General features: G+C 36.1%; 5 protein-coding genes across 7 annotated transcripts in view; 3 read left to right on the forward strand and 2 right to left on the reverse strand.

The window, feature by feature from the left end:
• atp6v1g1 (ATPase H+ transporting V1 subunit G1) overlaps nucleotides 1–2,067 on the forward strand; it is a 2,877-nt gene extending 810 nt beyond the window's left edge. The window contains exons 2-3 of the mRNA XM_067406578.1: nucleotides 110–210; nucleotides 1,377–2,067. Coding sequence (XP_067262679.1) covers nucleotides 110–210; nucleotides 1,377–1,550 — 275 coding nt within the window. The 3' untranslated portion in view covers nucleotides 1,551–2,067. The remainder of the gene's footprint in view (nucleotides 1–109; nucleotides 211–1,376) is intronic.
• A 13,969-nt stretch (nucleotides 2,068–16,036) lies between these two features.
• slc31a1 (solute carrier family 31 member 1) lies at nucleotides 16,037–23,440 on the forward strand. The gene is made up of 5 exons (XM_067406449.1): nucleotides 16,037–16,243; nucleotides 18,229–18,371; nucleotides 18,459–18,531; nucleotides 20,064–20,232; nucleotides 22,496–23,440. Exons 2-5 carry the CDS (start codon nucleotides 18,252–18,254, stop codon nucleotides 22,695–22,697), a joined length of 564 nt encoding a protein of 187 aa, XP_067262550.1. The 5' UTR covers nucleotides 16,037–16,243; nucleotides 18,229–18,251; the 3' UTR covers nucleotides 22,698–23,440.
• A 629-nt stretch (nucleotides 23,441–24,069) lies between these two features.
• cdc26 (cell division cycle 26 homolog) lies at nucleotides 24,070–28,330 on the reverse strand. 2 transcript variants are annotated; one of them, XM_067406708.1, is made up of 3 exons: nucleotides 28,274–28,330; nucleotides 27,700–27,804; nucleotides 24,070–25,973 (listed from the first exon to the last, which is right to left on the reverse strand). In XM_067406708.1, exons 2-3 carry the CDS (start codon nucleotides 27,778–27,780, stop codon nucleotides 25,788–25,790), a joined length of 267 nt encoding a protein of 88 aa, XP_067262809.1. In that variant the 5' UTR covers nucleotides 27,781–27,804; nucleotides 28,274–28,330; the 3' UTR covers nucleotides 24,070–25,787. The 2 variants fall into 2 exon arrangements, with proteins under 2 accessions (XP_067262809.1, XP_067262810.1); XM_067406709.1 differs by having other exon boundaries at nucleotides 27,700–27,817; nucleotides 28,274–28,300.
• A 784-nt stretch (nucleotides 28,331–29,114) lies between these two features.
• prpf4 (pre-mRNA splicing tri-snRNP complex factor PRPF4) lies at nucleotides 29,115–36,770 on the forward strand. Of its 2 annotated transcripts, XM_067406762.1 has the most exons (14): nucleotides 29,115–29,243; nucleotides 29,662–29,862; nucleotides 30,926–31,112; nucleotides 31,899–31,986; nucleotides 32,075–32,154; nucleotides 32,284–32,377; nucleotides 32,485–32,579; nucleotides 34,525–34,583; nucleotides 34,698–34,821; nucleotides 34,912–35,001; nucleotides 35,130–35,252; nucleotides 35,574–35,681; nucleotides 35,781–35,899; nucleotides 36,191–36,769. In XM_067406762.1, exons 2-14 carry the CDS (start codon nucleotides 29,700–29,702, stop codon nucleotides 36,382–36,384), a joined length of 1,524 nt encoding a protein of 507 aa, XP_067262863.1. In that variant the 5' UTR covers nucleotides 29,115–29,243; nucleotides 29,662–29,699; the 3' UTR covers nucleotides 36,385–36,769. The 2 variants fall into 2 exon arrangements, with proteins under 2 accessions (XP_067262863.1, XP_067262864.1); XM_067406763.1 differs by lacking the exon at nucleotides 29,115–29,243 and having other exon boundaries at nucleotides 29,666–29,862; nucleotides 36,191–36,770.
• A 131-nt stretch (nucleotides 36,771–36,901) lies between these two features.
• On the reverse strand, nucleotides 36,902–40,849 carry rnf224 (ring finger protein 224). Its single transcript, XM_067406764.1, has 3 exons — nucleotides 40,589–40,849; nucleotides 39,610–39,820; nucleotides 36,902–37,196 (listed from the first exon to the last, which is right to left on the reverse strand). The coding sequence occupies exons 1-3, from the start codon at nucleotides 40,666–40,668 to the stop codon at nucleotides 36,915–36,917; spliced, it is 573 nt and encodes a 190-aa protein (XP_067262865.1). The 5' UTR covers nucleotides 40,669–40,849; the 3' UTR covers nucleotides 36,902–36,914.
• Between the last annotated feature and the right edge of the window lie 31,240 nt (nucleotides 40,850–72,089).

The raw sequence follows: 72,089 nt of genomic DNA on the forward strand, positions 1-72,089 counted from the left end.
TTTCCCTGTTAGGGCAATACTTTACTGCATTATCTTTTTTTTTATTTTTCTATACAGTTGGCACTGATATTAATGTACTATTATGAGCATTGTGTGTGTTTTTTAATAGGAAAGAATCGGCGTCTGAAGCAGGCCAAAGAGGAGGCGCAGGCCGAGATTGAGCAGTACCGTCTGCAAAGGGAGAAGGAGTTTAAGACAAAGGAGGCTGCGGTGAGAATTCCCATTCATTTTATTTAAGGGAATTTATTTTTTTAACGTTAACTTAAAAACTTTTAAAACAGACCTACTATGAGCTACGAGGTTGTTAAAGGGTTAGTTCACCCAAAAATGAAAATTCCGTCATTTATTACTCACCCTCGTACCGTTCCACACCCGTAAGAACTTCATCAAGTTCATCTTCACAAAATAAGATATTTTTGTTGAAATCCAATGGCTCAGTGAGGCCTACATAGCCAGCAATGACATTTGCTCTCTCAAGATCATGTAATAATGTACTAAAAACATATTTAAATCAGTTCATGTGAGTTCAGTGTTAATATTAATATTAGTATTATAAAGCGACAAGAATATTTTTGATGCGCCAAAAAACTAAAAAACGACTTATACAATGATGGCCGATTTCAAAACACTGCTTCAGGAAGCTTCAGAGCATAATGAATCAGCGTGTCGAATCATGATTCGGATCACGTGTCAAACCGCCAAACTGCTGAAATCACGTGACTTTGGCACTCCGAACTGCTGATATATATATATATATGTGTGTGTGTGTGTGTGTGTAATTTATTTATATATATATATATATATATAATATAGTATAATTATTAATAGGATTTTTGCTATAACCATAAAATAGTTTATTTTTATATACACAATCAACATTAAATTAATGATTATTTATATCATTTGCAATGCTTCATGGGATTGTAGTTCTTTTCCTTCACCTCGAAGCTTGTTGGTTTGTTCCAGTTCATGGTTTATAACTCTTCAACTCTTTCACAAATTTTTTTAAAAATCCCCTATGGGAAAAATGAAAAGGAAAAAAAGTGGGCAGTCACTGTTATATATAAGATCAGAGTAAAATAAAGCAGTGAGCTACTCTGTGCTTTACTTGTCCACCTTACAAAATCATTGTGATGCACACCTTAAAGTTATTGCTTTTACAACATGGTAAACATTGTTCAATAAATAGTTACATTTAACAGTTATGAAAATCTCACAAATCCTCTGCAGTTCCATCTCGGACCCCTAGGAGTCACACATTCTTAACAAATCCAAATAACGTCGTACTGTAATCAGAAGAAACGTGCTTGTGCATTAGTATTAGTTCTGAATACAACTATAACATAAAGTAAATGTCTCATTGCATGGTCCTGCAGGCACTAGGGTCCCATGGAAACTCTGCTGTAGAGGTGGATAAGGAGACCATTGATAAGATGAGATGCATCCAGAGCAGTTTTCAGAAGAACAAGGAGGCTGTGCTTGGAAACCTGCTGAAGATGGTGTGCGACATTAAGCCAGAGATCCACGCCAATTACCGCGTCTCTGGATAAACAGCTCTGTCCGACCACCACATCCGTTACAATCTCTAAAGGCCCACAAAGCACTGAGACAAAGACTGCTACTGGACATATCACATGTTACAATCATAATATTAAAAATCACAGCTTAATAAAAACACTTCTTTTCTGTTTTGCAACAACACATTTCCCACAATTTAAACAGATATTCATTGATGCATAAACCAATCAACGGTCTTTACATACACATTTCTGCAGTATTTTTCATTTGTTCGCATACATCTTTAATATGAACCAATGCAAGTCTTTGTCTCTGCTCTCTTGGTTAACTGTAGTATTGTCTGGTTTATCAGAGTGAGCTTCTCTCTTTGTGAATGATACCTTTAAATGTTTGTATTTTGATGCTATGTTCTTAATTTATAAGTAATCAGATGTTATTGTTTTATCTAATTGATGTATACACAGTTTAATTTTTTTCAACGGCTCTTTTGTGACAAAGCTCATTGTCTCGTACAATTATCTTAATGTAGTAATAGTAATTAAATTAGCTCCACAATTCCTCTCTGCGCTCTTGTTCTGTATATGTCGGTGGCATTCCTCTATCTGAACCTGCTGTGAAAATGTAATAAATGTCTCTGTGTACAAATGGATCCACACTATATTATCTCTGTGAATTGGTTCACTTCTTTCTCCTGAACAATGCAGATGGATCACAGTTAGTGAATATTGTTTAACCATGATCTACTCTTTAGATCCATTTGAATGTTATGAAGCTCTGTAAACGTTTTGGCACATGCTATGTGGAAAAAAGAAAAAAATTCATGGACATAATTCTAAAAGGTAATTGGTCCTGTAAGAAATAGTCACAATTGTACTGTTCACGGTCGAAAATGACAGCATTGTAAATGAATGGGAGATGAATTTCAATTTCAAACTTTTGGTACTGCGCCCCAAAAAAATCGTACTAAAAGCTAATTGTTTTGAGTTATAAACCTCAAATTTGGAACAAAACTTGTTTAGCAAAACATGTTTTGGAAAATATACATTTCATATAAAATTTAAAAATAGTATTTTTTTTGTGCACTTTTCATAATAAACTTTTTTTAGTTTCAGATTTTTAGTTTTCAACTTAAGTCGTTGCTCCAAAGCATTCAAGATTTACGAAATGGTTAACAGGTAATAAATAGATCACAACTATTCCATAAATATAATTTAGTATAAAAAACATTAAAAAAAAGAATATTAAATAAATAGAGAACTAAAATATATTAATTATATTAATTCCATACGAGAAAGATCATCCACACTTTTCCTGAAGAGCTTTAATAAAAAGCTGTAAAAAGCTAAATTCTATTTTCAAGTATATATTTTATAATCTACTCAAATGAATAAATCGCTACATTTCTTCTTTTCTTTTCTTTTTTTAAGTTAAAAAGCTAATTTTCCATTGGAGTTAAATCATTTGGACTCCATGCCACATTTAACTCATGAAATGTCTTATTAATTATTAAGTGAAGGCAGAAGCTATATGTACATAATTACCCGAACAAATAAAAATCATGAAACACTGCAAAACGTAAATAAAGACCCTCATAAATACATTTTGGCCAACATTATGCACAAACTTGCCATGTGGCAACGGAAGTACTGAAAGTTTCTATTGCATCACATCACTTGAAACGTCACACGTAGTGAACGTGCCACAAAACGAGCTTTTCAAAATACCTGTTTTTTAAAAAACATTATTATTAAACAGAATGGTCAATCCACGACTACTTGAGAATCAGACGTGGGAAAAACGGATGAAAAAGTTTTGTTAATTATTCTTTTCATTTTATTGTATTATTAAGTTTCTTTACCCGGAAGCAACTGAGAACAAGCTTGTAATGTGATTTTTTGTGCTAAAACAATACTAATAAAATTAATTGTTTTAAACTGATTAAAACACTAAGAAGAATAACAAAATCTTTTTTTTCTGTGTGTCTGAATTTTTTCTATTTTATTTTAACGACTAGTAAAGAACATGCTAATAAATCACTTAACTCGGAGACGACGGGACTTTTATTGTGGATAAGCTTCAGTTTTGTAGCCGACTTGACTTCACGGGACTTCACGGGCATCTCGCCGCCGCTCGTCGTAGAGACAGTGAGAAGATTAGTTCATTTACTTTTGTCCCAAAACCGATGATCTGCAGTGACTATCAAAGGCACTAAAGGAACCTGTGGACGTATTCGTCGCATGTTGTCAAGGTGAGGTTCACGTGACTCTTTGCAGTTCTGTGATGTAGTTTTTCTTGTAATCACTGTTTCTGTGAGTGACCTTTGAGAAGACAGTTCAGCTCTCACCCTCTCTGCCTCATCTTTGTAGACAACGACTATTTGTGATGATAATTTGTGTTCAGTAGCGAGTGATAATGTCTAAATGAGCTGGACCTAAAGTCACCACAAATGCTGATCTTTCTAGTATCTACATCAGATAATGAAGTATCAAGGCAGCGTGGTTATATTGTGAAAATAGTTGTTTATGCTGGTCATACAGGTCATTCACGATTATCATGCTGAATCAAGTTTTCACTTTTCATAAACTTGAATCATAAACTGATATGAAGTTGCTATCCTGAAGCATAATTAACTGTGATCGCCTCGCGCTTCACGTTTAGAGTGTCCTTGAACACCAGTTAAAACTAAAAGTTAAAGGAATTCCTCACTAAAATAAAATTTGTCATAATTTACTGTCCATCATGTTGTTACAAATCTATATGGCTTTCTTTCTTCTGCTGAACACAAAGGAAGTAATCCTGAAGCATGTCCTTGACCTGTTCAATACAATGACTCTTTTTAGATGTTCCAGGGCAGTGTTTTATATATATATATATATTATATACCGTTCAAAAGATTGGGATCGGTAAGATTTTTAATGTCTTTAAAAGAAGTTTTGTCTGCTCACCAAGGCTGCATTTATTTAATTAAAAATACAGTAAAATCAGTAATATTGTGAAATATTATTACAATTTAAAATAACTGTTTTCTATTTGAAAATATTTTAAAATGTAATTTATTCTTGTGATCAAAGCTGAATTTTCAGCATCATTACTCCAGTCTTCAGTGTCACATGATCCTTCAGAAATCATTCTAATATGACGATCTGCTGCTCAAGAAACATTTAATGTGTACAGATTTTTTCAGGATTCTTTGATGAATAGAAAGTTCAAAAGAACAGCATTTATTTGAAATATAATCTTTTGTTACATTTTAAATGTCTTTACTGTCACTTTTGATCGATTTAATGTATCCTTGCTGAAAAAAAAAAAAAATTTAAATTGTTCTCAAAAAAATAAAAATAAAAATTCTTACTGACCCCAAACTTTTGAACGGTAGTGTATGTTACATAAGCTTTGTATTTCAGATAAATGCTGTTCTTTTGAACTTTCTATTCATCAAGGAATCCTGAAAAAAAAAAAAAAAAAAAAACTGTTTTTAACATTGATAATAATAATAAATGTTTCTTGAGCAGCAAATCAGCATATTAGAATGATTTCTGAAGGGTCATGTGACACTGAAGACTGGAGTAATGATGCTGAAAATTCAGCTTTTCCAACACCGGAATAAATTACATTTTATATTATATTCAAATAGAAAACAGTTATTTTAAATTGTAATAATATTTCACAATATTACTGTTTTTACTGTATTTTTAATTAAATAAATGCAATCTTGGTGAGCAGACAAAACTATTAATAAATATAAAAAATATTAAAAATCTTACCGATCCCAAACTTTTGAATGGTTGTGTGTGTGTGTGTGTGTGTGTGTGTATATATATATATATATACACATATATATATATATAAAAATCAGATTTATTCATATTTTCAATTTTTATTTAATTTATTTTTAGTTTTGATTTTAATTTTAGTTTTTCTATTTTTAGTACTTAAACTTATTTAATTTAATTTATTTTTATTTCTACTACTAATCATTTATATTTTACTTTATTTAAGCCTTAATTTGGTTAATGAAAAGTAACTGTTTTAAATAGTTTTAGTTAATAATAATAATAACACAGTTTTTTTTTTTTGCAGACAGCAGTAAATCCAAATGCGGCTTATGGTCATGTAAATGCATAAACGACATTCTTATTTTTAATTATTTTTTTTTAAGAGTGTGCATATTTGTGTAGAAACAACCACATAACTAAATTAACAAAATGGTGGGGAAAAAAGCTGGTGACTGACTGAGGCGAATGTGTAGAGGGGTTAAGAACTCACTGCTAATACAATGCATGTAAACATTAATGTTGCTTTTGCTTTAAGCAGCTTTCGTGCAATAACTGCTTTCTGGTGTTTATGTAAACCAGTGGTTCTCAACCTTTTTAACTCCAAGGCCCCCCGTTGTCCACAACAATATTCAAAAGCCCCATGACTTTTCCAGTTGTTTGTGATTTACTGGATGAGGATTAAAGACAAGAATTTGTAAAACTATTTTTAATCACAATTAGAGCTGCACAATTCTGGATAAATTGAGAGTCACAATTTTTTGTTTAAAATATAAATCTCCCATGATTCTGATAAAAAACAAATAAACAAAATAATGTAAATTTACTAGAGGTTCTGACAAAATGTTAATTGCTGCAGTCTATTAAAAAATGATTTAATTACTATGGATATATATATTTTTTTTAAATAATCAATTCAAATTCACTTGTTTCATAACTTAATGAATCAGCATTGTTGAACAAATCTTTGGAATGAATGATTCAATGACAAATACACTTGTCGCCACCTACTGGTGTAACATCTTTATTTGAAGTGTCAGGTTACTTTAAAATGGTCATTTACGCTATTTTGATTGCTACCGTAGACATCATTGTTTATATCTGAACTATAAACGTTCATCCCAGTACTTTTGTGATAATTTGAGTTATTGTAAAAGAAATAAGGATAATGTGTGTTTGAAAAGACTGTTTGTGAAGCTGTTTCATATCTATACTTGAGAAGAGCTCTCTGGGTCAGCGGCAGCGCCAACACAGATCTGAATCTCTGTGATTGTACTCATCAAAGTTTTAATAGACACAGACAAATCGTTGTCATTCAGGAATATGTTTGTAAGTGTGTTTGAATCAAGATTGTGATCTTTTAACCATTAATTATGCAGTTCTATTCACAATTTCTCCCTGATAAAATATTTCAGTGGCATTACTAGAAAACATATGAAATGCTATGGAAACTTGTTTCCGCCAATGAATATAAAAATATTAAAAATGTAAAAAAAAAAAAAAAAAAATGTAATTGTGACTTTTTATCTCACAATTCAGACTTTTTTTTTCTTCCCAGAATTGCGATATAAACTCGCAATTGCAAATTATAAATTCAGTTATAAACTCAGTATTTGCGAGAAAGTTGCTGTAAACTCGCGATTGCGAGAAATAAAGTAGGAATGACGAGATATACATTCACGATCCTGACTTTTCTTCACTCAATTGCGAGTTTAAATCTTGCAATTCTGACCTTTTTTCTCAGAATTATGTGATATAAGCTTGCAGTTGCGAGTTAGTATTGCATATGATGTAGCCTAAAGTCAGAATTGCAAGAAAAAGTTTATATCTTGCAATTCTGACATTATAACTCAAAACTGCTAAGTTATATCGCGCAATTCTGAGATAAAAGTCAGAACTGCGAGATGTAAATTGTGAAAAAAAAAAATTCTGAATAGATAAAAAGTTGCAATTACATTTTTTTTTTTTTTTTTTTTATTATTAAGTGGCAGAAACAAGCTTCCATAAAATGCCCATGGGGTTATAAGATTATATTAATTTCATATATTTCATATATCCAGGTTTTTTCTGTCCCTCTATTAACAGCCTATGCAACTACCACTTTCAAGCCCCAGGAAGGTACTTTAAGGCATCATTAAAATAGGGCTGCAACGATTAATCGCGATTAATTGTTTGCAAAATAAAAGTCTGTGTTTACGTAATATATATGTGTGTGTGTGTTCTGTGTATAATAATTATGTATATATAAATACACACACATTCATGTATATATTTAAGAAAAATGTTATATTTATATATAAAATATTTGTTTATATGTAATATAAAATATATATAAATGTATATATATATTTATAATACATGCATATATTTTTAAACTTTATACCTGTGTGTGTATTTATATATACATAATTATTATAAACAGAACACACACACATATATTACGTAAACACAGACTTTTATTTTGCAAACGATTAATCGCGAAGTAATCCATGTGACCCAAGTGGTTTAACTGCATTTTTTTTTTTAAGTGAAGCTATACTTAGTTTGCAATAGGCATGTGACGGTATCAAATTTTCATGTTGCGATTAATTGATGAAGCTTTTATCACGGTATACAGTATTATCACGATATTAAAATAAGTTGCAAAACCATTTTTGTCATCGTATAACAGGTTTAAGAACTTTTTTTGTAATAAAACAAAAACAACTCTGACTGAAATTTTCAAACAGATTAAAATACAAAAGAATTAGGCTATAAAGAACAACAGATAACACTTTACTCTATTTAAAGCATTAACTAAGATTGAGCAATAGCTACATTTGTTACAGAAAGTGTTATTTTTTGTTAATGTTAGTTTAGATCACAACTGATCTTTGTTAGTTTTATCTCAGGTCCATTAAATAAGTTATTTTGATTTTAGTAATGTTATTAAATAGTAACTAAGAAATTCACATTAATTAATAATAATTAATACTTTATAAGTATTTTTATTGTCAGTTTAGTGATAATGAATTAACATGTTAACTAATGAAGCTGTATGTTTTCAAAGTTTTACTGAACAATAACAAATAATCAGAACATTTCTAATTAAGGCATGTTGTAGTCCAGATTAAAATATAAAAATGTTTAGGTTTGAAATAAATAGCCTTTTAAGTCTTTTTTAAGTATTCAGTGTTTGGTGTTGTGATGAACAACACTGAGATTAAAAAAAAATGAATGGCTGTTTGAAGCATTTTAAAAACTTCACTAGCACAGTTACTTTGTTTGCACGGTTTCCGTGGTAACCGCTGCACGATGCTGTTCCATCAGCGCCCTCTGCTGTCAGAGAGTGAACGCGCACTTTCATTCAGCTCGTCTCCTTCACTGGTTCCGCCATGTGCTTCTCGTGCACGTTGGGATTGTTTACATCTGAGCGTGTGTCCTTTTGATGCAGAATACAGCGGTGTTGTGCATTTTATACGATTGATGAGTAAAGTATTCTTAATTGCCTATTAAATTAATAATAGGTATATCGCATTACCGAATATTAGCACAAGTCTAATTTGCCAAAACAAAACATAATGTACCAATTTAACTATTTAATTATTTAATATTAATTTCCAACACGTGTTCCAGAGCAGCACAACATATGCGTGTTGTGTTGACACAAGGGCAGTTGTTGTTGTGTGAACAGGTGTTGGAGATGAATATTTTGATTTTATTTTTTTTTATTTTGATTACTTTAATTATGTCTTTACTACCTTTCTGGGGTTTGAAATTGGTAGTTGCATAGCTGTCAATGCAGCGACAGAAAGCTCTCAGATTTCATTAAAAATATCTTAATTTGTGTTCTGAGGATGAGCAAAAGTCTTATGGTTTTGGAACGTAATTAATGACAGAATTTTCATTTGTGGGTGAACTAACCTTTCAATTGCTTGAGTAATGGTGAAAAACTTCTTATAGAGAGCTGCAGAACTATATTGTTAGACTACAATGGGGAAAAAATCCAATTACTTTCGCATGACTTGCTTTTGTTCCTGGAAGCAACTTTTTTTTTTCTTTTAAGAGGATGTTAGTATCAAAAGTGGGGGAAGGAAGGCCACTGGATTCAATGTGTGTTTATTTATAGGTTGATTGTTTTGCTGAACCTGGCAACCTGGTTGGATGAGGTCCCATCATGTTGCCATTTTCTCCATTTTTCTGCATTTTCTAGGATGTAGACAAAATAGTATGTCTTTTTAAGCTTTAGTAATGCCACATTACTAAACTATTGGGCAAGATTTAAGAATTACTCTTGTGTAAACAGGTGTAAAGTACTTTGATTTGGATCTGTATGAAAGTGCACTAGCAGGTCAGAGTAACACGACCTCGTTTTCTCTCGGTTACATGAGCGTGACTTCATCAGACACTTTCAGATAAAAGCATTTAAAATGTCTTTCATTAGACTGTGTAAAGTGACTGATAAAGACAGACTGTTTTGTGACTTTATAATCAGCTTGAAAAAGTTATTAATTGGATACAGTATTTAAGCTACTGGGCTTCAAAAACAACCAGAGCTTGACATTTAAAAAAATATATATATAAATGAATAAACTGATTATGATACTTATCAGACCTATTAAATATTCAAGCTCAAATTATGGTTTGGTGGTTTACAAATGACCTAGCCATATTGCAATATGGTTTGTGTATTTCGTCATACTGTTATCCATGTTGGTTTCTTAAGTAGAGACTAGGGCTTTGTGCAAGACTGCAATTGTTAGAAAACTTAAATGTGTTAGTTTCACTTACAACTTGGTTATGCTCAAATGAATGCCATCAAAGTTTTGTTTCATTTTGAGTTTCATTTTTCGGTCTGGCATTAAAGCTCAAACCATTTGAGCTTTACCATTTGAGGATTTGCATTTAAATGATATTGTCTGAAATTTTGCCACCAAAATTAATAAAAATTATTGATATCGATGCATTTTTAAATTAAAATAATAAATCCAATTTGCTACAAAAAAATGCTAATATTATATATAAATATTTTAAAATGTTTTTTTTTTTTTTTATAAGTTTAGCATTATAATGCTTGTAATGAAAATGTCACAATGCAAAAAAATCATAATAGTCCTAAAATAGGTTCTATTTCCTCAGCATCAAGTCGGCATGAAACGAAACTTTACTTATCTGTTTTCTAAATGCATGTTATTGATCTTATTGGGAACAATTTATCAGTGCATGTTTATTTTTTCTTTTTGACCTTGTACTTTTCAAACAAAAGTCATAATTTGATATTCCAGTGAAATTCCAGACGTATCTCTGGTGACATATGCAAGACTTCTCAAATAATTTAATGCGCATTACAGGGTTCTGTGCAACAAGTGCTCCTAATTAAAAAAAATTGTCCAGACTGAGTGGCAAAACAACCTGCAACATGACTGGATTTAATAGGGAAACTGTGAAAATGAGAGTAATAAGAGTTATCTTCTTGAATTTAAAGGCAGTTGTTTCTTAGAACTTAAAACATTGAGTCTAAAACATAAGTAATATTAATATTAAATTCTTGTAATTCAACTGTTGTACAAGATTGATATCACTTTGCAATCCTGCTGATATTCAGGAAAACATCTTGATCATCTGATATTGCTTAACTATATCATATGTAAAAAAAAATATTAAAATCAAGAACTCAGTCAGGACATTTTTTTTTGCCCCCATATCTCGAATTTGCCCCTGCTAATTTCTGACCCTGAAGTGTAGTCCGCCACACACAACTTTTTCGCGCTTGCTCTGCTGACTGATGCATTTTGTGAAATATTTTTTCACAGTCGAATGCAGTGATTTTCAGTCACAAAGTAGAGCCATGGCATAAACTCTGCCCCTTCTTAAGGTCCTTGCACACTTAAGTCCGAAATTCTCATCTAAAATTTTTGCACGTTAAAAAATAAGTACGACCTCACCTTGTCAATCATGTTTACACACTGACTCCGAAACTTTAGTCCGTCATAAAAAATTGGATCAGATTCAATTTTCTGCGTTTTTCGCATCAGTACCAAACATTTTGAGAGGTGTTTTGACTATTCAGAGCCACCGTACAAGTGAGGGCCACTATCCAGAATGCCGTCTGACAAGGTGATCAAAGCACTGTATGACAAAGAGATGGAATATAAAGACACAATGCCGAATGCACGAGCGCTCTTCTTCATGATCATTTGAGAATGAGGTCAAAAAATAGCCTAGAGCGCCATCTGCTGTTAAAAACTAAGCTCAGAATCGATTTGCGATGCATTTGGAAAATATCAGATACGATTCACGAATCACGATGCATTGATAGTATGGTCCCAGCCCTACTCACTGCTTGAAGTACAAGGTTTCTGTGCATGACAAATTTTTAGGATGACGAATACAAAAAAACGCATATGAAAATTTCACTGTGCAAGGACCATTACAATCGACTTCAGATCTGCCTCAATCCAGTCAACAACTGGTGGATAGTCCCCACTCTACAGTTTTTCTTTTTGATCTACTTCAAAATACATTTTAACCCTTAAATGCTGTTTCGCCAATCATTCTTACATATTCGGGTCTTTATCGACCCGGATCTATATCTAACACGGAAGGATCTCTACCTGTCGTGATAATATAAAACTCTTCTGATATTAAAGTAACTTACAGAAGCATAAAATAAATCGTATTTTGTTACCTTTTGGAGCTTGAAAGGGCTCCGTTTGAGCAGATGTTTTATGCCATCATCACTGTCCTCGTCAGAGCTCATTTTCCAGTAAATTCAGCAAATAATGGGCTAGTTTTATGTTTGAGGTCACGAATATGAGCCCATTCGCAATCTCAAACGTGTTCTCAAAACTATATAATTTTCAATATCTTCAAAATCAATATTTCGATCGCTCAGAGCTTCACCAGATCAATCCAGTGACAGTTACAGTCATATTTGATTGCGTTCAGTACTCGCTCTGCAGTAAATCACTGAGCCGTTTCATGTTTTTCTTATTATTTCGTTTTCTGTCTAAATGAGTCGTCACTTCAGCATTGTGTTTCAGACATTCCACCTTGTGGAATAAAGATGAATTGCACTTATTCTGTCATCTAAGATTCAATTATTGTCGTGCAGAAAAAATATATGTACACTCATACACACCTCGGGTCGTTTGCGACCCTATACAATTTTTACAAAAAATGAATACAAAAATAGGCATTCTTTTATAATTTTATGATTTTTTTTCTTGTTATATTCTTTATAATGAATTGATTGAGGAATACCAAGAAGGTTGATGTCTAACTTTAAAAAATTAAGGAGGAGGAGGGCAATGAATGATGTCCCGGGTCACTAAAGACCCGAGGTATGCATTTAAGGGTTAAAGATCTGTCACTTCTTCCGTTTCATTGTGACTCAGTGCTTCCCACACATAGACTTTACTTGGGCGGGCCGCCCACGTATAGTAACGTGGGCGGCCAAAAGTATATTTTTATATTTGTAAAAGTATCTCCAAAAGTATATTTGGAGACACATTTTTGCTTTTATTATTTTTTTTATCCTCTTATACTTTTATATCCGCGCAAGATAATGAAACCATCTGCGATCGATAAACTAGTCGTTTCATACCTGCTCGTTACGTGTGCGTCAGAACAGTTTACTCCCGCTGACATTCCCACAGGCGCTGCATTTTGCAAAGTCACAAGGGGGCGCTGTTGCGCGTTCTACTTCAACGTTCTGCTTCAAAGTGATTCTCAATCAATGAAAAGTGCAGATTTATGCCAAGCGATTGCTAATGAACTCAAGTTGATGAATTATTACAATGTCTACTTTATGGCCTTTATATAAAATGTTTTAGACGACTGTAAGAATCTGAATGATCAGCCTGCAATAGTGCAGGCATTTCAAAATAAGAGTCCCGGTGTATTTCGGGCTTGTTTATAATTAAGTCACACGCTAAGTTTTTTTCTTTTTCTTTTGGGCATTATTGGTATTTTGGTTACACAATAAATTTTATTTAATTTGATTTCCATTTAATTCATAGTAAATTATTGTAGTCTCCCCCACAGGATGAAAAGACTTAAGAACATTATTTGACACACATATTATTCATTTTATAAATTTTACTAGTTAAATCTGTGTCCCATTCACTGAGAGAGACACTATATGACAGCAAGAAGAACATAGGAAAAGGTGAACCATTTAAATGCTGTAATTTTGCATAATTTACAATGCATAATAATGCATAATATAAGTATGTAATTAAATGTAATATGCTATGTAATTAAAATTAATTTCAATAAATAAAAATACTGTTAAAAATCACACATTATTTGTTTGTCACATGTAGTAGACAATTTTTGTGCCGTGGGTAATGAGGATTTTTCGCCCGGCTACCACAGCAAGTATATTTCAAACCTGTGGGAAGCTTATAATAAATTTTTTTATTTCAGTTTATTTATACACATTTTTGGCTTTTTTTTAAAGATATTGTGGTATCAACAGATGATGTTTTTAGTATAATTAGTTAATATTGATGGTTGACGTTTGCTGAGAGTATTTTTTTTTCTTTTGACCGTGCAGCAGAATTGTTCTCCACCAGTTCCCACATTATCAGGTCTTTCTTACATGATTTATATTTTTAATATTTTAAATAATTGTTTATCATTAAAGGGTTTTCTCTTTTGCAGTTGATGTGATTTGTTTGATCAACTGTATAATTCACAACTTCTGGTAAACCAAACAAAACCAACATTCAACATTAGACTTGTTTGCTGTTGTGAAATTTTGAAATGCACAATATGAGTCAACTGCTGTTGAGTTGCTCTTTGTACCTCATCTTTACCTCTGCACTGAAGTTGGTAGATTACACTACTAATGCTGTTGAACAGTTAGTTCATGTTGCCCCCTTTACATTCATTGGCGTACTTTCCTGTTTTATGACCTGCCAATGAGAGGGTTATGGGGTCTGAACATCATAATGATCAGTAATGATTGACCAAATCCTTGTCCTTTATTTGTGCACCCAGTGTTGAAAAGGTCATTGATATAATCACTTTCTACCTAATGATTTAGACATAAACAACTTAATATAATTACCATTGAAATAGCTGTGCAAATATGTAACACTCAGGCAGTTTCTCATTTTCGTGATCTCTTTCTCACACTTCTCCCTTTTTTCCCCTCTAATTTGTCTGTTGTTTATCTTTATGGGAACAAGCATACAGCACTTAATTGAAGACCTTGTACACTTGAACATTGTTAAAAGCTGATCTTTGAACATCAATAAAGTTTAAAATACTCACGTACTGTCCAGAACTCAAGCACAGGTTTGCATTGAGTTATCATTATGACTGTTGAGGACATATCCTGGCCATATTTTGCAAAAAGAAATCAAAACCTATAAGGACCATTAACATGTTTTTTGTTGTGAAGATGTGACATGACTTTCATATTTTTGAACTGTTCTGTAAGAGAAAATGTGCACAAAAACGTTTACGAAATTGCATGTCTTCAACTTGATTCCGTTCAGTTGGCCTTTTACCAGTAAAATGACATAATTATGTCATCCTTAAAAAGACGAATTTTCAAATATAATAATATATAATAATATAATATAATATAATATTTATTTCTCGTTAGGTTAATTGTGTATTATGGAAGATTGTTTCCGCCACTTTGCGACTCTTTATCTCACAATTCTGACTTTTCTTTCTCAGAATTGTGAGAATTAAACTTGCATTTGCGAGTTATAAAGTCCGAATTGCGAGATATAAACTCGCAATTGCGAGAAAAAGGTCAGAATTGCAAGATATAAACTTGCAAAAAGTCGCAATGACCTTTTTTATTTTTTATTTCATGGTGGAAACAAGCTTCCATAGTGTATAAATTCCAAATAAATGTAATACCAACAGATGGCAGTAACAAATGTATGCCGACGCATGTGTAATTCTGTCATGTGACACCACATTTATTTGTTTAAGCCCTATTTCTCCGCAAAAAGTTTTTCCAAAGTATAATTTACTCACTTAAAATACCGACCTATTACTGATGTTCAACATAAAAATATTGTCTACATGTGCAAAGCTGTTTCAGTAATTAGGATTTCCATCAGCTATATCAGTAAAAATGTAACTTTTTTTTTGCAAAAACCCAATATATGATTTGACATTTAAGGTCACTACATAATTCCCATACTTCATTCTAAAAAGTAATTCAGAGGACCTGTTAGTACAACTTAAATAAATGCATCATTGCAAGTTAAAAAGATCTAATTTATTGATTTGATTAAATCGCTTGAGTTCTGTTGAGTGTTGGTCATTACATTAACATCAACTAATAATAGCGCTGTGTTACCTGTTATCCATATAAAAGATAAGATGATTGGTTCCAGGGCTGCAACTCAAGTAACTGAAGTTACTTTTTCTTTTCTTTTTTTTGAGTGATTAGTTAAAAAAAAATAGTTTTATGCTACAAAATAAGTTCCTCTAACTTACTGTAGTTTGTTGGTTGAACTTTTCTTTTCCAGAGTTGTCAAAATGACTGATACAAGCTGTTAATTTATTAATTAATTAATTTGTTTATTTTTGAGTCTACATTATTTTTTAGAGTGTCCTGAATGAGCAGGTTGTGCAAACTGTTTACTGGCACTATATAGTGAGCAAGAGTAGATGAAGACAAAAGTGTTTTTTTCAAGCAACAGGCTTTGTGGGTGTGGATAAAACCTTGTGATTGGATTAATGGCAGAAGAGGGAAATGAAAGGCAGATGAGAGGTCACATGACCATGTGATGACCATGCGCGCACTATATTCCTACTGCTGTTCCTGAACAGTCCCATTATCTCGCTGCACTTTACACGATCACTGCACCTGTATGTCAAAAGATATTAAGAAGAAAGGACCGACAGGACTTACTTGCACATTTTTGTGGTTGCCAAACAAAAAGATCATAAGGAACAAAGGAAGCCAACTATTAGAGGTGACAGATTTTGCTTGGGTGAGTTATTTCACCATTGGACTTCATTATAACTTTTTTTTTTTTTTTTTTTTGGTCCCATCAGTCAAATTATTTGTACAAATTTTTGTTTTAATTGCAGAAACAAATGAATGCAATATTTAGCAAATGTTATCTCATTTGGTAATGCCATAGTACTTTGTTAATTACCATGGTACTAAGTAATTACTGTATAATATACCATGGTATTTATTCACATAGTACTACCAAGATGTTCAACTATCGTAGTCAAACTATGGTAGTACTATCAAAAAATCTTTTTGGCACTGTAAATGAAATCTGAATATCTGAAAATCATACATGCTTTGTACTTAACTACATTTTTTAAAATAACATACACAGGCATTGTGCCGGCTATAAGAGAAGTCACATGACGTGTTTAACTTCTTGACAACAGTGCACATTGTCTGAACTCTCAGCTATGTGATTATGAAGACATTTATTTTCTGAGTTTTTCCCCTCTTTCATTGCTCCTCGGTTGACCTCATTTGGTCTTTGAATCTGAGCTGAATCTGAGGGAAAATTACTTTCCAGACTTGTAAAAGAGTAGCCAAGTGTTTGTTTAGGCAAACAAGAACACGCTGACTAATGGTTAGTGCAGATAGTGTAGATAATTATATTCATTAGTCTGATGTGGGTCTTGTACAGCCATTTCTGCTGTGTGTTTTATCCCTGAGGCTGTCCCAAACCTTTAGGAAAGCATGTATGCTGCTCAAATGGGAAAAGTAATTGTTTTATAGAAGTATTTATTAGATTATCTGGGCGATGTCGTCTAAGTAAATAGCCTGGGGTTGTTGGGACATTCGATTAGTGAAGGTCTCTTGTATCCCTCTTTCTCAGGATTTGATCACTTTTCAACAATTGAAAATAACCAGACAGGGCTTGACTTCATACACAGTGACCCGGAAAAATATCTGAGCACTTTAGCTACTCTAAAACTGTATGAATTAAATTGCATTAGATATGCATGTATATAGACATATTTATAAATAAAAATCAAGTGACATTTACTGTACACATAAAATATATATAGTTATTAAAGATGGTTTACAGTACAAAAACAATTCATATGTGGTTATACTTTCCAGAAAACAACATATTGTGGCACTTTCTGGGTGTCGGATCATGTTCATATTCATTTATGTGATGAACTACAAAACCACTTGATTCATATGGATTACTTTAACGATATCTTTATAAACTTTTTGAAGCGTAAATATTTTAGTGGAATGGACTTTCATTGGAGGGACAGAAATCTTGCAGGTTTCATTAAAGTATCTTTATTTGTGTTACTTTCAAAGATGAACGAAAGTCTTACGGGTTTGAATGACATGAGGACATGGTGAATGAAATGGGTGAACTATCGCTGCCCTTTTAATATATCTGCTAAAAACCACTGACACTAGTTGTGCAGCTTGGTTTGATATTTTGTATTTAATGCAGTGGCATTATATACAAAGTGTCTAAATACTTCTCATTACTTTTTCTGCTAATGTAGACTATTTTTGGCTGCTTACTTTAACCTGTTGATCAGGATCCTATCCTTGTATGGCACCAGCATGGTTCATGGTATGAAACTCTCATATCGTACCAGCTGAAAAGCTTCTTTTATGATCCAGGGACAGTTATTATATTTAAGTTTAAATAGACAGTACACCCAAAAATGAAAATTCTGTCATCATTTACTCAAGTTGTTTTAACCCTGTATGAATTTCTTTCTTTCTTTCTTCTGAATGTCTGTAACCAAACAGTTGACTTCCATAGTGTTTTTTCCATACTATGAAAGTCAGTGGGGTCCATCATTTGTTTGGTTCCTGACATTCTTTAAAATACCTTCTTTTGCGTTCTGCTCTTTCCTTTTTTATTTAGCAGAATAGTAATTTCATATACTGAAGAACTGTTTTTATTATACTTGAGAGCTGTCAAACACATCTGTAAGAATTGTTTGTACTCTGATCTCTCCCCAGCACCTCTGTACAGTAAGATAAATATGTCACATCCACATATGCATCATCATGCGGACCCAACCATGGAACCTGGTATCACAGACTCTCATGGGGACCATATGACACCCCCCGACTCAGGTCATGGGGAACACCACATGATGATGGTGAGACAACCTGGAATTCACATATTGTTAGAATTACTTCATTCATTATTGGCTTGAAAACTGTTGTTGATTCATTTATACTTTCAGCAAATGACCTTCTACTTTGGCTACAAAAATGTGGAGCTGCTCTTCGCTGGGCTGGTCATCAACACACCAGGAGGTAAGACTTTTGAAAGGGACATTATTAAACTAACGTGTGAATTGCTATCTACTTATAAATATAAATTTTAATAACCGGCTTTACTGACGAAATGCGCGTGACAATCGCATATATCGTGCAGACCTAATTTTAATTATCAAATGTCTAATCAGCTGTAAAACTTTAACAGTTGAATAATTTATTAACAATAATATAATGCTCTATGAAATGTTTCATTTTTTTCTGGATTCTGTGATTCATTATCAAGTCAATGCTCATTTTCGTAATTTATTATCAAATTCGGTAGTAATCAAATGAATGCATAAAACTTTAACAATTTAAAAAAAATCTTTTAAAATGAAATTTGAAAAATTAATTTTATTTTTTGGGAAACAAAGTTCTGAACAACAGAGGTTTACTGTTTAAGTTAAAACAAGGATGAAAAATTGTGATATTCCTTAAATAATGTTTTAACAAACTGTATTGATTTTATTACATTGAGAAGTACATTGTACTGTGCAAAAGTTCCTATTCCTGTCATTTCTTCAAGTTAAACCAAATTTTTATTTTGGTGGGTTGTAGTGAAGACCTTTGAGTTTCTGTGTGTATGATAGCAGTCTTATTGCGCATTAATATTCACAGACACAATCTGAGCAAGTGTACATCCCTACTTTTTTATTTATCTAAATTTTGCCAGATTCAATGACACATCGCGTTATACAGTAAAAGGGGGGCTGGATTTGTGATCCCGTCCACATTTTCTGCATTGCAGAAATCATAGGGCCTTACTAACAGGAGCAGCTTTTAAAAGAATAGTTCACCAAAAATGAAAATTCTGTCATCATTTACTCACCCTCATGTGACTTTCTTCTGTGGAACATAAAAGAGATTCAGAGAAATGTTAGTATTTATTTTTGTCCATACAGTGGAAGTCAGTGGGCTCCAATGTTGTTTGTTTCATTCTTCAAAATACCTATTTTTATTTCTCAAAAGCCATACAGGATCGGAATGACATAAGGGTGAGTAAAAAATGAAAGATTTGTATTTTTGTGTGGACTATCCTTTCCACGGCTGCTCACACTGGCAGCAATTAGCAGTGACAAAACGGTGTTATCCGGTTAAATTCACAATTTCATGGCAACATTTTATGCAAATGAGCTTTGACTTGATGTGCCAATTGCCAGTGAGAATTAAATCAGCAGTACAGTGACTTGCTGACCTCAAGTGAATCACTTTCTGTGTGAACACCACTGTACAGAAGACCTGAAATTAGATATTTAAACAAAAACAAAACCTGTCACTGGTTGTTCCTTGTGAATACATAAAACAGTCACATTCTTGTAAATAATGTCATAAGATCCCCTCTTGCTGTCAAGTGTACTGGTTGTACAGGTTTTACTACATTTGTACTAGTTTTATCAAGCTGATGCATCTGATATATGAGAACCAAACAGAATATTTTGTAACCAGGAAGTCCAGATTACACTGGGATATTAAGATGAAGTAGGTAACATTTATAAGGTTTCTTATGTTTCAACCTCTCTTCATCCTAGAGATGGTAGGTGCTTGCATTGGTGTGTTCTTGCTGGCTGTGTTCTACGAGGGTCTGAAGATCGGCCGTGAGGTCCTGTTGAGAAGGAATCAGGTGAACGTGCGTTACAACTCCATGCCTGTCCCAGGAGCTGATGGGACCGTTCTCATGGAGACACACAAAACAGTCGGGTCAGTGAAAGGAGTACTCATGTTTTCAGGAGGTCAAAGTCAATGTGACAAAATGACACAGTGTACCATCTTATTGAACCTTCCTTGTCTCCTGAATGATTCGTCAGTACACAGTAATGTGTCTTCATAATCTTCCATAAAATTGGAAGAACTTTCCCTTTCAGTAGGGATGCTTCGATCAGGATTTTTGCAGCCGATTCCCACTAATGTTTTTTTTTTTTTTTTTTTGTCATTACGATCAGCCAGTACCGATCCTGATAATTCAAGCTTCATAGAAGTAATATGTAAGCTCTCTGTTGTCTGTCACTGGTAACCCCTGACAGGCATTTTAATGATTTAACTTTATTTCAAGTGGCTTACTTAAAAATAATGGCTTATAACTCTAAAAAAAACAAGGTATCAAGTACATGGCTTTATTTGATAGAAACCAAAAAATTTGAAGAAAAAAATTGATTTTGATCATGTTTGGAGGTTCTCATGTTACAACACTTCTGAGTAAACCCCAGAAAAAGTGATGCAGTTTATTGATTGTTATTATTCATGCTTGACATGACTATTAGAAAGTATATATGACAGGTTATAACATAATTTGGGCTTGTTCACAATCATGTCAACTGCATCTGGGACAGATTTTGAATTGATATCTTAAAGCATTCAAAAGTTATGGCATTTGGAACTATGGTAGCCTTCATCAAAAATCCAAAAACCTCTCTAAAAAAATGATCTGAGTGTTCTACTGAATATAAAGACTTAGTTGCGTAAACGCCACAAAATGCTAAGTCATGTATCCAGTATCTGTAGGATTTTCTCAAGATCTACGCATCTTGTTATGTTGTGTGTGGGCTGGTTCGAATCAAGACAACATGCTCTAAATAAAGATGTGCGAGTTACTATGGTTTACTAATGTTTTGCGAAGTTACAAAGCAGAACATGGTGCAAAAGCCTCACCTGTATAATGTTTACATCAATGTTGGGGGTAATGCATTACAAGTAACTTCAGTTACATAATCAGATTACTTTTTTTAAGTAACTAGTAATGGATTACTTTTAAATTTACAACAAAATATCTGTTACTTTTTCAAAGTTAGTAACACAAGTTACTTTGTTTTCCCATTTATTGACTGACAGCTCTCCTGCGGCTGTGTTGAGAGAAATCATGAGTAAGTGCAGAGGCATTGTGTGCGCTGTGTGTGAACATGATGGTTATTGTAGTTCTAGACTAAATGTGAACATGCATTTACTCATCTCACTTGCACAAAACAGATTCAGTAGTCTTGAATAAAAACAGACAAATGCAATCTCAGAATAGTTCACAAACCTGCAATAAATAAATTTATTAAATTAAACAAATATACTTAATGTATTTAATCTCACTTTATTAGCCAATGTCTTTGCTGCTGATCCAATTCAGCCATAATAATAAGCAAAACTGACTTTAGATAAACATCACATTTTTTTTATCAGCCTGAAGCTTATTCATTTCGCTTTTGGTGTAAAAGGGCCTTTACATTTGCCAGAAATATTACTGTTTTGTTGGTATAAAAAACAAAACAAGTAAGCCCAGCCCAGTTGAGAAAAAGTAACGCAAAAGTAATGTAACACAATTACTTTTTTAGGTAGTAACGCAATATTGTAATGCATTACTTTTAAAAGTAACTTTCCCCAATACTGGTTTACATGCGATTCGGCGGCAGCTTTTTACAGTTTTACGTAATCAAATTGGCCAAATTTAGTGACTTCAGATTGAGTCATAGAATGTGACTATCTGCCGATACCAATCTGTGGCTGATCGATTGGAGCATCCCTACCTTTCAGCAGTTATCAGATATCAATGAGTGCTTTTCAGATCTCCATTATTATGATACGGCCACTCTAAACAATTCCTGATTCAACACCCTACATGTTTCACTTGAACTACATATGACAAAATGAATGTTAAATGAGTTGTGAATGCAATTTCATGTTTATTAGCCATTTCAAATGTATTACTAGTGCAATTGAGTTTTCTGAGGACAGGCAAGCACCTCCAGCTCTGAGTGAAAACACTGTTGTTTTTAAGTATTTAAAATGATGAGGTCAGTGAATAACAGGCAAACATGAACAAGCCTGTTTACACTGATTAAATCATTCCGTGTATGTAGTCATTGCCACACGAGTGACCTCTAATAGGTAAACATGCATTTCCTTGGTTTTCTTCACACTGATGGCCTGACATTTGTAACACCGTAATAAGGTAAACACCTGCTTCTGTTCTCTCCTCCAGCCAGCGAATGCTGAGTCTCGCACACTTCCTCCAGACGTTTCTTCACATCGTCCAAGTGGTGGTCAGTTACTTCCTCATGCTGGTGTTCATGACGTACAACGGTTACCTTTGCATTGCAGTGGCGTTGGGCGCCGGCCTCGGCTACTTCTTGTTCAGCTGGAAGAAGGCAGTAGTGGTGGATATTACAGAACACTGTCATTAACCTCTCTCGTTTAAACCCTCAAAAACACCCCTGTACAATCCAAACATGCATCACAGCAACTCTATGTGTCTAGAGCACTGTATGATTGAATAGTTCTTGGTAAATATCATTCTCATTTTAAAGCTCCATTTTGATTTGATTTTGATTTATTTTATACAATTTAGCCCCATATTTCATATCCCAACCGCTCTTCACCATCAATCCCGCTCATTTCCTCTGTAACGCTGAGATATGTGTGCACTACCTAAAGGTTACAGTCACATTCATAATCATAAAGAGCAAAAAGGTCCATTGTGTATTGTCAATAGTGTAGCGATGTATAAAGCACAGCTCACACAAGTCACTTTCAAACCAAGCGACATCTTTTGCCCTTATGCAAATTTTTCCAGTCATGTGGATTCCTATTGAAATGACTTGATTTTGAATGCAAAACTTCACTGAACAATGGTAAAGTTGTAATAACATTTACCATTGTTAAGCGAATTTTCGCTTTTAAATTAAAGTCATTTTAATAGGAATCCAGTCTATTAGGTATTTTGCGTGAGGGCGAAAGACTAACCTACAGATTTCGCAATGAGTTCCAAGATTTTCACCCGAATTCACCTCGTTGACCAACAGAAAGCCAATTGGTTTGAAAGACTTCTGTGCGAGTGGAGCTTAAAGGGATAGTTCACCCAAAAATGAAAATTTGATGTTTATCTGCTTACCCCCAGCGCATCCAAGATGTAGGTGACATTTTTTCTTCAGTAGAACACAAACGATGATTTTTAACTCCAACCGCTGCCGTCTGTCAGTAAAATAATGGGAGTGAATGGGAACTCTATCAATAAGAGTCGAAAAAAACTTGCATCGACAAATCCAAATTAAACCCTGCAGCTCGTGATGGCACATTGATGTCCTAAGACACGAAACGATCGGTTTGTGCGAGAAAAAGAACAGTATTTATATCATTTTTTTACCTCTAATACACCACTATGTCCAACTGCGTTCAGCACTCGCTTAGTGAGGTCTGATCGTGCTCTGGCAATGGCAGTAATATCTCGCGCATATACTTCAATGAATGCCAGACATCACTGTCGTTGTCAGAGCGCGATCAGACCTCACTAAGCGAGTGCTGAACGCAGTTGGACATAGTGGTGTATTAGAGGTAAAAAATTATATAAATACTGTTCGGATTCTCGCACAAACCGATCGTTTTCGTGTCTTCGGACATCAATATGTCGTCACAAGCCGCAGGGTTTAATTTGGATTTGTCTAAGCAAGTTTTCTCGACTCTTATTGATAGAGTTCCCATTCACTCCCATTATTTGACTGACAGACGGCGACGGTTGGAGTTAAAAATCATCATTTGTGTTCTACTGAAGAAACAAAGTCACCTACATCTTGGATGCGCTGGGGGTAAGCAGATAAACATCAAATTTTCATTTTTGGGTGAACTATCCCTTTAATGCATCACTACACTATTGACAGTGTTTATGTTTTTGCCGGTGAAATTTAGCTGAAATTTTACTAAAGCGATGCGCCTTAAATGTGACCACACCCCTTAACAGTCTACCTCCACATAGTACTGACAGTCACGGGTGACCTTGTTCGTTATAATCACATCTGTTATCCACGTCTCACAACTTATTTTGTTTATGAAGGTGCTTCTGGGTGCGATAGAGCCTTACTAAACCCACTGCCTTAAACAAGGGAACACACGCACACCCAAAAGGGTGACCATAGACTCTAAAATCCAAAAAGGATCTGGACCCGATATACAAGCACTAGTGGTGGGAGGGTGTTTTTGTTTTTTTGTTTTCTTGGAGGTTGTTATGGCCAAGTGTTTCACATCAATGAAACTACCGTTAATGATCAGTGACCATTGTTTAGACATAAACACTGGACTGAATGATGTTTGCACAAGAAAGAGAGGTTTTGGGACTGAGTTTGCAGAGTTTGAAGTCGAACTTTGCTCCCTTTGGAGTGCTTTTAAGTAAATATGGGGAGATTGGTGAAAAATAAATTATATCTTATGCCAGTTTCACCGATTTCGTTTTATAATTTATATTTGTAACACTCAATTATGACAGCGTACTTGATATCAATGTTTTCTAGCAATCTTTATGTAGAACCTTTTACGCTGACATCTTTTAAATGGAAAAATTGTGGCGCATTTGTGATGTTGAGCAAATCATGAGCTGTTAAACATTAAGGTCATCGCTCTGATTGTTACTGGGTCCCAGAATGTGAATTTTACGTTGAATAAATTGATGATAGTTATGCTCCTTAACTGAAAGGGGTATGCCTTTACATACGGGACCCAAATAAAGTGCCCAAGAAGTGTCTGAATTGCTTGTGAAAACAAAAGGCTGGAAAAGGCTTTCTTACTGACAAAATCACAAAAATACATATTTTAAACCAGTAAGCATGTGGGTTTTAGAAGAAAGCCTGTTTAATTTTTTTTGTTCCTTTGTAGATTTCTTTTCTATAATGTTATGATTTTTTTTTTTTTTTAGTTAAAAGAAGGAAAAAAGTAATTTCAAAAGAAAATATATACATTGTTTTTTGCAGCAGGTGCCACACTGTCATTTTACATTAGACGATCTTGGCTTAGTCATATTGCAAATTTATTTTAATGATAAAATAAGTTTGCATTGTCTTATATGGAGAAAAACTACAAGCCGTTGGGTAGAAGGACTGAACCTTATTTCCAGTGCTGTGGCAGTGTTAACTTTTTTTAGGCTGTTTACAGTTCAGTCATGTCTGTAGAGTTTGAAATGTAAACAGTACTGTAATCATAGGAAAAGATGAATAAATATATGATTTCAAAGACAATTGTTGTGACCACTTCATTTATAAAACAACCTGGTTTTTTTTGGCTCACTTATGAAATGTTTGTCCTTGTCTTTTTGGAAACGAAAAGATTTCTCCATTCAATTAGCAGTCTTTATTTACTCAGTAGAAAAATAGTCTTTTGAAGTCAGTTATCATAAACGGATAACCAAACCCATAATACATGTGCTTTCAGTCCTTTTCAGGCCAGGCAAGATCAAAACAATGTGTGCATGTGTGTTGTAGATTCTCAAGACCTTAATAGTCCGGGTTTTGTCAAAACTGAAGGTTTCCAAAAAGTGATGGTAATGTGTTAGGCTTTGGGTGAGGTTTGTATCCGATTCGCTCGTGGATCATCTGCTCCCTGGTCTTCCCGTCCGTGCCGCCACCTGATGCTCCGCTCATCTCACTAGATGTGGCTACACCAACTACATCCACCTCATCCCTCTGTTTTTTTCGGCTCTGGACAGACGTGGGAAAATAATGTTGAGATCATAAAAAAAAGATTAATCTTTACTTACACTTAACTATGCTGGTATAACCTGTTTGTTCCTGCAAGGATGGTTGGGATACGATTAAGGAACTGATGGGTTGATACAAATGTTTAAGTTTGAAAAATATAGAATCTCAATGAACAAGATTTTTTTTTTAATAGATTTTGAGATTCTGGCCAATGACATGGTCTTCGACTTTTTGGATACTGGATGCCATCTTAGAAACTGGCAGGCATTTATGTTACCCATTATTAATTTACTCTGCAGTTTTTATATATATTTATAAATGGTTCGTTCCTGTCCTGATTCGGACTGGTCAATAGCTGTGTTTTATTTACGATAAAACACCGCTATGACCTCTTCACCCAACGATTCTGTGTATCACTACACAACACCCTTAGCAACCACTCTTAGCAACGTAAACTGTATGTTCTCAGTTGATATTGTTCATTGAAGCTTACTGTATTATGTAGAAGAGTATTGTGAGAAAGAGATATATTGAGCGAGTTTATTACCTCCATTCAGATTTAGCATTTTCCTTCAGGTCAGTCCTATGTTCGTAATAAAAAAATCTGTTTAAATGTCCGCTGCAGTATCTTGTCATTTTAACATTTAAAGGGTTTTCCCATGACTGACAGTGCTAGTCAAAGCAGTTGTCAGTTGCGTCTTGATCCGTGTTCACAAATATTCAGTCTTTTAAATGTAAAAGTCTTCGCTACTGACTGACACACTCATAAAGACAGTCTTTGCCGCCATCTAATGGCGTAATAATGTAACTTCTGTTCCTGTTCACAGTCAGGGACTATATTTTCCGGCGGAAGAAAGGCTTTTATTGAAAGTTTACTTCATGAAAGTTGCATTGATACATATTTCTGGCTTTAATATTTGTATTGTGTGGTAACCATTTTATAAAAGCAATAAGGTACTTGTGGCTAGTTCTGTATACAGTACAGCCTCTCATACCTTATTACTTATATATACATATATATATATATATATATAAAAAGGGTCGGTAAGCGTGATCACTAGATAATGAACACGTCCTATGTAGAATTGACCAGCTTTTTCTAATATGTGATTTTAAATATTTGTCAAAAGTAGTATTCAGTTCTTTACTTAATTCATTTAGGCCAGAGGGACTGAGCCTGGTTTCTCCTAAGGTTTTTTTGCCACTGTCTCCTTTGGCTTGCTCACTTGTGGTTCAGCAATACTTCCGTTTATCTGCACTGACATCGGATGACAAGTAAATTTGTATGACTACTGAATTGAGCCGGATAAGGACACTAACTTTGCAACATCTACACAGTTATTGAAGTGAATCAATATGGAACTGACTTCTGCTGAATAATAACAACATTGTCTTCTGTAAAACTGCTTTACAGCTGAAATTAAATTTGTTTCATAATTTGCAACTTTGACAGTTATTGAACTGAACTGAAACAACACTGAACTAAACTGAGCTGAACAATAACACTACTGTGTTCTGTAGAGCTGCTTTAAAACTTAAATTGAATTTGTTTCAATTCATGAATTACATTAATACTGTTATTTTCCTGTTTGTTACTGTAAAGCTGCTCTGAAACACTCTTGTGTTGTATAAAGCGTTATATAATAAATGTGACTTGACTTTGATGTAAAACTCATCTGTATAGAAAGCATTAACTTAAGTTACTGGATGAACAGCTAGATTTTACCTCCAGCTCTTTCTTCACACTTTCAAACTCCTCAGTGTCGTCCAGCTTGAGCTCAAGGCGTGTTGGTTTCCTGCGCAGCATCTTCACATCACCGTTGGTCGTTGCCTGGAAACATATGCTGATATTGAGTTATTGTGGATAAAACACTGTAAAATACACTCATATATATATATATATATATATATATATATATATATATATATATATATATATATATATATAAATTAGTGTTTAGCTACGCTCAACTCTTGTTGGCATGTTTAGAGGAAATCATTAAGCCGATGATTGCAAGATTGACATTTGTATACAAAACACATCTTTTAAATAAATATCATTATTTAACGTTTACATCGTTAAATATTTCACTGAATCGATTCCTGCTGCATCAACATAACGTTCTTGTTTAGCAGCTACATGCTAATTAGACCAATAGCTCTGAACTCTGAGACTAAAACAGTCACAAAAAGCAGGATAATGAACCATGAGGAATGTTGTTAACTTTATTGAACATGACAGATTCATGATAAAAAAAAAAATAAACTGAAAGATATGACTTTTTCACCACACCACTTACCGCAATCACACTCGCTTGATCTCATCGGATGTTCAGAAGAGGATCATGGGAAATGTAGTCAAAGCGCATAGAAAGAAAGGACAGAATCAGTGGAACGATGATGGGGAAAAACTGTGGACTTGTTTTTATTTATTTAGTGTTTTATAATTCTTTTACTGTTTACATTTAGTTGAAAAACCCATAATAAGGTATCTGATGTCAGGTTCTGTGACAAATTACACCATATAGTAATACCATAGTAATCTGCATGTGTTCAGAACTACATATTTTCTCACGGTGGTAAAGCCTTGAAATGTACCCTTTTTAAGGACCTTTGTATTTATTTTGTAATTGGAGATATAGATTTGAGTTCAGTACCCATATGTTTATAATTCTACATTATTTGTGTATTTTTTGTTGCTTGATTCATTTATGTATCTGTATTATTATTACTTGTATTTTATTATCATGTTCCTCTTTTTGTTTTTTTTTTTTTGTTTTTTTACTGATTTCCTTGCTGTTATTATTATCATTGCTATTTTGTATTTAACTGTTGTGTGATTTGTCACTAGATAAAACTTTTTTTAAATACGCAATAAAATGGAAATGTCTAAAAGCTTTTGGTCGTCAAGACTTAAAAAAATGTTTATTACAAAAATTGACTTTCAATTATACACTTTTTTTATCATTTCAATTTTCAATTTTTTTAAGTCTTGATGAATAAAAAAATCACTGGAGTAAAAACGAATGAAAACTAGCCCTTACAAAAACGTAACATCAAACTTCACTTGTTTCATTGTGGCCTGACATGTCCGCTAGATGTCACTATTTGTTCATGGTAAAGAGTAAATCAGGCGGATATGACGAAGTACTGTGCGACGGATAGCCCGCGTCGTGTGGTCGTGTTTGTAGATAGATAGTACACATTAGATTTCATAGAAACAAACTGCTTTTAAAGGACACTATTTGGGCGTTTGTGAAAGCATAAAAGGTGAGTGAAGAGCTGGTTATGCATGATGTGTTTGTTTTTCCTTAACTTCTTATGTTTTAGGTCAAATTAGTTTAAGTTCTCTGAACACCCTCCAAAAAGTTATGTGGTAAAGTGATGGATCAGATGCTGCATGTACTTTAATGATTGCTGTTTTCATATACAATGATATTTACACGGTACTTCAGGGTAATTTAAAGAATACCAAGTACCACAGTGCTTTTTTGAGTTTCAGCTGTATGTCCTATCTTTTGTTGAGTTTGTATATTCCAGCAATTGCTTATTTAATTCTAATATTTGGTAATATTGAGTATATTTGGCAGCCAAAGTAATGGTTAGGTTGGCTGGTATGATGTAATACTGTCCATACCTGATTTGTAATGCATGATATGGTGTTTCAATAATTATGCCTCTATTTCAGATCAGATATTCTTTGATTGCCATCAAATAGTTGAAACAATGTCGGATGAAGACGAAGCTCCAGTTGTGAAAAGGGCCAGAATCTTCTATGGAAGCCTTGAAGAAAAGGAGAGGGAGCGTCTTAGTCGTGAAGGAACATCTCTCTCTGCCAAAGATGCTGTTAAAGCTGGCATTGCGGCTGGACATATTAATATCTCCAGTGGTAAGATTGATATTTCAAAGCAGCTATATTCTTGATAGCAAATGTTAGTGTTAGGACATATGACCCAATGCTCAAACCATCAAATTCTTGAAGTATAATTTTGTCCAAGTGTTTTAACCGTACTGTGTCATATTTGATACATTAATTTCTAAGGCCTCTAATCAATCAACATGATCAAAACTTTGCTGAAAAACCTGTTGTACACCTTCTACTACATGTCTTATGCCTTCTGATTGGTAGTTCTTTTTTTTTTTTTTTTTTTTTAGCATGTGAAATCCTTTTAGTATAATTCTAAAAATGTCCACCTTCAGATTTTGGTACATGTGTCTTTTTGCTGTGTCTTTGTATAAAGTAAACATAAGAATAACTTTTATATTATAATTTCAAAATGAACATTTACTGGACGAAAGCAACTTAAGCTTACTTGATTATTCATATATTGTGTTTTAGAAAATTCATTTTCAATTTGCAAGCATCAAATAGACTTGAGTTATGTTTATTTGTACATCTCTTAATCAACAGTGTATTGATTTGTATTGTATGTTTTGTCCCTCACAATTAAAACAGAGCTTTGATCATAAAACTAAACACTTAAATTTCATCTTACTAAGGCATATTATTGGGAGATATAGTATGAAAACTGATATTTATATGCAGGTTATACAAATATTCTGTTATAATAAAAAATAAAGAGAAATTTTACTTCCAATACAAGCTATTAGCACCAAATTTAATATTTTTCCTCAGTTTGGACCTAAAAAAATGTTTTTTTGTTTTTTCCTCAATTGTGAGCTCTATATTCTCATTATATCAAAATATATGAGCCAGAAATGTATCAAACATGATACAGAACATAAAACAAGTATGCAAACATTTTTTTTAGGTTTTCTTTTATGTTTTGTCTTAAGGTTCAATAAACTGTCCATTTCAAAAATCGATTTTTCTGACTCTTATATTTCAAGCTTTACAGGGTTATTCTATGACTGTTTGTGACAGGAAATGATTTTTGTTTTCTTTTTAGTAGTGTGATTTTATTTAATGTATTTTCTCTGTCTCTCCTCAGGGGAGTCCATGGAGATGGAGGAGCGTGTGAGTGAGCGACAGGCTGAAGTGCTGGCAGAGTTTGAGCGCAGAAAAAGAGCCAGACAAATCACAGTCTCCACTGATGATGTGGAGGTCAAGGCCTGCCTCCGAGCTCTTGGTGAACCAATCACACTGTTCGGGGAGGGGCCTGCGGAGAGACGAGAGAGGTGGGTGACTTTTATATAAAGCTTTTCTGCTTATTCTGGCCAAGAACTTCCCACTTAGACATGAAGAACAGACATTAGGTCATATGACAGACAAAAAAAAAAGAAATGGTGATTAGCCATTTTGCATGTCGTTTCATAGCAGCTAATTTTGAAGTTGATGATACTACAACTGTATAATGGGGAATGTCCACTCTTTGGAGAAATGAGGGATTACTATAGATACACTAGTCTCTTGTGTTAACAAATACTGTATTTATTTGATCTAAATACAGTAAAAAGAGTAATATTGTAAAATATGATTACAATTTAATATGAATGTTGTTTTAGTATATTTTGATATGTTGTTTATTCCTGTAAGGAAGTTTCAGCATTAGTCTTCAGTGTCACATGATCCTTCGGAAATCGTTCTAATATGCTGATTTCGTGTTCAAAAGACCTTTTTTTTTCTTCTTTTTTTTTTTTTATTATAATTATGACACAGTTGTGCTGCCTAATATTTTTGTGGAAACATAAGTGTTTGTAACTTTACTGTCACTTTTGATCAATTTAATTCATCCTTGCTGAATAAAAATATATCTTTAAAAACAAAATCATACTGACCTCCAAATTGTTTTTGACATTACATATACACCATGTCTCAAATGATAGAAAAACTGCTTGAAATCACTTTTTAAATATTCGTACTGACGGGCATGTCTGAAAATCCAGTTTTAGTTGTTTTTATATATTTTTTTATATATAATGTAATATAAAAATATTTGTTTTCTGGCTGTTTATTTTCCACAGATTGAGGAACATTCTTTCAGTACTTGGTCCTGATGCCTTGAAGAAATCGAAGAAAGAGGATGAAAAAGCAAAACGCTCTCAAGAAGAGGTAGGAACATTTCGATTGTCAGGTTATTATAGAATATAATAGGTTTGAATATCAAATGAATATGATTATCTGTGCATGTTTTGTGCAGTATCAGCAGACATGGTACCATGAAGGACCTTCATCTCTGAAGGAGGCACGTCTTTGGTTAGCCAAGTATTCACTGCCCAGGTAAACACTAGATGGATAATATTTTACAGTAACATCTAACAATGTAAATAATATGCATATAAAATGCAACCATATGTCAATAACTGTGTATTTTAAAAGTTTTACAATTGATTTTGTTTGGTTCTCCAGAGCAGTGCAAAGGTTAGATGCTGCAAGGGCCCAAAAAGAGATTCCAGAGTCCACAAGAACAGTTAAACAGCAAGAGCTTCACAAGAACCTCCGGGTATGACAGCATGTCAAGAAAGTGGAAAAGACAGACTTAATGATGTTGTAATATTCAGTCTCTTTTAATGCTGTATGTAATTATTACAATTGTTTTGTTTTATTTAGAATGTGAACAACTTCTGCAGTCAAATTGGTGATGACCGTCCAATATCTCACTGCCAGTTTAGCCCCAACTCTAAGCTGCTTGTGACTGCGTCGTGGTATGCGTTTTATTTTTATTTAAATTGTATGTATTCTTCACAAAGACATTTTCTAAGAAGGTTATTTAGATGTTTTATATATTTTACTTTGTGTGCCAGTAGGAATCATCCATTTTTAGACTTCTATATTTAGACAATAGGAAGGTATGGCCCATACACATCTCCCTATCATAGTCGGGCTTAAAGGGTCATGAAAGCCCCCTGTTTTACCCTGGTCGTTCACACCTCTGAGCTGCAAAAACTCTGTTAAACTGGGCGTGTAAAGCTCTGGAAAAGTGAGTGTAGAGGGGGGAAGAGGGGAGAGAAAAACCAATGAAACACAGACATAGAACACACTCATTATAAAGAGTAATGAACATTAATATATGAGCACGGAGAAAATGACAACAAACTCTCAAGCACAAGGGAGAAATGCGAAAGAATATTTAATAGGGCTAATAATAGGCTACTTTGATTACATTTACGAGCACTGCAGTCTCAAAATCAGTCCTTTGTCTATTCGAATAATCGTGTCGTCGCGTTCAGATGCTACACCACTGTATCAGTGTCCAGTTTGCACATATAATTCATTTGAAGAAGACTTGATGAAATATGTGTGATAAACTACACCGTGCTGGTTCATGTTTAGTGCAGGAGAATGTGTGAAATAAAAACTTAAAACATAGATACTTTATTCTGTATGAGCTATGTGCCACGTGACTAGTGTTGTTAAACACAAGGCGAAGCTTCGCGCTGAAACCGAGCATATGCGCGCTCAGTGTGTATATCATAATAACAAACGTATTTTTCATGTGTTCGTATTCAAACTCCAGTTCTGACCGCATCGCGAGCAAAATACAAACACATGTGCTGCTGTGCTGAGGGAAACAGCCTACGGCTTGCGTGTTCGAACGCAGCTGGAGCAGGCAGAGGAGAATGAGCTGCACTTTTGTGACATTTGAATTCTCTGTTGTAATGCGATCTCACGCGAACATATTTTCCATCTGTGCTGGTAGATTACAGCAAAACAATCCCCATGCACACAAACCTCTGCTCTGGTCGCGTCTCAGGAAAACACATTGTGTTCTGGCACTGAGGAAACGAACACCAATGATATGTCTCTGAATGACAAGAGACTAAGGCTAGAGAAGTGATACTTCCTCATGCATAATACTGCAGTTATAATCGTATGTATACTACAGTGCAGTGATTGGATTAAATGAGCTTTATGTCATGAATATATGTCGAGAATCGCTTGAAACCGTCTACGTCAGCATGTTCGACCATGCCCATACTTGGGCCAAAAGTACACGATTACGTCAGATTTTGTGACGTTGCTTTTCAAACCGGAAGACAGAAATCGCTCTGAAAAATGCAAAAATAACTATTTTTCACTTATGAATAACATTTGAGTACCTTTAGTGTTTTCAATGATGTGCGGTCTATACATATGTTTACATCTCAAAAAAAGTGTATTAGGGTTTCATGACCCTTTAAAATACATGAAGAGACTGAATTAAGTAAGAAATCCATAGAAAAACTGGCATCTTCTCCAAGATGCTTAGAACAACCTACCTTTACTTCACGTAATCTTAGTTTAGGCACTTCCTGTATTTTTTTTTTGTTGTTTTCTGAAATCCATGAATAGTTTTTGCTCATCAGCTAAACTTATATTAACTATATCAAATAAAATATATAATGATTTTTTCCTCTAAACAAGAAACAAATTCTATTTGGCAAACTTGCACACAGTTTTTAATTTATTATGCAGGCAGGTTGTGGGCTATACCATCTGTTATAGGATTAGTTAAAAAAAAAAAACTCTGGATTGATAAATGATTTACAAAAGGAATGTTTGGAAATGTAAAATTAATTTATAAGTAACATTTATTTATTTATTTATTTTTTGAGCATATAATATTTAAAAGACACAATTTTGTACAAAGTATGTCTTTGTCTGTTGTAGGAGTGGCTTGTGCAAATTGTGGAAAGTCCCAGATTGTACACTAATACGCACATTAAGAGGTAAATATAACAAATATGCTCTGTAGTGTTTATTCTTGAAGTCGTGTCAAACTTTTTCATTACCCTCTTAGAGTGTAACATTGGATTTATTGATGGTGAACTCTTGTTTCTCAGGTCATAATACTAATGTGGGAGCGATTAGCTTTCACCCTCAAGCCACACTCACACTTGAGGAGTCGGATGTCAATATGGCCTCCTGTGCTGCAGATGGATCTGTCAAGCTGTGGAGTTTAGACAGGTGTGTAATATTATCATTATTATTACTTAAATTTTCTGTCCCAGTTTTGAAGTAAAACATTGTAACATTCACCTGTACATATATCTGTAGTGATGAGCCAGTAGCAGACATTGAGGGGCACACTATGAGGGTGGCTCGGGTGGCCTGGCATCCCTCTGGACGTTTTTTGGGTACAACTTGGTATGTTTTTTTTTTTATATAACTTTTTTTTTTTAATAGGTAAAAGCAAACTAGAGGTGTAAATATTGGTGTTTTGGAATTTTGTGTCATATATTTAATAGAATTGGCATATTTTGTTTTTCTTAAAGCTATGATAACTCATGGAGACTTTGGGATCTTGAGGTCCAAGAAGAAATTCTGCATCAGGAGGGTCATAGTAAAGGTGTCCATGACCTGCACTTCCACCCTGACGGCTCTCTGGCAGGAACTGGGTAAGGGCCTCACACTGAACCCTGAGGCACTCCCACTGTTTTTGTGAAAGAACAGACACAACCCCCATCTTTACAGCTACTTTGATTCCTGTGATTGAGTCCAAGCATGCATGGTTTAAGGCCAAATAAAATAATCTTTAATCCATTGTGAGTGGTTCCTCACCCCTGCAATATTTGCTTTACCAGAGCCCAAACCAAAATAGGCTTCCACTTCTTGTTGTGATTGTATATTAAACCTGCTTTTGATTGAATTGTTTGAATAGGATGTGTTATATTTGTCCATGGAGCTCATTGTTGAGTTCATTTTATTTATTGCTACAGTGGTTTGGATTCATTTGCCCGTGTCTGGGACCTGCGGACTGGTCGTTGCATCATGTTCCTGGAGGGCCATCTCAAAGAGATTTACAGCCTTAATTTCTCACCAAATGGGTGAGGAAAAAGAGAGGGCATATTTTGAAGATTTTCTAAAGCTGTTTACAGTTTTTAGATCTTAATTTGATAATTAACCCTGAAATCTTCCTTGTGTAGCTTTCATGTGGCAACAGGAAGTGGCGATAACACTTGCAAAGTGTGGGACCTTCGTCAGAGGAGGTGTATATACACAATCCCTGCCCATCAGAACCTCGTGTCCTCAGTCAAGTTCCAACGTAAGTATTCAAGTCAAAATTTTAAGTCATTTAGGGAATATTCACTCAAAAATAAAGTGTCTTTATTAACTCACTCCTATTGTCAGCAACCTCAGTCCCCAAAATGAAAAAAAAACACTGAACATTGAGCAAAATATCTTTTTCACAAGGTTTACAGGTTGTGGGGCGAACAAATATTTTATCCTTTTTCTATAGGTCTACCTTCTGTGTAGCGAATGAGTCTTAATTCACCTCGATTGGATTTGTGACATTTTTGGAGTGTCAGTATTAACAGGGTCTCTTCCTTTCTAGCCAACGATGGACATTATTTGCTGACCGGTGCATATGACAACACAGCAAAAGTGTGGACCCATCCTGGCTGGTCACCTCTGAAGACTCTGGCGGGGCATGAGGGGAAGGTCATGGGGCTTGACCTTTCACCTGACGGACAGCTCATTGCAACCTGTTCGTATGACCGAACCTTCAAACTCTGGATGTCAGAATGAGATTCTGTTCCTCTTTTATGTATTTTCATTTTTATTTTTTGTTATTATTTTTTTTTTAATTTAGTTTTTAAAGAGCTGGAAAACAACACAGGAGAGCTTTAAACTGGAAGCTGAATGACAGTTTGGTTCAATCAAATCATGAATACAATCAAAGGTTTCCCATAGTTTGAAATGTGTTGTAACTATCATCTGTTATTCTGTTGGATTGTCTTAAGATCTGAAATCCAGTCTGTCCATTCTTCCATCTTTATCATATTAAAAGTATCTCATGTCCATACATCCTGTTCCATTTTGAACCAAGTCCACACTGAGTTTTGCAGAATTTGTTATATTATTGATCCATTTGGTTCCCAAAATAAATTGCATTTTATTGTCCCAGGCAATTTTGTAAATGAATCTGAGTTCTGGACAGTGGGCTATCCATTGTTTAAAAAAAAAAACGACAAAGACATATTGTAATCTTATGATCATGGAGTTCAGTCTATGCACCATCCAAGCAGAAAGAGATTCACAGAAGTGTGAACATGAATCTAGCACCACCAGCAGCAGAGCAGGCAGTGCTTGCAGCATGGGCTTCTGTGGAAACGATGCTCTGCCAGAGCCACATTGGCCCAGGCTGAAGGGGGTTGATCTATGATAGGCTGCTTTATAAAAGAGGTTTTGGTCTCCAGCGGAGCTTTCTGGCTGTAGGTTCGCTGGTTTTCCACTTCAGCTTTAACACCCAGAAATGCTGCCAGGTCTAGGTCTAGTCCTGTGGCACCTCCGCGAGGTAGAGGAGTGTTCTGCCTGCACTGAGGACAGGGGATCCACATCTGTGGAAGAGACGCCAATAACAAACAAAGCACACAGGTTAGGTGTAATACAGTATATCAACACTTTAGGAAAGGTCAGAATTACTTCATGAATGTATTGAACTGTATTCACACAAGTAGTTTTGTCATGTTAATTAAATTTGCTGCAAATGAAAATCTTAAAGGTGCTAAAGAGGATGTTTTGTTTTATACATTTTTGCAATATTACTTGAAACTGTCTTTACTAACTGATAAAAGACTATTAGGTGCACTGAAAGTAATATTAATATACATCATCTGTGCACGAGGTAGGGCCTTAAAAACATCAGCCAATCGTTTACGCGATCATCGTGTAAATGATTGGCCGCTTGTCAATCACTGCCATGACGTTCCTTGTGAGAGACGTGCGCGTTCCAGTAACTTTCCACACTCCACTGGCGCTGCATGCAATGTTTTTGTCAGGAGACAGGAGTAACAACTGCAGATTATGAGTTACCTGCGGTGAGTCCGACATAATGAATCCACTAACATGACACAGTGAATGCCGGTGGTAAACACCAATACTCGTGCACGAGTTTTGGGAGGCGTTCCTCGAAATGAGCTTTGAAGGAGGGGGGGTTGTTCTTACGCATGCGCTCATTTCAAAAACTCACTAACAGTCTTTGGTTTCTCAGTCCACGAAAAGATCCTCTTTAGCACCTTTAATATAGAATGCCAATGCTATAATAACAAACAACTTAAGAATATAGAGGAATAAAAATGAAAAACTGGTGTATTTGCAACTGAAATTGACATTTTGTTGTCTCAGTGCATGAGGAAAACCTCACTTTGAAAAAAATATCTCTAAAAATATATAGTAATCCATAGACATAAATTGATAAAGTGTAATAAACACTTAGATGTGAATTAAAATATACTCCATTCCTGAAAAATGGTGGGTTTTTACAGTCACAAAACTGTAATTATAATTTAAAAGATGTTACACCTCTTAACTCATTTTAATTTTGGAGGGCACAAGTCCAAGAGGCTTCCCACTGCAGAGCCAATGGGTGGAGCTAGAAGGTCCAACCACACCTTAACCTTGCCTATAACCATATACTTCCGTCCATCCCAGGCAGCAACATAGTGTGGCCCAGATCTGGCCCACATCTGGTACATGTGGATTACACATGGATCAGATGTGGGCCGGATCTGTGCCGACACTATGTTGCTGTCAGGGATTAGATCCACAGAGTTAGAGCTGGACAGGACTGGAGAGGTGGAACTTGACATAATTTGGCTCAGCAGAGATCACTACTTCGGCATTTTCGGCTCAAGTGGTCACACAAAACGTTTTCAGAGTCTGTTAAGCGCAAACACTGACCCGCATCCGATTCTAAAGATTTCATTGGTCATGTCAATCACAGTGCTGACTGTCTACACAAAGGTGTGTTCATGCCATGTTGTAATTACAGTAAATAGTTCCTCGTAGAGCTCATAATTACAGCTTGTAAGATGAGAATTTTTCTGAGAGCTCCGACTTGTACCACCTGACCGCTGCAGATTCATTTGGGTGTTAATAGTGTTGGCATAGAAATGCATAATTCCCTGTCTGAAAAAATTCTTACTTCAGCAATAATAAAAAACAAATGTGGTTTATCTAAAATAAGTTTTGCTCATTAGTATGGATGAATTGGATCATTGAAGGTCAGCAGCAGGAAAAACATTGTTAATAAAGTGATATTAAATACATAAAGTATATTTATGTTATGTAACATATTTAATTATTGCAGGTTTGCGTAATATTCTGAGTTTGCATCAGTTTGGGGAATACTGAATCTGTTTTTGTGCAAGTGAGATGAGTAAATGCATGTTCACATTTAGTCTAGAACTACAATAACCATCATGTTCACACACAGCGCACACTTTCTGCACTTACACCCGATTTCTCTCAAAATGGGGACAGGAGAGCTGCCAGTCAATAAATCGGAAAACAAAGTAACTTGGATATTTTGTTGTAAATTTGAAAAGTAGTGCATTTTAGTTACTTGAAAAAGTAATCCGATTACATAACTCGCGTTACTTGTAATGCGTTAAACCCAACACTGCTTATAGGTGTATAATACATTACATTAAAATGGAATAGGAGTTTTTTTTTATATTGCATTTACACACCTTACCTTTAACTTAAACATTTTCATTAAATGTCCAGGTTCTTTATAAGCATATACTTGGATGAATATATTGCTGAAAATGTGTGAAAGAAAAAAACAAAACAAAAAAAACACACACATTTGACATTTTTACCTGTCTCCACATGAATTACCCAGATAAAACTTTACATCACTCATGTTATCAGTATCATCTGACTACAAGAATCGGCATATTTGCACTTTGAAACAGGTCAAGCAAATATTCATGAAATTTGTGATTAAGCATTCAGATTGAGTCCTACCTGCTCATTGATGAGGGTGTCCAGCCGCCTCAGACAGGCCTGGCAGAACGTGTGACCGCAGTAGAGTTTCCGGGGGAGTCTCTCTCCCAGGTTATACGCACTGTAGCAGATGATGCAATCCAGTTTACGGCTGTCCCTGGAGTTCTGTGCTCCAGTCTCCACATCACCCTCGCCAGGAGCCTCGGACACAGGCTCGTCCTTATCTGAGATCCTACAGAATGAGCTCAATATGATACAAACATCTCTTTGTGTTTGTCTGAGATGTTTAGTGCTGACTTTTGTAATGGTTAATTATTTGTGGCCAGCACAAATTTTAGGTACAGAGCCCCTAAAAACATATTTAGACAATTATACTAAAATAATGCTTTCCAAAGCAACTTCATACATACTAAAAGAAATACACATTTTCTCCACAATATTTGCTTCTTTCGGATACACAAGGTCAGCTGGTGAAGAATGTGTAAGCTGAGCTGCATGTATCTGTTTACTATTAGTGGCCGGCAGCAATGAAATTTGTATACACAAGAAGTTATGGTAAAATATATGTATATTGTAGGTTTTTATCCTCTTACAAATGTTCTTTTTATTCCCAACCAGCTGTTCAAACAAATACAAAACATAGCCATGATCATACAACATGCTCAATCACCTTATGAGAAATAGTTGATGGAAAAAGTTTTATTTGCATGACTTGTCAACGTGATTTCATAGTTTAGACTGAGAGAATAAGGAATGTTTATTTAATGGAAATCCTCATTTTCTGTATAATATATAATTCAATTATATAAAATTTTTAATTAAGAAACACATGCATAATCTGAAGAAGAAATAAGGACAAATATAAAATAAACAAAATGACATTTTTGTCCCCCTCATTCCTCATTTTATTTTAATTAAGCAGAAATTCAAATATGTCTCATTTTAATTCATAAGCAATTTCCTGTGGAAAAAAAAAAAAAAATCCATGCAGAAGGTCTACCTGTCCTCTTCTTTCTCAGGTCTGTTCTGTACGCTGTTGGTCTCTTGAGGTTCTGCTGTTCCGCTCACAATTCCATCCATGTTTAATGTACAAAAAGTCCAACTTCTGTTAACATTTTACAGCCGACTCTGTCTTGGTTTCTTCACGCTTCACATCCTTTGTCAGATAGTTTAACACTTGAGTGCACCTTCTGTTGCTTTCCCTGAAGTTGTCCTCGCAGTTCCCAGCAGCCGTTTGCTCTCTCTCTCAACCAACCAACCAACCAACCAACCACAACTGCCTCTCTGAAATGGAGGACAAACAATGGTGTGCTTCCCTAGAGCCTTTAATATTTAAGTACCACCTGACGCTGTGAACCTGTGCCTTTACACACACACACACACACACACACAATTGCACGTTTGCCCTTCTGAAAAAAAGAAAAACCATCGGTGATTGTGGGAGGAGGGTTGCTTGTTGTTGAGCAGGTATTTTATGAATTAGTCCAGAGTTGCACTTGTATCTCCTCTTGGTATTATATTATTTTCTCTTACTAATTTTCCCATTAAGCACTTAATGTTTTTATTGTCGTGAATATAAAGTTAATTTGTGATCTAAGAACAAAGGTATATGCCGTAGATACAGTGGCCTATGAAAAGATTTGGGTATAGTTCTGTGGAAAAACATGAAATGAAATTCATCAGACACATTTAGGGTGCAAGAAAGTAAAATGGGAGGAGGGAGTATTGCTTTACAGTCACAAAACAGGCCTGAAATTCAAGCCTAGTCACCCACAGACAGTCTGTCATCAACATGTCGCTGCCAAATTAGTTCTAAGACCTTCATCACCCCCACACCGCAGTTCCTATTGGCCGATAACTATTATTATTGACCAGGAGAAAGTGAAGTAGAAGGGGATACAGATAAAATAGAGTCAAGCGACACATTAGTTTTAATGAAAGTGAGATCTGATGACCTGAGTTCCCAGATGTTAGGGGTCTTTAGGGGGTCTTGAGCAGAACATGAGTGATGAATCAATCTGGAACCTCGGGAAAATAGTGAAATAACTAATTGGCTGATGGCACCATAAGAACACACACAGTCCTAGTGACATCAAAGGCAGCAGACTGTGAAAAATATTACAGTAAATAAATTTAAAGGTGCCATCGAACGTTTTTTTTTTTTTTTTAAAGATGTAATATAAGTCTAAGGTGTCCCCTGAATGTGTCTGTGAAGTTTCAGCTCAAAATACCCCATAGATTTTTTTTAATTAATTTTTTTAACTGCCTATTTTGGGGCATCATTAACCCTTTAACACGTACGATCACACCGGTGTGATCAGTCTTGTCTGGCCCCAGGAGCGTACGATCACAACGGTGTGATTAGAACGTTCAGCACATTATGTGATCAATTGCCAAATTCAAATGTGCGTGCGCGCTTTAACTGGCGCTAAACCAGAGACGGTTTACATATATGCAGTGTTTTCAACCAAATAATGTTCATTTCAGGCTTCAGACATTTAAATACACATGAGTACTAACAAAACAATATATTTAGAGTTTGTAAAATACACAATGATGTCTATAGAAGCGGAAATAACAACCCTTTCCATTATAACTTGACAACACGTTTAATTCATATCAGATACACATTGTGAAAGTAACTTAAAAGCTTACTCTATTCTTCCCCAGTTCACCGGCACACTTACTTTCATGTATTTCAGGAGAAGTGGATAAATTCACGGGTTGTAAATCCAACAGATCCGATTCTCTGCGCGGTGCAAACTAACATGGCGGCGCCCATCGCTCATGTGGCTCAACTAACGCGATCGTTATAAAGGTGTTTAAACAGCAAAACACATTCACTTGCACATATTTGGCAATCGGAATATTAGATATTTCATGCTATAGTTAACAAATTTGTGAATATTTTGAATAAAAAAGGAAAAATTAAATGAAAGCAGATCATCAGTCATACAGCGCTGCAGTGTGTCACGTAACAAGCAATGACGCGTCACCATGGAAACCATAAAGTGATACGTTCTAAATAACGGTCGCCTTAAAAAACTCACGCTGGGGGGTCAGCCAGAATATTTGAAACTTACGTGCGAAAGGGTTAACTATGCACCAATTCAGGGGCTGCTGGCCCTTTAAATCTCATGCTCCCTGCCCATCGAGCTCGCGACTCTATAATACAGTGCATTTACAAAGTTCACACAGCTAATATAACCCTCAAATGGATCTTTACAAGATGTTCATCATGCATGCTGCATGCATGCTTCGGGTCATGTGAGTATAGTATTTATTTGGGTGTTTATATTTGATTCTGAACGAGTTTTATAGTACTCCGTGGCTAAAGCTAACATTACACACTGTTGGAGAGATTTATAAAGAATGAAGTTGTGTTTATGAATTATACAGACTGCAAGTGTTTAATAATGAAAATAGCGACGGCTCTTATCTCCGTGAATACAGTAAGAAACGATGGTAACTTTAACCAACAGTAGCCTACATCAGCAACATGCTAACGAAACATTTAGAAAGACAATTTACAAATATCACTAAAAATATCATGATATCATGGATCATGTTAGTTATTATTGCTCCATCTGCCATTTTTCGCTGTTGTTATTACTTGCTTACCTAGTCTGATGATTCAGCTGTACACATTTATTATCATCATTTATTATAGCTTGTCAAATTTGGGTGTGAGCAAAAACACGCCGTTTTTGTGTGTCCCTTTAAATGCAAATGAGTTGCTTTCCAGAAGAGGGCGGAGCTTTAACAGTTTACACTTCGTTTGTTTTAACAACAACAAAGCTGGAGAATCTTATGCAGACAAAATGAGGATTGTCAGTAACGGTGTTCAGCCTTACATTGTTCAAACTAGAGTCGAACACTGATGGAGAGACTCAGGAAGAAGTTAAAACTTTTAGAATGAAACTGGACGTTTCTGAATGATTAGTGTGATACATTTATGTAGCTGCTATGGAGTTGATTCAACTCATCGACTAACATGCCGTCATGTTAATCTTTTGTGAAGCAGTCCAGCGTAAAATGACGGAATGGTAACAACACTCTACTCATGGGCGTAGGTTTAGGGGGGGACGCTAGGTACTAGTCCCTATCAATATTTTGATATGACAAATTTGTCCCCACCAATATTTAGCAAGCTCCTTTGCACTGCTATTTGAATCGATTCTAACGGCCAGGACGACGACAGTACAAGAAACGCCAACAGTATGTTCCTGCACAACTGGAGGCTGCAGTTTCAGGACCGCAGTTCTAGGACCCTAGTTTTTCGTGACAGCGCCACCTACCGTACTGGGTGATATAGCGATGGCTGCAGTTTCAGAGAGGTTAATTACTAAGTGTACTTTGAGTCACAATTTTAAATTTAAACATGAATTTACACAAAATATAAATGAAAATTGTATATCAATTTTAAAACAATTGTAAAAAAAATGGAGAACTTTAAGTCTTAGTCTCTTGAATTATACAGTATATTGATTAACCTCCTTAAAGTGAATTAGCTCATTATCAAGTAAGTTAAAGTTGGAATCAGCGTATGCAGTCACTAAATTACAGCCGATATTTTAAAGGTTGTTGAGAGGCAAGACAAGACACAAGAATGATTCAAGAATGTTTGTTTGTTTGTTTATTTATATGTATGTCATTTTTGTGACAACAGCACCAAAGCGAACCCCTTTTCCATCAGTTGCTGCATGGATAGAATGGCTGTAGGCTTCAACTCTAGAGAAAGATAGAGCGAGAGACAGAGAGAGAGAGAGAGACAGAGAGAGATAAATAAGAAACATTTGTTTAACATATTCAACTGGAATATATATTATATATATTTTATACTTAAATATGGTAAAACAATGAATATTAAGCCACTGTTCACACTTATACATTAAGCTGCAGGTAAATCTTACAAACCTTACATCAACCATGCTCTTGTCATCTGATAAGTTTAATTAATGTGCTGGCTAGATTCACTTATAATACTTCGTCATTAAAACTCAACAAGGATTTATGAAATCATGGCCATGAATTAACATCGTAGTAATTAATAAAACTAGCTCACAAATTCTTAATTTGGTGGGAATTAATTATTAATTAATAGTTAGCAGTTCTCAATGTGTAAACTTCGCACCGTTTAAACGTTATCAAATAAAACTTAATTAAATATCGGTACTTACCGTTTGATTGCTGTCCACATTGTTCATCTTTAATTAGTGTTGATCCAGTACGGTAGGTGGCGCTGTCACGAAAAACTAGGGTCCTAGAACCGCGGTCCTAGAAATGTGGTCCTGAAACTGCAGCCTCCGGTTGTGCAGGAATACCCTTCTCAGAAACGCCGTAATTTGATTGGCGGCGGGGTATCTTACAGGCTACACGTGCGGGCCGGGACTACTTTTGTGCTTGCGCTAGCAGCGAGCGGTTGGTGTGTGTGCGTGCGCGCGCGCATGTTGACGACGCCGACGGTAAGCAGTGTTGCCAGATTGGGCGGGTTCCCGCCCAATTGGGCTCCTTTTGGTCACGTCCGACCGGAAAAAAATGCATTGGGCGGGTCTTTAAAATTTGGGCTGGTTTTTGATGCAACAGGCGGGTTTTTATTTTTGACTATAAACAGTATTCTTTATAATTTTTTTTTAATGAAAACTAACTATAAAATAAATTATATAATTTAGGATGACATTTAAATTAGGTATGGTTCAGGTTAGCCAATAAGGTTCAGGGGAATCCTGTCCAATCAGACTTCAAGCTTGATTGGCGGGTTGTTGTAGGCTAATTCGTTATATCGTCAAAACTGCATTATCATCATCAGTGATCATCATTCATCATCATCATCATGCCAAAGTGGGTTAAATATAAAAAGTCCTACAGAAAGGAATGGGAGAGCGGATAAGTCAACAATGCTGACTCATCTCTCATCTCCGCAGTAGTGGACGCGCCTATATACAAGTTTCATATGGATTACATAATCTGAGAATATTTATTTTCCATTTGAATTGGCTCGTTTAAAAGTAGACATTCCAAGCTATAGATATATTTCTTGTGTCTGTGAGGAAAGCAGCCTATACGATGAGTTTCGGTTCATGCTTGTTACGAGCTCAAGTTCACCGAGACCGAGATCAGAAAACGCATCCTGATTGCTTTCATTGTTTTACAAAAGCACAACGTTTTGCTGTTATTGTGAGTTTACAGAAATAAAAGTAGACCCTTTACATTTTGCATTACTCTTATCTATGACCAAAAATGTCGGAGTATTTTAAGTTAAGTGCAGTGATCACACCGGCGCCTCCATGTCATGCAGTAAACACGCTCTCCACACAAACACTTGGATATGCCAAATGCACATTTATCTATAGGCAAACATTAAAGAGAATGGACTAAAGTGGCGACTTACATGTTTCAAGTGATAAGCCATATTTGAGGTCGATAAATGATAGGTGAATGTTTGGATTTCCTGCAGTTAATGATCTGTGCCTCTAGGACTGCGTGACCTCGCCACTTCCTGTGGAGATTTTTTTTTTTTTCTGCGACTAACCGATTAATAAAATCTTGGTCGACCAAGCCTCTTCAAGCTGACTAACGGTCGACTATTAGGGGGCAGCCCTACTAGTGACGATTCAGTGTATCATTCAGTCATTATTTTATTTAAAATTAAAAGAAGGAAAAAAAAACGAGAATTCATGTTGAATCGCCCAGTGGTCTATAAGTTAAATAATAATAATAATTTTAATAATGATAATATAAAAAAATTAATTAGTTGGTAATTAAGCACAAATTTGTAAGTAGCCTACTAATACAAAAAGAAAAGTATAATGAAATGATTTGAGAATTGGCCTATTAGAAAAGAACTGTAGTTCTGACAATAGTAGCACAAGAACAATAAAAAATGTTGTCCCCTTCTGAGGTTTCCGATGTAGACCTAGTGTTTTAATAAAATTATCATTTATATAAAAAAAAAAAAAAAAAAAAAGATGCACTGGATATACTTGAGGCGAGCCTGGTGCTCTCCAATGTGCGATGTGTTAGTCTGGTTGTTTAATAATAATAATAAAAAAAATTGTGTGTTTTATTCTATAACAGTTTTAATAACAGTATGTATTTTGGGCTGGTATTTTTTGAAATGGGCGGGTTTTAAGCTGTAGTTGGGCTGGAAATCTTTAGTCCAATCTGGCAACACTGACGGTAAGTTTCCAGGGCTGTCTCTCTGCCACATACAAAGGCCAGAGTAAAAACATTTTAATATTCCGTTTTAACTATAATTAGCTAGCCCCACAAATAAACTAGCAGTACTGACTGACCAGGCTTTCAAATGTAGATTCTACTGTGGAAAATAGTATTAACTGGTGATAGTATGTGTTACCCAGGATGATAGAATGCTACATTAGCAAGTAACTGAATGTCAATTAGCCAACAGTGTTTTTTGTAAGTATAAATAGGCTATTAACGTAGCCTATAGTAAATTATGTTTGTTTGTTAATAAACCGTATGGTTGTTCAGCATTTCACATTCCCAGGTATTAACGTGAGTGTACTGGAGGGTAAATAGTGTTTAGAAAAAGGTTATTATATTTATTTATTTAGATTTCCTTGTGGCAGAATATTTTTTGTTAGTGTAATTACTAATGTACATAATTTCTGTTAATAAAACGTTTGGTTGTGCAGCATTACACAGTCTCAGGTTTTTATTTTTATTTTTTGAGAGTGCTTTTGGTGTGTGTGTGTGGGGGGGGGGGGTGTCCCCACCAAAGCTGAGACCAAACCTACGCCCATGACTCTACTACAACAACTCTTACTCTTCTCCAAAGCAACCCAACATGGCCTCACCCTCTTTGTTGCGTGTTTTTGGGGCAGGGTTTATGTAAATTTTAGGGATAGTGATGTCACTATCCCGGGAAGAAGCTCGTTTTAGTCCCTACCAGCCATTTGTTGTAGTCCTTAAACAGTGAAAAAGAAAATATCTTCCTTTGCATTGAACTTTGAGTGTCATAACTTTGCAGATGTTGTTTATGCTCAAACAGCAACATTACACTAACTAAAGCTAATAAACTGAAATCACAATCAGCCACCCCTTTAAAAAAATTCAAATAAATGCTGTTCTTTTAAACTTTCTATTCATCAAAGAACCCTGAAAACATGCATCACGTTTTCTACAAAAATATTGAGCAGTACAATCGTTTTCAACATTCTTTTCTTGAGCACCAAATCAGCATATGAGAAATGATTTCTGAAGGATCATGTGACACTAAAGACTGGAGTAAATTCAGCTTAATATCACAGAATAGATGACATTTTTAAATATATTCAAATAGAAAACTTGTATTTAAAATTGAAACAATATTTCACACTATTACTGTTTTCACTGTATTTTTTATCAAATAAATGTAATGAGCATACAAATCTTACCGAGCCCAAACATTAGAAGGGTAGTGTATGTTGCTTGCAAAAATACTAGGTCGTTAGCGATACATGGCTACTTTTCAATGTTCACCAGTAAAGATAAAATTATTTTTGGCAGCAGAATGGTATTGTTTTAGCATACCAGCATGGGCTAACCTAACTAAACCATTGGATTGGCCAATACTGCATTTTAGCTGTAATAATATACAGAACAAAGCAACAGGATGGGCGCATTACTTACGCAAAGCGACAGTTCACCCAAAAATGAAAATTCTGTCATCATTTAAGAAAAATTAAGAAAATTTCACCAATCAGAGAGCCATGGTGAGCAGATCGTTCCAGAAGACCTCTACAGGGAAATATAATTGAGTTGGTCTTGCCATGCTCTCAAAATACTCAAATGTTTGTATAAACACTAAGTATTGGGACACCTGACCAGAACACCAACTTTAATGGACTTTAATGACATTGCATTCTAAATACACAGATATTAATATGGAGTTGGTCCCCCCTTTGCAGCTATGACAGCTTCCACTCTTCTGGGAAGACTTTCCACATAAGTGCCTTGTGGGAATTTTTGTTTATTCATCTAGTAGAGCATTTGTGAGATCAGGCACTGATGTTGGACGAGAAGGCCTGGCTCACCATCTCTGTTCCATTTCATCCCAAATGTGTTCGATGGGGTTGAGGTCAGGCCAGTCAAGTTCTTCCACACAACACTCATTCAACTGTGAATTTATGGACCTTGAATTGTGCAATGGGGCACAGTCATGCTGGAACAGAAAAATGGTCTTCCCCAAATTGTTCCCACAAAGTTGGAAGCATAGCATTGTCCAAAATGTCTTGGTATGCTGAAGCATTAAAGGATTAGTTCACTTTGAAATTAAAATTTCCTGATAATTTACTCACCCCCATGTCATCCAAGATTTTCATTTCTTTCTTCAGTCGAAAAGAAATTAAGGTTTTTGATGAAATCATTCCAGGATTTTTCTCCATATAGTGGACTTCACTGGCCTTCAAACAGTTGAAGGTCAAGCTTCAGTGCAGCTCCAAAACGTTCTACACGATCCCAGACAAGGAATAAGGGTTTTATCTAGAGAAACCATCGCTCATTTTCTAAATTTTTAAAGTTTTAACCATAAATGCTCATCTTGAACTAGCTCTCTTCTTCTTCTTCTTCTCTATTTGAATTCTGCCAGTGTAGACGCTGCCAAGTGTATTACTGCCCTCCACAGGTCAAAGTTTGAACTAATTGTTATATACTTGCACTAGAATATTGTATATGACAATTTAGTTCAAACTTTGACCTGTGGAGGGCAGTAATACACTTAGCAGTGTCTACACTGCTGGAATTCAAATAGAGAAGAAGAAGAGAGCTAGTTCAAGATGAGCATTTATGGTTAAAACGTATAAAATTTAAAAAAAAATTTTAGAAAATGAGCAATGGTTTCTCTAGACAAGACCCTTATTTCTCATCTGGGATCGCTGTAAAAACTGTCATTTTGACCTTCAACCGTTTGGCCCTCATTGAAGTCCACTATAAGGAGAAAAAACCTTAATTTCTTTTTGACTGAAGAAAGAAAGACATGAACATCTTGGATGGGGGTGAGTAAATTATCAGGAAATTTGAAAGTGAACTAATCCTTTAAGATTTCCCTTCACCGGAAATAAGGAGCCTGGCCCAGCCCCTGAAAAACAGTTCCATACCATTATCCCTTCTCCACCAAAATTTACAGTTGGCACAATGTTGTCAAGCAGGTAATGTTCTCCTGGCATCCGCCAAGGAGACTCGCCCACCAAACTGCCAAACAGAGAAGCGTGATTCATCTAAAAGAAAACATGATTCATCAGACCAGGCAACCTTCTTCCATTGCTTCATGGTCCAGTCTTGACACTCATGTATCCATTGTAGGCACGTTCGTCAGAGGACAGGGGTCATCATAGGAACTTTGACTGGTCTGTGGCTATGCAGCAAACTGTGATGCACTGTGTATTCTTACCACTTTATATCAGGGCGGGTAGCATTTAAGGATTTCAGCAATTTGAGCTACAGTAGCTCTTCTTCTGTGTTATCAAGCCAGACGGGCTAGCCTTTGTGGACATTAATGGGCCTTGCGTGCCCATGACCCTGATGCCAGTTGTCCTTGCTTGCACCACTTTTGATAGGTACTAACCAATGGCTACCAGGAACACCCTACAAGACTTGCCATTTTTGAGATGCTCTGAACCAGTCATCTAGCCATCACTGTTTGGCCCTCAGTCACTCAGATCTTTTCACTTGCCCATTTGTTTCCTACTTTCAATGTGAAATTCAAGAACTGACAGTATACTTGCTGCCTAATATATCCCACTCCTTGACAGATGCCATTGTAATGATAAAATCAATGTTATTCACTTCATCTTTCAGTGGTTTTATTGTTGTGGTTGATCAGTGTATTCAATTTGATTATGTCATTCGCAATGCTTCAAGGGATATAGTACTTTCCCTCATTAAAGTGGTAACGTCTGGTACCTTTATCTTTTTGTTGGATTTTCAAATACATATCTCTTGCTTCAAATACATTTTATAATGTTGTGAATCACCTTGGAGCTGGTTGGTTTGGTTCATGGCTTATAATGCTTAACAAAGACTTTTTAAAAAATCCCTGTGGGAAAAAATACTTAGCCAATGCCGTGGAAAAAGTAGGCAGGCACTGTTGTATTGTATTGAGCAATCAGAAGCCAGGCATTATCAGTTTTGTAATCAAACAATTAAAGTTACTTAACATTACTTAAATTTTGTTTAATTTAAAATATTTTAGATGAACACTCATTAGTCAAAAAAGAAATTGCTGCATTGTACATTGGGGGGAAAAAGTTATCTTATGAGCTGCATAAATTTGCACCAGAAGATGGCAGCACAGAACATACTTTCTTGCAGTAGTCACTCACACTAGAAGAATTAGAAGTTTAGAAGAATATTCTTTTGCTTTGCCATCTCTAAATGTTGAAGCTCTATTGTTATGTAGCGATATAACAATAAGACGTGACAGAAAGGTGGGGTAGAATATTTTCTTCAGAATAGTAGTTTTGTTTACTGCAGCATATTTGTGTATCTCTGATTTCACATGCAGAAGTACTTCTAGTTCACAATGTCCTTCTGCTGGCAAAATGAGGGCAATTAGACGTCACTGGTTTTATCAATCCTCTATTTGGTGTGTGCATGTATCTGTGTGTTTTGTATAGTTTGTCCCTTCATGGGAACTCACCTTGGTGGACACCACACAGATCTCAACTTTCCCATGCACTCTTGATCGTTATCTCATTCGCAGGGTTGATGCTTTGGTAGGAAATGATGACATGTGCAAATCCCATGATATTGTAAACACAGAAAAAGGTGAGGACCTGCTTTTTAAAATGATATCCCTTTATTTTGACATGCAGTGATACTACTATAAACTCTTCCTGAATCATCTACCCCGAAAACGGTAAAGGCAAAGGAAGTTGTGCAGAAAGTAATCAGAAGCCCTCTGAAACTGAATCCAGTATGCTGATGTCGCCACCCAGTCCTCAGAGGCTTTTCGCTGAATATTTACCCTTTTTTTTATAGTTTTGAAGCAAAGCAAAGTTTCTTAAATATATTCTTATATTCTTATATAAGTCATTTTCCTGTACATAAAAACACTAAAGAAGTGTTCACACTTATTGCAATTTACTGTATCTTTCGGAAAAAGTCATACCTTTTTTATAGGTCACACCAGGTCAAAACAATTAAATAAAGCGAACACTAAGCAAAACAAAAATGGGATAATCTTAAGGTTTTCCACATGTAAACAAAAAACGACACCAAACAATAAACAGAAAGAACTGAGGGCCTAAATACACACAGGGATAAGTAATGGAACAAGAAACAGGTACTTAACTCAATCAGAAACCATGGAGACAAACAACAAACAGGAACTCAGGAAAACAGTGACAGGGAACAATGAAAGAGAAAACAAAACTCAATGAAGGCAGAAGAAGCTCCCGGAAGGTGCATGTAAACAGTCCAACGGTGGAGGGCAGGTAGGGGCTCTGGAGGTGGGCGCCAAGCTGATGACATACAGGACACTAGAGGAGGTGGCAGAGGAAAACCCTATGGCAGAGTCGACAGAGGGAGGAGGGGTGGGATCTTTACTGACGGTCCGGGTGGACCCAGGGAACCAACTGATGGAGGCAGAACCAGGGATAGGAGCTGAGAAGAAAAAGATACAGGGTGACACCGAAGAGCCTGGAGGCCAAGGTGGAGCTGCAGTGATGAGTGGCCGAGATGGAGCCAGGGTGCCGGAGGACAGAGGCGGAGTTGGTGGGACTGAGGACTAGGGGTGGGAATCGCAGGGTACCTCACGATACGATACGATCACGATACATGGCTCACGATAGCGATAATATCACGATTCAGCGATTCTGTGATAATCGATATATTGCTAGACAATCCTATAATGATACATCACGATATCCGTCTATTTATGAAAGCAAAATGCCAGTGAAAAGGTTATGTTTTCTCTCCTTATCCACAAAATGGATAAATCCGCTATATGCAGATTTAATGGAGTTCACGTCACCAAAAGCAACAAATGAGGTGCATTTTACTGACCATCAGCTAATTTCAAAATCAAAGACCGCAATAGGAGAGAGCGGCAACTGCACTAAGGTCTCATTACTTTTAATGAAGGTAATTGTGTGTTATGCGTCTGCGACTTACTTTCACTTTCATATGCGGCAGTTTGCACGTCAGCTTGCTGAAGAGATAAGGCCTTTGCACACTGAGTCCGAAATTTTCGCATGCGTTTTTTCGTATTCGCAATCCTAAAAATTCGTCACGCACCGAGACCTTGCACACTGAGTCCGATGCGTATTAATGAATGCGTTGCGAAAAAAATCGTAAAACAAATCGCAAAACAATACAAAATGAAGTCTTCAAGCAGTGAGCACGATTAGTTGTCTCCTAGAGAAAAAGAAAGAGGAAATATTGGGTCTATTCAATCCCGAGATTGCATAGAGAGAAAGGAGAATTCACCTCATCAAGGAGCTGCGGGATTATCCGAGCGTTTCAAAGTTTACTTCAGAATGTCAGTGGCTCTGTTTGATGCTTTACTACTGGCACAATCTGTCTTTATATTCAGTCTCATTGTATTCCTCACGTTGTTAGTCATTCAGTGCTGCTGTTTTGTGGTGTAGAAGACGTGGATCAACTTGTCAGATGGCATTCTGGATTTTTGCATTCGCGTACGGTGGCTCTGAATTGTCAAAACGTCTCTCAAAATGCGTGCCACGGATGCGAAAAACGCAGAAAATCGAACCTGATCCGAATATTTTTTTGACGGACGAAAGTTTCGGAGGCAGTGTGAAAATGCGATTGACATAACGTGAGGTCGAATTTATTTTTTAACGTGCGAAAGTTTCGCATGCGAATTTCGGACTCAGTGTGCAATGACCTATACTCAGCTGTTCATCTGCGGCGATGCTTGATGCAATAGCGTTGTCATATCTGACTCTCACACGTTTCAGTTTTAGTATTTTTTTGAGAAGTAAAATTTACACTTGTGGTTTCAACAACCAGATACATGCATAGACAGTTTTGACTGGAATGCGTCCCAGACCTCCTCCTGAAGTGGTTTGAGCGATCGGATTTAAATCCATCTAAAATGCGTTTCAGAGGGCATTTAGACCTGGCCTTTTCACGATTGGATAGCTATTCGATCAGAGAAAATACATGAAGTGACCAGGTGCTAACAGACCCTTTGACGTTCTTCACAGAGCGCTTACACAGATAGCACGGGAGCGTTCGAAAGCAGGCGTCTATCAGCAGTTTCCATGCTTTCAAACGCTCTCGTATATCACTCGGTGAAGAACGTCAAAGATGTTAACGTTTGTCACATCAATGGTATATAAGTGCGTCAAGACTTTGAACTTAAACGTGGCTGAGGCATCTATTTTAGGCTAATCACACTTCTCTATGCCATCCTGTTAAAAACCTCTTTTTCTTAGACTAGTTAACTTATGTTCATGTTTCCCACATTCATGTGTTGAGTGCCGCCTTGAAGTAAAGACGCTTTGAGCAGAGAAGTCTATTTATAGCGTTTTATTTTATTAATTAAAATATTGATATTTGGCGCAGCGATACGATTCTCGTATCGTACAGAGAAGGACGACGATATATCGGCATATCGATATTTTGTCCCACCCCTACTGAGGACCGAGGCTGAGCGGGAGAGAAGGAGAAGCCCGACGGAGCCGAAGGGGTAAAGGGACGAAGTGCAGCCAAAGGCTGGAAATCTGTGGCGTAGGCAGAGCGTTGACTCGTCAAGGTGGAGCTGGAGGAATGAGGGAGCGTGGTGGAGCCGTAAGGACGACAGTCCAAGGTGAAGCTGAGGGAGCGAGGAACCAAGGTGGAGCCGACTGGTCAATGGGCCAAGGAAAACAAAAAGCGATTCCAAGCAGCAGAGCGGAGCCACCAAACAAGGAGCAGAGGTACAAAATAGACTTGGAACTAGACAAAACCATCACTGATGAAAGAGACTTGGAACTACAAAAAACCATTAACAACGAAAGAGACTTTGAGCTGGGTGGAATAAACAGTGACAGGAGACTTTAAGGAAGGATATTTTCTAATTCCACAAACCATTGTATAGAGACCTGGCACAGCTTACCCTCAGCAGTGGGAGTAAGGGTGGGGCTCCATTACATGCTGTTGTACTCAACTAGAGGCCTTCATCAAATGACGTTGCTGCCAGCAAATAGAGATCACAGGTCAGACTCTCTGTGGGGCTCGAACTCCGGGACAAAAATGGCCTCAGTCATGTCCTCTGAAACGGTTTTCGTGACGGGCTTGCAGTCTGCAGTGGGATTAGGCTCTTTGTCCGTGATGGGCATGGCTGAAGTCTGGCTGGGCTCTGAGTCCAGAGTGGGGCTGGCAGTGTCTTCTTCCTCACTGAACACAGTAAACAAAGATCCACACTGGACCAGCACCTGCTCTACATGCTGTGCAAAACTCTCTCGAGGACCTTCCACAGGCAGGCATGCCTTGAACCGCGTGTTAAGGCTGGCGAGGTACAAAATGCAGAGCGAGTGGTCCGGGTAGTGGGTGAGGCACTCCAGATCTAGGAAATCTCTTGTGTGGTCCTCGAGGGAATGATCCTCCTGCTCAAGAGCAGCTGGTAAGTCCATAGCTGTTTTATTCTTCCTGAATTAAAAAAAAGAGAAAAAAAAGACAACTAATGATTCATGTTATTTTGAAAATTAAATATATCTGATCTAGGGCTGCACGATATATTGTAATTAATGGAATATTGCAAATGTACATATCACAATATGCATATTGCAAAAAATTGCAATAACTGAATGATTTTAATAGGCTATTTCAAAAAGTTGGGAAATGTCAAAGTTTTAGGTCAGTACATATAGCAAAGAATATGCTGGGCAAACAACTTTTACTTATAGGTGTGACTTGCTTTATGTTAAAAAGAGATATTAAGTGCAATAAGCTGCAGAAAACAACTCAATGTGGTACTTGCGCTGTCTGACACACACCTGAAGCGGGCGCACACAAAGTTGCCTCTCGGACAGCGTGTGATCCCAAATTAAGTTCTCTTTTACAGCTTATTGCATTCAAACACATTCAAATACACACAATGTCAAAATGCCTGTTTCGGCGAGTATTCATGTAAACACAAGAACACAAGAAAGAAATTGGATGTTTGTCAATAGGATCTGAGCTGCATTAGGTCAAAGCGACAGCAGCCTAATACAGTATACCTGCTGATGTCTGCCAAACAACAAAAGAAAAAGAGAAAATCACTCACTGCTCTTGACTGAATAGCTTTTGTAGCTTTAATATGAATAATTAATTAATGTGAAAACTATGTTTTTTGTTTTTTTTTTTTTACATTTTATTATTCAGTTTATGTATTGTTTCTTACTTAAATGTTACTGTTAAATAGATCTAATGTAGGCCTACCTGAAAAACTTAAAGCACTGATTATTTCATTTCTATCTTTGTTTTATTGTATTGTATATATTGTTTTATTTATAAATATAAATTAAAATAGCAAAAATATAAAATAACTAGTTAGGGGCCAAAATATAATTTTTTAAATATTTTTGAGAGTGCTCGGCAGGCACAAAGGGGCACTTTTGAGTTTTTTCACGCACAAGTGAAGACCACAAATCCACAACAAATGTGCCATTTGGGAAAATTAGTTTGGGAGTGAAGACATTGGAGCTCATGTGATCCATCTCCCGATACTGTTGGATACTACAGTGACTCAGTGACACCCAGCGAGTCTAACTTGTAGTGCTTTGCGTAATATTTGATTCTCTCAGGAGATACCAGTCTCTACCAGTTGGGTGTGTCATTTAATTAAAATGGATAATGTTTAATAACTACAGAACTGCATTTAGGCCCATTTCAGGAGCAAGTCACTGCAGTATCACATCCTGGGAAACAGAAAATTATGCAAGTTCGCATTTGTTGAGGAACTTGTTTTTGCACCCGTGAGAAAAGATTTGACTCAGTTTCAGTAAGGATTAAAAAGTTTCCTGTTTCCTTGTTGATTTGTTTAATTGACTGATGCTTGTTTTGGGAGTTAATGAATTGAATTGCATATTGTTTTTTGTACTGTGCTTTTACTAGTGGTGTCACATTCTTGAAATGAACTTATAGTACCATCAGCAATGTAAAAAATATTATACCCAAGTCACTGAAAGCCACTGAACAAGAGAGAGAACAACAGACAATGTATCACTAAATGTGGAATGCGATTCATCTGCTTGCATTTTTGACTAGAGTTCCTGTCTGCTCTTTTAGGTCACCACCACAGGATTTGAATCTATTTATAATACAATGACAGATTCAATACTGGCTCATATGACTATTAAATGGCCCACCTGAGAATGTGTTTGAAATGATAAGCCATTTATTGCATGTAATTTTAAGAGGTTTTTTGTTTGTTTGTTCATTTTTATATTCAACTTCAGGACATAAATCATCTCTGCTATAAACAAACAATAATACCTCAAATCATGTGGCTTGTTGAGGAGGCTTTGTAGCTTTGCTACAAATACTGAAACATGAACTGACAATGAAAGGTTGAAATGACAAAACAAATTATGAAAAATATGTTCATAAAGGCATAAATTCATTCCATAGGCCTTCTGCTAAATTTAGTACAAAAAGATGAACAAATTTCAAATAAATTTACAGTATCACTTTTAAAATTAATCAAAATAATATAATAATAAAAAAATCAGTCAGATACAGAATATAATTTTTATCAAGACAATACAAATATATAACCCTAACCAAGAAAATATTATTGTTTAAACAATTGATGTCTGGAATGAACTTTTTGTGATAGTAATTTATTTGAATATTAGCGCTGCTGTTGAATTGAATAAGGCTCTTTTGAAGACTTGATTCTCTGGGGCTGGTTGCATAAACTGGCACTGCGTTCAATTCGGAAGGGCTCATCCCTATGCCCTAATCCCTTCAAAGGATTTACCCTCCGGAGGGAGAGCTTCGAAGGGATGAAGGGTGTAGGGGTCAAAAAAACCTCTTCTTTTGGAACGCACTTCTGCGTCATCTTAACAAGACAATCAAGGAAGCGCCTTTGTTGCACATTTTGTACGCTGGTTAACCCCCCAAAAAACACGCATTTTCTTTAACGTTAGTTTATATATGTAAAATAGCATGTATATTAAGTCTATGTATTTGAAACATTTGAATGGACTGATAAAGGGAGCTGTTAAGTATTTTTGTTGAAGTACAATATCATTTTGACCATAATGTACCAAATCTAATTCATATAAATATTACAGTAGTATAGAAAAATACTATACATACATTTATAGTTAAAATCAAAGTCCGAGCGGACAGACAACTTCACTGTGCAAAGGATCATGGGGGCCTAAAGTGTCCATCAGTTGTACCCTTTGAAATCCTTCATTTCGAAGGGCCCTTTGAAGTGACCAGTTTTGAGCACTTCAGTTTGGAATGACCCTTTAATTTGGCGGCCACGATTGTTATCACTCCGAAGTGCCCTTCGGAGGGCGATATATCCTGTTTGGAATGCACCGTGGATGTACAGTACACCCGGAAGACTAGGCGGTAAAATGTGTCATATGCAAAATAATATGGCGCTAAAATTGGCGCTGCTTATATAGACCTTATTCATGACAAACAACATACTGAATTTTATTATACAAATATTGTTATTGATTTTCCTTATGCAACAGAATAAGGAAATACATATCCGACATCCGAACACATACCTACACACACAGACACACCCCTACAGCAAAAAGAAGAGAATAATAATAATAAATAAATAAATATAAGGGGCTCGTAATTATACTATTCCACCCCTAATGCAAATGAAAATAAAAAGGGCTGCCAAACCACATAAAACTTTCCAGAGGAGTCTCGGATAGTATATTTAAGGTGCTCAAGTTTGAGATATGACCTCTTTCACCCAGTGTTTATGAGATGGGGGCATTGCCTTTTTCCAACTGAGAAGAATCAGGCGTCTAATGTGGAGTAGGTGATGAGCTCTTTTTGATTAGTGGTTAGCTGCATTTCTTCTGGCACTACACCAAAGATGGAAGACAGAGGATTTGGATCAAGATCTTTGTTGCATATAAATGAAAATGTTCTGAAAATGTCTGACCAGAATTGTATTATTCTGGGGCATCCCCAGAACATGTGACTCAGGTCTGCTGGTTCCAGACTACATCTGGGGCACGTCGGATATATTTTAGCCAACTTACTCTTAGACAGATGGAACCTATGAAGCACTTTAAATTGCAAGAGTCCATGTCTAATACATACTAAAGATGAGTGCACCAATTTTATTGCCCACTGCCAAGCTGAATCTGAGATTTCCAATCCCAATTCCTCCTCCCATTGCCCTTCTTATACGATCGAGAGATGGGGAGGCGGTTCTTTGAATGTTCTCATACAGGATAGACACCATACCCCTACGAGAAGGATCCATGTTTAACAGATCATCTATCCAGCCACCATCTGGTTGGTTCAAAGAAGGAGAGAATTGTTTTTTGACAAAATTACGGACCTGTAAATACCTAAAAAAATTGGACTGAGGGATCTCAAAATCTGTTTTTAACTGCTGAAATGAAATAAACACGCCGTCTTTGAAAAGGTCCTTAACACACTTGACTCCATTTCTAGACCACAGTTGAAATGCAGAAGCTATAAGGGAGGACGGAAACATAGAGTTAGATAGGATGGGTGCAGAGGGCAAAGCCTGTTTACTATTAAAGTAAAGTCTAAACTGCGACCATATTTTGAGTGATCCAAGAATAATTGGGTTATTAGTTGAATAACATTTGCTTAGGGGTATTGGGGCACAAAGCAGCGAACACAATGATATTAGGTTACATGCGTGATGCTCTATAAGTGACCAAACTGGAGCTTCCTCATTCAACATATCAGAGAGCCAGAATGTCAATTTATGAAGCTTAGCTGCCCAGTAATAATGCAAAAAATTTGGCATTGCCATTCCAACCTCCTCCTTTTTCCTTACCGGATATTCTTTCCTTATTTTTTTATCCCAAATAAACATAGAAATACAATTACTCAGATCCTTAAAAAAATTATTTAGAACATACTGAATTTTAAGCAGATGAAAACAAGACTGCTTTTTGGTAATAATGTGTTACTCTGACTAAGATTTATACAAGAAAAGTAATGAGAGCCTGCACCAATCCACTGGAGATATATATATATATATATATATATATATATACATACAGAGACAGAGAACCTATTGAAAAATTTCAGCAGGGCACAATCTTTAGAATTAACTGATGAATTATCACTGCAGTTGCAACATGTAACGGATAGGAATGGAGCACTGTATGGTTGTTTCACAATCTGTGATATTTAATTTTCTTTTTTCGTCTCAGCAGTCATTTTTAATCTATTTGATTGGAGCTAGAAAATTCAAGATTGTTACCATTGCAACGTGAATGGTGTTTCAACTATCACTGCAGTAGAATGCGTCAGTGTAGATGCTGGGCTAAGCTGCACCAAGTCATAGTTAGATGGTGTAAGAGGTGTAAATATTTATCACAAGGCTGGATGTAGCCCTGGCGTGCAATCGACTCCAACCTCTGGAGTTGACTCTCAAATTTGTATTTTGAAAATAAAAATTAAAATTAAAAACTGCAATGTATTTAAATACAAATTACATTTTATTTAAAAGGCTGTTAAAGGGTTAGTTCACCCAAAAATAAAAATTCTGTCATTTATTACTCACCCTCACGTCGTTCTACACCCGTAAGACCTTCGTTCATCTTCGGAATATATTTTTGATAAAATCCGATGGCTCCGAGGCCTACATAGCCAGCAAGATAATTAACACTTTCAATGCCCAGAAAGCTAAGATATATTTAAAACAGTTCATGTGACTACAGTGGTTCAAACCTTAATGTTATGAAGCGATGAGAATACTTTTTGTGCGCCAAAAAAACAAAATAACGACTTTATTCAACAATATCCAGTGATGGGCGATTTCAAAACACTGCTTCATGAAGCTTCGAAAGCTTTACGAATCTTTTGTTTCGAATCAGTGGTTCAGTGCCAAACGAAAACAACTGAATGACTCACTCATAAAGACTTCACTTCTTTCATTACAGGATGAATCAGTGTTTTTGAATGAATTCAAATGACAAATACATGTCACTTGTTGCCACCTACTGGTGTAACGATGTAATGATACAATTTTTATTTAGTTACTTTCAAAAGGTGATTTGCTGTATTTTGGTCACTACCGTAGACGCTAACTGCTCTCTCTGGGTCAGTGGCAGTGCCAACACAGATTTGAATGCTGAATTTGTCAAAGTTTTAACAGATACAGGTGAATTGTTGTCATTTAGGAATGAGATGGCGTGAGTGTTTGAATCGAGATTGCGATCTTTTAAGGATTATATGTGCATCTCTATTTCAAATACATATTTTAAATGCATCTGAAATACTGCCCATCTCTGCCATCAAACATAGAAATCACAAAGCAATGTGTTAAAAACAACTCAGAACAACTTAGCAACTGCACAGCAATGACTGAGACACCCCATAGCAACAACATAGCAGCATGCTAAAAAAAGATACTCAGGACAACACAGCACCTGCACAATACCTTAGTAACCACATAGCAACACATAACAACACTCAAAATTCTGCATAGCACAACATCATAGCAAACACACAGCAACACACTCACCACTCAGAACACCTTAGCAACTACATAGAAACCCCCTGGCAACCACCCACAACATACTAACAAAGCAACTTGTTAAAAACAATTTAGGATGCCTTAGCGACTGCATTTCAACCACCTAGAACCCCCTTGCAACCACATAGCAACATGCTAAAAACCACTCAGAAAAAATTAACTGCACAGCAACTCCCTGGCAACATCTTAGCAGTTTTTTCTTCAGAAATGCAACAATTTATTTTTAATTGTTTTTAGGCAAGGCAAGGCAATTTTATTTGTATAGCACATTTCATACACAATGGTAATTCAAAGTGCTTTACATAAAAAAGAATAATACAAATAGAACATAAGGAATAGAAATAACAGTAAAAACAGAGAACTTTGCTATGTGGTTGGAAGAGCTAGGAAGTCTCAGGGAGTTTGTTGTTGTCCATCAGAGCGGATCAGAATGAATCTTCCTCACACGACAGGACTGCTACCTGTTAAGGCACTTCAAACTGATAAACAGTTTCAATCTCCCCTTTTGCCAAGACACCTCAAACTGAGCCACACAGCCCTATTCCCCCTTCCGGAGATATCTTATCTTTGCAACGTAGTTCAAATTTCCCCTTTGGAAATTTCCCCCTTTGGAAATTTCCCCCTTTGGAAAGTGTCCTGACTGTAATCCAGAGATATTTTAACCATGCACTACAGCTTAAATTTCCCCTTATCCAAATTTACCAAATTTTAACCTAATCACTTTCTTCCTAATTCTCCCAGCTCTTTCAACCAGACAGCAATATTTAAAATTCATTAAAAGTCAGAATAACAAGATGATACATAAAAGATATAAAACACAGGAAAAGGAATTAAAAGAATAAAAAGATAATACGTTTAAAATAAAGTGCAAACAGTTCGGAAATAGCACAGTGCTCAATCAGCAAATGCATAGATAAAAAGATGTGTTTTGAGTCTGGATTTGAATGTGGCTACTGTTGGAGCACACCTGATCTCGTCTGGAAGCTGGTTCCAGCTGCGGCTGGCGTAACAGCTAAAAGCAGACTCTCCCTGCTTTGAGTGAACCCTTGGTATTTCTAAATGACTTGATCCTGATGATCTGTTTATATTCTATGAGCATATCTGCAATGTATTGAGGTCCTAGACCATTGAGTGATTTATAAACAAGTAGTACTTTAAAATCAATTCTAAATGCAACTGGAAGCCAGTGCAAGGACCTGAGGACTGGTGTGATGTGTTCATGTTTTCGGGTTCTGCTCAGAATCCTGGCAGCAGCGTTCTGTACGAGCTGCAGCTGTCTTATGGTCTTTTTGGGAAGACCAGTGAGGAGCCCATTACAATAATCCACCCGGCTGGTGATGAAAGCATGAACAAGTTTCTCTAAGTCTTGACTGGAGACAAAGTATCTAATTCTTGCAATATTTTTGAGGTGATAATATGCTGATTTAGTTATTGTCTTTACATGGCTACTGAAACTCAAGTCTGACTCCAAAATCACACCAAGATTCCTGACTTGATTTTTAGTTGTTTGACTCCTAGAGTGAAGGTACATGTTCACTTTGAGAAATTCATCTTTGTTTCCAAACGTAATTTTAAGGATGGTTAAATGTTTAGTTTATCAGGCCATGAAAACACAAAGTGCAACACTGCCTGTCACTGTCAATGTTTTAACTCTTTTAGCAATAGCTTTATGTTTGTTTTGTTAGCTGCACTATGTGGCTTAAATACACACGCACACATGGTCCTCGAGGATGCATTTGATCATTTCTTTTGTTTGGGTCGCTCTAGTCCTTTGTTGCGTATGCTGTTACTAGGGCTACCTTTGATTGAAGTAGTCTGAAGTGCCTCTTGAACTCTTTTTAAGCCCTATAACCTCTGAAAACAGAACATGGTTAGACAGAGGCTTGTTTATAATTCTTTTAAGGTCAATCATCAAATAAGATAAAAATGTGGGTGTGGGTGGATTTTATGTGTGTACATAACATTGAGCTGGTTCAGTCCAGTTGGACCTGTCATCCCCTAAAAATGCATTTCAAATGCACCTTAAAACTTCCAGCATCACTTTTAGCTTGCTAGTCAACAATGTCCACATTCTCGGGCCTGAAAAGAATGTGTTGGAACCAGTATGTGTGCATTGATATTGCGTTCTGTCATTGAACGCCCTATGACGACATTCCATCAGGACAACCTAGACTTGCAGAGTACAACCTGGTCAAAGAATAACTACAAGCATTTGCATTGTGATCAAACTGTAAAGCATATGGTTAAAGAGTAGCTGCAGACAAAATGAACCACATAGAGAGAAAAGAATTGCTTTAAGCTATTGTGTGTGTATGTGTGTGTATGTGTGTGTGTAGTTACCAAATCCTTTTTTTTTTCAGCATTAAGATTTCAGATTAAAAAAAAATAAAAAATAGGCCTAGTAGGTCCATAACATTTTTGACACTTTAGAGAGACTTAAAAATATCTTAAAGACATTGCATTAGATGTCACATGAAACCAAGTATCATCCTGTAAACAAATGATTTTGGACTTTCTCATAGAATGTGGCTTTTCAGAGCCATTTTTCACAGTGATTTTTTTTCAACTGGTGTGTCAGTGATTTCACACAGGTGTCCTAGCAGAGTAACCACAGGTGTAGTTCATCTCATTAACTATGAACATGATCCACTAATGTTTGACAACCATAGGGTTACATTCATTTTTTTGTCTTTATTTTGAACATAATGTCTATTTTGAAACCAAACAAACTTCTTTTTGTGAATAAAGCTTTCTAAAATAAATACCATTTGATGTGACATTTTATCTAATATCTATTACTTATATATGACATACTTACTGTATCATCCCCATGTCATCCAAGATGTTTATGTCTTTCTTTCTTCAGTTGAAAAGAAGTTAAGGTTTTTGAAGAAAACATTCCAGGATTTTTCTCCATATTGTTGACTTCAACGGCTACCAACGGCTTGAAGGTCCAAATTTAAATGCAGCTTCAAAGGGCTCGAGTCGACATAATCCCAGCCGAGGTATAAGGGAATTATCTAGAGATTGTTTCACAATCTGGCATTTTCTAAAAAAAAAAAATTATATACTTTTTAACCACAAATGCTTGTCTTGCACTAGCTCTGCGATGCACCACGCATTACGTAATCACTTTGGGAAGGTCATGAAGGCAGAAGTACCGAGCAAATGTTTACAAAGCGAACGTGCAAAGACTAAAGACCCATTCACACCAAGAATGATAACTATAAAGATAGCGATAAAGATATAGTTCTAAAAATCGTTCTAAATATAAAAGAATAGCAGTGTCCACATCACAGCTATAACGATGACGATATAGAGAAACGATAACGTTAGGATCACTTTCAGAACAATTTTGTTCCAGCTGTTGAACGATAAAACACTGAAAGCCAATCAGAATCCATTCTAATTTAAGGGCTCACGGATTTAAAATGGCAAACAACATTGCGGAGAAGTTAATCGCCAAGGTCCAGAAAAAGCCAACACTGTTTGACAAGTCAAAGCCTCTTTTCAAGGATACTTTAAAGAAAATGGGTAACGCTTTACAATAAGGTTAATTAATTAAACATTAGTTAATGTATTAACTAACTTGAACTAACCATGAGCAATACATTTGGGTAACACTTTATTTTACAGTGTCATTGTTACATATGTTACATGCAGTTACTATAGTAATAACTATAAATTATGCATAGTTACGTGCAACTAACCCTAAACCAAACCAAACCCTTAACCTAACCCTATGGTAAGTACATGTAGTTACTTAATATTACTCAGTACTTATTTATATTTACAGTGTAACAAATACACCTTAAAATAAAGTGTTACTTTATTTACTAATCTTCGTTAATGTTAGTTAATGAAAATACAGTTGTTCATTGTTTGTTCATGTTAGTTCACAGTGCATTAACAAATGTTAACAATATTTTAATAATGTATTAGTAAATGTTTAAATTAACATTAACAAATATTAATAAATGCTGAGTGCAGTTCCACTATATTGACTTCATCAGCTAAATTCACTGTTAATCGAAACATAGCATGCTGAAGACATTGGCTGGTTAAAATGTCAGACGATTTTGAAGTTGAAGGAGAAAATGAAGTACTGCGGTACTTCCGCTTACATCATGTGTGACCTTTCCAACGTGATTATGTAATGCTTGCCGCATCGCAGAGCTAGTGCAAGGATTTGTGGTTAAAAAAGTATATAAATTAATTTTTTTAGGAAATGAGCGATCGTTTTGCTAGATAAGATGCTTATTCCTCGGCTGGGATCATGTAGATCCCTTTAAAGCTGCACTGAAACTGCGATTTGGACCTTCAACCTTTTGGTAGCCGTTGAAGTCCACTATATGGAGAAAAATCCTGGTATGTTTTCCTCATAAGAAACCATCATTTCTTTTCGATTTAAGAAAGAAAGACATAAACATCTTGGATGACATGGAGGTGAGTAAATTATCTGGGAATTTTAATTCTGAAGTGAACTAATCATTTAAGTTGTCTTGCAGTTAATTTAACTGTGGTGCGACAAATGCATTTCTAAATGTAAAAAAAAAAAAAAAAAAAAAAAAAAATATATATATATATATATATATATTAATGTAACAATGTTCGTGATGTAGGAGGTATAATGACAAATCAGACACAATTATTTGTTAATTCACCAATAGTTTTAAGCTCACTCTGGGATTTGACTGTCCCCATCCCCCGAGAAGTTTATTGCACTGAGGAATGTGCTGCCACATTGAGAGCAGTGCAGAGACACAGGAAATCTGCATCTTCCCTGCATTTTCCACACAGAACAAAGACGTTACTGCATTAATTCTATAAATGAACAGGCATATTCCCAGGAAATTGTATCTATTATAACTGTGTTGTATTGCAGTCATTGTATTTACATGTTTTATGAGTTTTAAGTTATATGACATTTAAGGTAACTTCAATCATGCCATGTTTAGTGTCTATGCGTTCGTAGCGGGAAGATTTAAATACTTGTGTATGCGGTATGTCCATACCTGTGCAACACATCAGTATTTCAAGAATCTTTAATAGATCTGATTCAAGAACTCAGCTTGTTAATCTTTCTGGGTTGTAAAAGCCCTGACAGGAGGGGTGTTGCCACCCGGAATTACAACATCTTCATTGGTCTGTTCAACAACTGAGAGGTGTGACTTTGACCAGAGGTTAAAAACCAGCGAACAGTGCCACTCCCTCTCTTCTTCCTTGCTTCTGGACGACTGAACAGGTTTCCTTGCGGCCGGCCTCTCTAGGCCCGGCCCACAAGGCCGGTAGGCCCCAGCCTACGACACCCAGCCATGTGCTCATCACCCAACAGACTGGCAACAACTTCAGATGATAACTTCAAGAGTTATCCTCAACCTGCAGATCCGACGCTCCTCAGCCTAAAGGCATCTCGCAAGTATCGTACATTTTAATGCTAAACAGCGATTTAGTATTGATTTGTAAGACTTACCTTTGCTATTGCTCAAAGAAACTGATGAGTCCTTTCCAGATTGTCTTTGACTTTTTCCTATAGCTCTAGTAACAGTACCTCTTCCTGTTCAACTCTATCATTACTCATTCTGACCTACATATGTGTGTGACCCTTTGTGTATGTTATGTTATGTGTTTGTTAGTTTAGTTATGTGTTTGTGAGTTAGTTAATAAAGATTGTGCACAATACATGTTTGGTTCTGACTCCATCTGCTAATGAATTGCCTCTTAAGTGATATAGACCCCGAACCTATGCTCTAAGTAGCACGGTGCGATAAGAATGTTATTTTTCTTTTTTAGAATTGTTAAACAATCAACACTAAGTGTTGCCTGGACAACAGGTTAATTGATTGTAATATTAAGATTAATGTAGCTATATCCAGTAAATCTGATTAACAGATTTACATATTCATAATTAACCATCATTAATAAATCATATTGAGTTAATAATAATTATTAATATTTCCCCTTTGAGTTAATTCGCTACAGAGGGAAGACAACAGGGTTGGCTTTTGACTACTGGCTGCTTTTTATTTCAATCACAAAATAAAGGGTGTGCAGACAGGCACAAAACAGTCACAAATCAACAATAAATCACTCCAACCAAAATAAACACAACAGTCCTGGAGTGTGCAGCCAGCAGTCCTTCTCGCTCTCACTTGCTCCTGTTTCTCCTGGCGTTTTATACCCTCTCCACGCCAATTACTGCAACAGTGTTTGTTATTTGCGCCTAACCCACTCACTCACTGCGCATCTCTTGACGCTCTCCCCCACTGCAGGGTTCACTAAACCACGCCCCCCTTGCCAAAATATATATATATAGTTTTCATTTTGATGATTACAGCTTGCTGCTCATCAAAATAAATAAAAAAATCAGTATCTCAAATTATTAGAATATTTAACCCTCTACGGCATAGTGTTGCCATATGGCAACATACACTTTGTGTTAATTTCCTTGCCACTGTCTTTTTAACAGAGCATTCTCTTTTTTTTTTTTTGTTGGTAAGAGAAGACCTTAGTTTAGCCAATGATGTGCTTTGGTTAAGTCACACAGACGTCTTCCGACTGTCACATTCCACTTCTGAACCAAAGAAAACGTCAGAAGCGTCTTACCTGGGCTAAGGAAAAAATGAACTAGACTGTTGCTCAGTGGTCCAAAGTCCTCTTTTCAGATGAAAGTAAAATTTGCATTTAATTTGGAAATCAGGGTCCCAGAGTCTGGAGGAAGAGTGTAGAGGCACAGAAACCATGTTGCTTGAAGTCCAGTGTGAAATTTCCACAGTCAGTGATGATTTGGGCTGCCATGTCATCTGCTGGCGTTGGTCCACTGTGTTTTCTGAAGTCCACAGTCAACGCAGCCATGTACCAGGAAATTTTTAGAGCACTTCATGCTTCCTTCTGCTGACAAGCTTTATGGAGATGCTGATTTCATTTTCCAGCAGGATTTGGCACCTGTCCACACTGCCAAAGGTACCAAAAGCTGGTTCAATGACCGTGGTGTTACTGTGCTTGATTGGCCAGCAAACTCGCCCAACCTGAACCCCATAGAGAATCTAAGGGGTATTGTCAAGAGGAAGATGAGAGACACCAGACCCAACAATGCAGATGACCTGAAGGCCGCTATCAAAGCAACCTGGGCTTCCATTACACCTGAGCAGTGCCACAGGCTGATTGCATCCATGCCACACCGCATTGATGCAGTAATTCAGGCAAAAGGAGACCCAACCAAGTATTGAGTGATTTTCAGAAGCCTGACATTTCTGTTTAAAATATCCTTTTTTTAATTGATCTTATGAAGTATTCTAATTTGTTGAAGAATGTGATTTAAATGTGGAATCATGTGGAGTCAAAATCATCACAATTAAAAGAACCAAAGACTTAAAGTACTTCTGTCTGTGTGCACAGAATTTATTTAATACACAAGTTACATAATTTGAGTTGAATAACTGAAATAAATTTACTTTTCCACAACATTCTAATTCATTGAGATACACCTGTATGTAAAAAACATATTTATTGTCCATAATAGTATTATATGTAAATATGTTCATATTTGTATGCTTATTCTGTACATTTCATATTTTTATTTTTATTATATGTCTTGTTGTATGTGTGCACTAGAAGCTTTATTTACCAAGAAAAGCTAAATGACACGCCCATTATTTTTAAGATTTTCTCCTAAATCAACAAATTAGAAGCTACTTTTAGCCTTAAGATGTTTTGTGAATACAGCTTTGATTCATAGGAATATTTTGATCAGAGTTAGCAGAAATTGCATACCTCCATGTTTCTTAAAGTGTTCGTTCACCAGAAAAATACTGTCATCAATGTTGTTTCAAACACATGAGAGTTTTGTTCATCTTTGAAACGCAAAGATATCTGTCCCTCTATTGAAAGTCTACGCTAACACAAATTTGATGCTTCAACAGGTTCAAGACATTATAAACTTAATTCATTTGAATCAAATGATTTAATTCAAGTCTTCTGCAGAGGCATAATCACTTTATATGATGAACAGATTTAATTTAGACTTTCATTCACATATAAACACTGATCAATGCACATACATAGAACACATCAAATATGATAAACTTAAGCTTGTGTATACTGGCTTTATGAACTAGTTTTGGTTGCAAATTTTAATGGAGAGACAAATCTCTCAGGTTTCTTTAAAACTATTTTCATTTTTGTTTCAAAGATGAATGAAAGTTTGAAACGTGAAGTAAATGACTTTTTTTTTTTTTTTTTTTTTTTTTACAAATATGCATTGTATGTAGACTGCTAATTACAGTTTTTTTACAATCACTTTGTTACTATTTTCAGAACCTTGATGTCATTTTTCACAACTCTAGACACAAAACTCAAAACCAATGATCAAAATGCACATTTTTCAAAACTCTAACCTTTTTCTCAATTGCTTGGAAACAATCCACATAAAACTTAGATCATTTGTTCATTAAACAAAAATCACCTGTTCAATATGACACAACTTAACATCAAAGTACTACTATTTCAAAAGGCAATTCACACATTACATTTCAAATGAGTGTCTATTCATTTCCTTACAATTATCTATCAATTGATACAACTGCTCAAAATGATAAGTAACTGTTGCATTACTCTTAATGCATAGTTGTATGGAAACAGACAAACAATCTTCCATGTTTACTGTAAATCATGAAAGCTTCAAGATGGCTGTTGTAAAAACATTCCCAAAAATTCTACACTGTACAGTAATCTCTAAATCTCTTTCCAAAATGTATTTTTAGAGGGTCATGGAGCTGGATGCTGATGATGACCATCACAAATTCATATATTTGGATGAGGCAGGTTTTAATCTGGAGGAGAGGTCGGAATTTCATTGGCCACCGGACAACCATCCAAGTACCTGGACAACGTGGGGCCAACATTACCATGTGTGCAGCTATATCAGAAGATGGTGCGGTGGGATGCAGACCTCATATTGAACCATATAATGCAGCTCTCCTTGTCACCTTTCTTGATGAGCTCGATCAAGTTTGTAGAGCTGAAGGTGTGACCTATGTCATTGTGTGGGACAATGTCAGGTTCCATCATGCTCATGTGGTGCAAGCATGGTTTCAGGCCAATGCACAATTTACCACCCTGTATTTACCCCCATACTCTCCCTTCCTTAACCCGATTGAGGAATTTTTCTCCGCATGGAGAGGGAAGGTTCATGATAGGCACCCTCATGAACAAGTCACTCTTCTCCAGGCCATGGATGACGCCTGCAATGACATCACAGCAGACCTGTGTCAGGCCTGGGTTTTTTCCAAGATGTTTGGCTAATGAAAACATCCATTGTGATGTAAATGAGAACCTGTGGCCAAATCCACATCACAGAGTTGATGACAATGTAGAAGTACAGTAATCACTCCTGTTTTTGTTTCTTACAGTACAAGCAAACAAGTTGAGGAACACTGCATTTGATGTTTTACAGCACTGTCTTTTCTATTTCATAGCTAATTATTTTTGCTTTGATTCAAATAAACCTATGTTGTGATTGTACTGTAGTGTTTTACATCAATATATTACAAACTTTGTTCAATGATTCCACTGTGTCTGTAGTATTCTCTCTACTACTGCACTACTTTTACAGAGATGTATTTACTGTACATAATGAAACCTGTATCACCTATTTTGTTCTACAATATTTAATGATTGTACGAACAATGACACAGTGAACCACCAGATCCTCCTGTCTACACTCATGTCGAAGGGCATCACGGGAACCGCGCTCCAGTGGTTCGAGTCTTACCTCTCAGGTAGGTCCTTCAGGGTATCTTGGAGAGGTGAGGTGTCCAAGTCACATCATCTTGCTACTGGGGTACCTCAGGGCTCTGTGCTTGGTCCACTTCTCTTCTCCATCTACACGTCATCACTAGGATCGGTCATTCAGGATCATGGTTTCTCCCATCACTGTTATGCTGATGACACACAACTCTACCTCTCATTCCAACCAGATGATCCGACGGTTGCTGGTCGCATCACAGCCTGCCTGACAGTCATTTCTGCTTGGATGAAGGACCACCACCTCCAACTCAACCTTGCAAAAACGGAACTGCTTGTGATCGGTGCAAACCCAACACTTCATCACAACCTTTCAGTTCAACTTGGGTCTTCAACCATCACTCCTTCCAGGACAGCCAGAAACCTTGGAGTGGTGATGGATGATGGTCTAACCTTCACAGATCATGTTGCAGCAACGACCCGGTCCTGCAGATTTGCCTTGTACAACATCAGGAAGATTAGACCCTTCCTATCTGAACATTCCACACAAATTCTTGTCCAAGCTCTTGTTCTATCCAGACTGGACTACTGTAATGCTCTCTTGGCTGGCCTTCCAGCATGCACTATCAAGCCTCTACAACTGATCCAAAATGCTGCAGCAAGACTGGTCTTCAACGAACCGAAGAGAGCGCACGTCACTCCTGTCTTCATCAGTCTGCACTGGCTGCCAGTAGCTGCTCGCATCCAATTCAAGGCTCTGATGTTTGCTTACAGAACGACAGCTGGCTCTGCACCGCTATACCTTAACTCACTACTTCAGACTTACGCGCCCTCCAGAAACCTGCGTTCTGCAAGTGAACGGCGCCTTGTGGTGCCATCACATAGGGGCACAAAATCACTCTCACGGACCTTCTCCGGGACTGTTCCTGGCTGGTGGAATGACCTACCACGCTCTATCCGAGCAGCCGAGTCTCTAGCCATTTTCAAAAAAATGCTAAAGACGTATCTTTTTCGTCAGCACTTGACCCAGTAGTAGTAGCACTTACCTTGACTAATATTCTTCTCCTATCTGTGTATTTATTTATTTAAAAAA

Source organism: Chanodichthys erythropterus, chromosome 13, assembly GCF_024489055.1.
Source record: "Chanodichthys erythropterus isolate Z2021 chromosome 13, ASM2448905v1, whole genome shotgun sequence".
In the NCBI taxonomy this organism is placed as follows: domain Eukaryota; kingdom Metazoa; phylum Chordata; class Actinopteri; order Cypriniformes; family Xenocyprididae; genus Chanodichthys; species Chanodichthys erythropterus.

Excerpts from the sequence above, each read along its gene's own strand:
- slc31a1 (XM_067406449.1), top strand. The coding sequence starts at position 18,252 with ATGTCACATCCACATATGCATCATCATGCGGACCCAACCATGGAACCT. Across the intron at positions 18,532-20,063 it reads GGTCATCAACACACCAGGAG|AGATGGTAGGTGCTTGCATT; the intron begins GTAAGACTTTTG and ends TCTTCATCCTAG. Across the intron at positions 20,233-22,495 it reads GAGACACACAAAACAGTCGG|CCAGCGAATGCTGAGTCTCG; the intron begins GTCAGTGAAAGG and ends TCTCTCCTCCAG.
- cdc26 (XM_067406708.1), bottom strand. The coding sequence starts at position 27,780 with ATGCTGCGCAGGAAACCAACACGCCTTGAGCTCAAGCTGGACGACACT. Across the intron at positions 25,974-27,699 it reads GTGTGAAGAAAGAGCTGGAG|AGCCGAAAAAAACAGAGGGA; the intron begins GTAAAATCTAGC and ends ACGTCTGTCCAG.
- prpf4 (XM_067406762.1), top strand. The coding sequence starts at position 29,700 with ATGTCGGATGAAGACGAAGCTCCAGTTGTGAAAAGGGCCAGAATCTTC. Across the intron at positions 31,987-32,074 it reads CAAAACGCTCTCAAGAAGAG|TATCAGCAGACATGGTACCA; the intron begins GTAGGAACATTT and ends TGTTTTGTGCAG. Across the intron at positions 32,155-32,283 it reads GCCAAGTATTCACTGCCCAG|AGCAGTGCAAAGGTTAGATG; the intron begins GTAAACACTAGA and ends TTGGTTCTCCAG.
- rnf224 (XM_067406764.1), bottom strand. The coding sequence starts at position 40,668 with ATGGATGGAATTGTGAGCGGAACAGCAGAACCTCAAGAGACCAACAGC. Across the intron at positions 39,821-40,588 it reads CCTGAGAAAGAAGAGGACAG|GATCTCAGATAAGGACGAGC; the intron begins GTAGACCTTCTG and ends CTCATTCTGTAG. Across the intron at positions 37,197-39,609 it reads ACACCCTCATCAATGAGCAG|ATGTGGATCCCCTGTCCTCA; the intron begins GTAGGACTCAAT and ends TCTCTTCCACAG.